This window comes from Camellia sinensis, chromosome 3, assembly GCF_055761805.1.
Source record: "Camellia sinensis isolate YWXY chromosome 3, ASM5576180v1, whole genome shotgun sequence".
Taxonomy (NCBI): Eukaryota; Viridiplantae; Streptophyta; class Magnoliopsida; order Ericales; family Theaceae; genus Camellia; species Camellia sinensis.
The window spans coordinates 94,634,663-94,706,751 of record NC_138963.1 but is presented as its reverse complement, the minus strand read 5'-3'; the positions used below and the strand labels follow the sequence as shown (position 1 = coordinate 94,706,751).

At 35.6% G+C, this 72,089-nt stretch overlaps 1 protein-coding gene and 1 long non-coding RNA gene across 3 annotated transcripts; both read left to right on the top strand.

The window, feature by feature from the left end:
* The first annotated feature begins 15,865 nt into the window (after nt 1–15,865).
* Nucleotides 15,866–31,209, top strand: LOC114257356 (uncharacterized). Of its 2 annotated transcripts, XM_028197111.2 has the most exons (15): nt 15,866–16,220; nt 16,594–16,996; nt 17,112–17,289; nt 17,373–17,512; nt 19,431–20,385; nt 20,592–20,692; nt 20,946–21,090; nt 21,171–21,239; nt 21,329–21,374; nt 22,942–23,390; nt 23,701–23,780; nt 26,723–26,858; nt 28,443–28,626; nt 30,410–30,492; nt 30,614–31,209. In XM_028197111.2, exons 1-15 carry the CDS (start codon nt 16,121–16,123, stop codon nt 30,734–30,736), a joined length of 3,192 nt encoding a protein of 1,063 aa, XP_028052912.2. In that variant the 5' UTR covers nt 15,866–16,120; the 3' UTR covers nt 30,737–31,209. The 2 variants fall into 2 exon arrangements, 1 of the variants encoding a protein (XP_028052912.2); XR_014364321.1 differs by lacking the exon at nt 23,701–23,780.
* A 1,600-nt stretch (nt 31,210–32,809) lies between these two features.
* LOC114257358 (uncharacterized) lies at nt 32,810–39,333 on the top strand. The gene is made up of 2 exons (XR_003627594.2): nt 32,810–32,870; nt 39,067–39,333. It is a non-coding gene; the product is annotated as an uncharacterized LOC114257358 (long non-coding RNA).
* The last annotated feature ends 32,756 nt before the right edge of the window (nt 39,334–72,089 follow it).

Genomic DNA, 72,089 nt, shown 5'->3' with positions numbered 1-72,089 from the left:
AGTTTCTTGATTTTTTTACCAAGTTGATTTTCAACTTCATTCTTATATTGAATGAAAGTTTTCAAAGCTTCATCATTGGTTCGAATTAAATAAACATAACTATATCTAGTATAGTCGTCTATAAAAGTAATAAAATATTTTTTCCCACCTTTGGTTTGAATTGATTTTAAAATCACAAATGTCACTATGAATTAATTCAAGTGGTTCCGTACTTCTTTCAATTGAATGAAAAGGAGTTTTAAATAATTTTGCCTCAACACAAATTTCACATTTATGATTTGAATCAATGTCAAATTTAGGTAAACATTCCATATTAATTAATCTACGCAAAGATCCATAATTAACATGTCCTAGTCTACCATGCCATAAATTTGAAGACTCAAGCAAGTAAGAAGATAATGTATTATTATTAGTAACTGAGGGTACAACGGTCATTACATTTAACTTAAAAAGGCCATCAGACATGTAATATTTTCCTACATACATTCCATTCTTAGTAAGTACAAATTTATCACTCTCAAATACTAGCCTAAACCCATTCTTACTCATCAGAGATCCGGAAACAAGATTCTTGCGAATGCCCGATACATGCAGCACATTGTTGAGAGTGAGTTCCTTTCCTGATGTCATATTGAGAACAATCTTCCCTTGTCCTTCAACTTTGAAAGTTAAGGAGTTGCCCATAAAAAGTTGTTCACCACCATTGTCCACTGTAGAATAAGATGTGAACATCTTTTTGTCAGCACAGATATGGCGAGTAACACCAGTCTCCACCCACCATTCTTCAGGATTTCCGACAATATTTGCCTCGGAAACAACTGCAGAAAGATTTATGAGATCTACACCATTCGAAATTTTATCCATTTCTGTCATTTTTGCTTTAGCAACCTTCTTACTTGATCTTCCTTTGCCTTTACGTTTGTAACGGCAATCTTTGGCCCGATGTCCCTCTTTGTTACAAATGTAACACATGCCATTAAACTTGTACTTCTTAGTTTTCCCTCCTTTAGATAGCATTTTTTTCTGCCATCTTTTAAAAACAGTTCCTAAGAACTTCACTGGTTTTTCACCATGATTCACTGGCACAGTCCCAACATGAGGAGGGGTTGGTGTGATGGCAATCACCATACCAGTACTGGTTTAGGCATTAGTTTCAGTAGCCATCAATTCTAAATTATAAAACAAAATTATAATTAGAATTTATACTACACAAAAAATTAATCCAAATTCACAGAATTAAATTCTGTAAAAATAAAAGAAGCAAGAATGTAACTTTTATTTTTCAATTAATTTGGAAATAAAATAAAATAAAATTTTATTTAACCAAATTAATTCCACACAAAAAATTAATTTCTGTAACACTTCAATAATTAAAATACTAAAACAGAATTTTAATTAATGAAAACTCAGAAAATAATTTCTAAAAATCAAAAATTATTTTTGAAAAAATTTCACAAAAATATATTCTGAATTGTTAATGACACCAGTATATTACTACTAGTTGTCAAAGAAAATAGACAGTATATTACTACTATTTGTTAGATAGCATATAATCACTATTTGTTTTTCCAACCAGAATATTATTTTGTAAATCCACAGAAAATAATTTTCTATAAATGAAGAATGAAAAAGGGAAACAAACGAAAAATTCTATAAATAGAATAATTCGAGTCTGTCTTAAGATTGCTGGAACAATCTTCTGTGTAAATAAAATAAACTGAAATAATCCAAACAAAATAAAATAAAACTTACAAATTTATTTTGTTGAATAGAATAAATAATTAAAGACCAAGTCGAGTGTGTGACACTTTGTCCTTAAGACAGATTCGCCTCGCTACGGTGCTTACGGTTGAGTGGCGTCTATTTGCCAAGATACGATGATCTTCACAAACTTGTAGTAGCACTCCACACAAATTTGTACGGCGAACTAGAACCTTGTGTTCTTATACTCTCTTTAAATTATCTCTAAAACTAGAATGAAGATTAAAATGCAACGAATAAAATCTGGACAGCAAAAGCACAAAATACAGGCAGATTTTCGAATATATAAAGTGCTGGAAAATGATATGTATTTATAGACCTGAATAGGTGCTTAAATTGAAGTGAACAGATGGGTTTTTGAATTGAACAGGTGCTGTTTGAATTCAAACAGATTTGCAAACTGTTTCAACAGATTAACTACTAGACAATTCGAAATCTATCCAGTTTAACAGATCTGAAACTATTGTAAACTATTCGGCAGTTACAGTGAGAAATTCGGACATAAAGAGGCACATCTTTTGGACAAGAATTTGAATTCGAATTCAAATTCAAATTCGAATTTTAAATTCATTTTTCCCGCAATAATTTTTGAAAAAATTCAAAAGAATTTCATCCAAAAAATTAATACAAGAACCGACCCGACCCACAACTGCGCCTGGCACAGCTCGGCTCGGTCGGACGGACAGCGGCAGCGGCGCGCGCGTGCGTGTGTGGTGGTTTGGGCTAAGGTTCACTTTGTCCATAATTCCTCCCTTCTACAAACTTGGGGTGCCCCTTGGGGTCCAACCCAAGTGTTGTAGGCTAGAGCTTAAATACTCAACAAAACTCTCTTAAAGTTTCAATGTGGGACAAGCCTCACAAGGAAACCTACATTTAAAACTTAAATGTTCAATTCCACGAACCCGAAAACGACGTCATGTTCCCATTCACTCATAAATGGTTTTGATGAACCGTCTTCACCGTGTGACTTGCCATGTGACAAGGAACACTTCACCTCTTCGGACCCACCCCAAAAGACATTTGGGGCCCACTCAATTTTGGGTTCAAAGTCGGCCCAAAATAAGCCTAATAAACCAATTTTTCCAACAATTTTGTCATGTAATGATGTAGTTACGGGAATTGTTGAGATACTTGAACCATGGTTGTTAATTGTTGAATGGTCTTTGACATTGGAAAGAGTTGAAAACTCCAAATTTGTGGACATTATTAAACATTCAGGACTGTATTCCTTATCCAATTGCTCATACAGATTTGTAAACAAGTTAGTTGTCTCTACCTTTGTTGAAAGATGGCAACTAGAGACCAGTAATTTCTACATGACATTTGATGAGATGTTTGTGTCGTTAGATGATGTATGTATCATATTAGGAATTCTTGTGACTGGATCTACGACTGCCAAGTATTGTTTTTTGTATAAGTATGTAGATCGAATTACAGAGGTGGAAAAATCATGTATTGTCTGAAGTGGAGCAAAGTGAGCCAGTTTTGCATCCATGGGACTGCATGCCTAAGCCTAATTACATGGATTGGTATTCTCGCATTTCACATGTCACTATTCAAAGTCCGACACCTTAATCTATATAAGACCCATGCTCTAAGGCATTAATAGCTCACAGTGACTCACATCGTATTTGAAAAGTTATAGCACGTCCAATAATGCAGTTGGGTTATGTTGAAACCATTAGTGCTTCGGAGTCATTATACAATGTAGTCAAATGATACAAATGTTGGAGGGCTAGCACTTAGATGAAGAATAACACTACCCACCATTATACCACTTCTCACCAAAACAACACTCTTCACTAGAACAATAACAGTCCCCATTAGAAAGTATGGTTTACTGCCCTCGCCCGCGCCTTCGCCTTTGCCTGCGCCCTCGCCCTCGCCCTTGCCAATGCCATCGCCAAACCGACATTGGACACACTTGAGGATTCATAACCCATCAAAGTTTAACAATTTTGATTAACAAAGATAAGTAGCATTAACTAGTTTTATTAACAAATAAAACTAAAATTCATCGAATAATCAAAAACATGTTATAAACATCCACATATACTTTGCTAGAACATTAACTCTATTATCTCAGTTGTCGTTATATTAGATCCTATGAGTGAAGTGAAGTGGAGTGATACACTTGGGGCATTATAAGTTGTCTCATATCTTGCTACAGCAAGTAAATAGCGGCGTCGCCATTTAGTTGCTATAGGTGGCACTGGTGACCATGCACTCAGAAGACCTACAAATATGAAATAATTGTGAATTAAAATTACAAATAACTATTAATAAGAAAGACAAATTTATTTTAGTAATGTGGCTCATAATAGGTACCTGAATGAAATGGTTGTTGTTGATGAACCTGATACATATCTCCTTGTAAGAGGCAACCGACATTGGTATCATCCTAAAAGGGAGGAAATTGAGGCATTGATAAAAAGATAAGTGGAATAACACAATATTGTAAAAAGATGATATCAAATGACCCATGTTAGGCATTGTCATCCATTGATCAAATCAAGCATTTGATTCAAAGTATGCTAAAGTAATAGTTAACTCGTCAACTTTTTCTTGGCCCCCAAATAAATTCTTACACTGATCTATATGGGCATGTAATTCCTGTAGTAAATCTTTTCTCACTTGCAACCATCCATATTCCCCAAATCCCATCAATCTTGTCACGCCCTAGAAATATATGATCCGAACTAACCATTTCCACACCCCAGTTATATATAGTACTCAAAAGACGGGAGGAAGCTTAATTAAATGGCAACACTTTATATTCATTATATCCTTGTTAAGATTACATGATCATATCACATGCATTGATACATTCAATGATTCTAAACCTGAATCTAAAGCATGTGAAAGATAAAGATTAATATTTAAACTATTATAGTTTCATGCCTTAGTGGCTACAAGTTTCCGAGATTATGCTTGGTTATAACAAGAGTGGGGCTTAAGTCCAATACACCAAAAGCCCTAGGCTTACACAAAAATAAGATACAAAATGAGCGTTTAGATCCAACTTCCTCCCAAGCTATCCTTTTGGTAGAGGCATACCATCAATACCTGAAATGTTTTTCTACGTAAAGCAAGCTAAGTCCAGTAGAGACAATTTTAATCACATGTATGATGTTTAATAAAGCCATATGGTGAATGCATATAAAATGCCATTACAAATCATTCGTTTTCCTTCTTTTTAAAAAATGTAATGCCCAAAGTTCAAATCATGATGTATATCTTCTTTTAAAGCATAAAATAGGGCAGTAAATACAAACTGGTAATCTTTAGGTACGTGTCTATAAGTAGGCTATAAAAGCACTATCAAAGTCTATTTAACGATGACTAACTAGAAGGAAGGCATTCCAACCATACGGATTTCTAGACTTTCTCTACGGACACACAAGCCAACTTAATAAACCACAACCACACCCCCTAACCAGATTCACCATGGTATTCATCCTCTTTTTTTTTTTTTTTTTTATTATTATTATCAAAACAACACTTTTCAGATGCATAAGTATGAAATAATTAAATAAATGGAATGCATGAGTGAATTTGGTTTTAGTCAACCCAGCTCTTATGCAATTTTTACAACAAATCAATGCTATCCTCCACCAATAGTCCAAATAGTTATCTCTATTCAATATATTCCAAAATAAATAATATATAAATCAAGAGCATAACTAGTAATTCCAACAACCTTTTCATAGTAACATTGCCTTACCTCAACATTTTCCAAATCTCATTAATCTCCATATAGTTCAAATCACGAGTTTACAATAAATCCAACCACATAATTCCATTCACAACCTTGAGCACAACTCAAGGATTTTGGTAAAATATAGGGGTTTCTCATTTTGAAGACCTTTTCCCTCAAATTCCTAACATTGCTTATAAACATCAACAATCCGATGAGATTTTTAAGAAAACTTTCAAGAAAACCCCTCTTTATGCATTAAACATACATTAATCAAACCCAAAATCTTCCAAAGTGTTAGTTTATCCAGCTAACACATAACAAGGCTAAATAATATGCAAATAAAGATATCCTTACCTCAAAGCAAGAGGAAGAGAAGAACAACCCCTAAAAATCAATGGAGACAGAAACTCAAACTTTTCAAATTAAAACAACCCCCTCTTCAAGCTCAATTTTTAATCCCAAAGCACAAAGATTGAGAAATCCACGAATCAAGGTAGATTAGAGAATTTATGCAAGGTTTTTAGAGAGAGGTGAGAGCAAAAGAGAAAAAGATATTTTGTAGAGAGAAAGATAAAAAAAAGTGAATAAAAAGTGACTTTTCTTGTAGCTTTATTCAAACAAACCGCTTGAGCAGTGAAATCTGTGCTCGAATGTCAGACATAACATATCGCTCGAGCAACCAAACCTAGGCTCGAGCGAAGAAACCAAACTCCCAAAAGTTTATTTTTGCAAAAAGATTTCTTGAGCAACAAAACTGACGTTCGAACAAAGAAAGCAAATTCTCAGAAGTTCAAATTCCAAAACCAAAACTAGGAGAAACGAAAGATCGCTCAAGTGACCAAACCATTGCTCGAGCGAACTCAAGTTCACACAGTCAAAATCACCCTAGAATTACCAAACTCAACCTATTTCAAACATAATTTCAAAACTCCATTCTCAACTCAAAAGACAACATAGGACAAGAACAATTTAGAAGAACAAGAATAGATGAAAACAAATATAACCCAAAATTCTAAAGGTTAAGTCCTAAAACAAAACAAAAATTTGAATTACATTCCCGTACAAGTCTCACAAGTAACCAGGACATCACAAATATTGCAATGGCTTAGAATCCACAATTACCATCAGCACCAATATTCTTCACGTGTTGAATATATGGCCTCAAACTTGTAAGAAATTTGTCTACAAAAGACAAGTTGGTTTGTTTTGTTGATTGAGGAGGATATACTTGCACACATACAATCCATTGTTAAACTTAGTTAATTAAGAAAATATAATTTTGCCCCCCCCAAAAATTATTACTCAAAAATCAATTCAACCCATGTTCTTTTAATAATATCAATTTTATACCTCAATTATTTAATTTTACATTTATTTTAACCCATCATCAATTGGCATCAATGATCAAACAAAAATCATTGACATGGCACCCAAACTTCATTTGAAATTTTATTTTACCCCCTAAACTATCTCGAAAATATCAATTAGACCACTGAATAAAATGAAGTTTGAGAGTCTAACTGATATTTTAGAGATAGTTTAGCCGATAAAATAAAGTTTCAAATGAAATTTTAGTGCTATGTCAACAACTTCCATTTGATTATAAATGGTAAACTAACGGTGGGGGTAAAATTGATCCAAAATCAAACTGTTTAGCTGTAAAATTAATGTTGTTAAAAAACAGGAGTTAAATTGATTTTTTAGTAATACTTTAGGGAGAGCAAAATGATATTTCCTCTAGTTAGGCCTCGTTTGGGAACATGCTTTTTTAGTAACTTTTTAGTTTTTTTGCTAAAATATGAGATGAAAAAAATAAATATGTTTGGAATGATCTTTTGATTTTTTACGAAAACATATGCAAAAGGTAGAGTGAATGGAAAGAAATTTTGATTTTTAAGTATTTATTGACTTTTTGACCTTTTTAGTGACTTTTTGACTTTTAGATTATTTTGTCTTGTTGCCAAATGAGGCCTTAATATATGTTGTCGTACATGTATAAGACAAAACTAATCTGTTTGCATTTCAACCTTTGGTCGCTTCATTGATTTTAATTTCTTTGGACACATATTTTTCTTCAAACCTACACTTAGTGAATTTTTATCATGTCCAGATGCAATTAACTCAAAGGTAGATGGCTTACGACGGGTAGAAGTATTAATATTCAAGGATGGTTGGCTCTGTGGATTAAGCTTCATTTTGGGTTCAATCAAGAATGTACTCTTAGGTATTATTATTTTGGGGACATATTTTTAAGGTGTTCTACATGACCGAGGTTATTAGCCGAGGTGCTACATAGATGAACCAAGTTGCCAAGATATAGTGCTACCATATTGGAATCTGAGATATTTGGACAGAGGACAAAAGTCTTAAATGGTTTGGGGTTCTCTATTTGGATAGAGATGAGACACCCCCATGGGTATAAGGTAAGTTTTAATTTGTGAGTACTGTGATTGAATTGTTATCTTTGAGAGATAAATTGACTGACTTGATCGTCGGAGTTCTCCCAGGTGGATGAGCCACTAGTGTGTTATTGTCTTCTTGTGTGCAGGTGTTAGGCTTCTTTATTCTTCTGTGTGCTCTACAGCTAAGTTCCTAAGATCTCGATGAAGAGATCTAGTTTAGTTGTGAGGTCAAAATCAACACCCACAAATTGACGCCGTCTGTGGGAACTTAGTAGGAATAGATGGCCAACATTGGACAAGGGGATTGAGTCAAAACGATATGATCAGTAAAGAAAATGAGCATGTTAGTCTTGTCGGCGGAGGAGAAGATGACGACTGTGAAGAAGTACAAGAGGTGAACCCAGAAGCAAACAATGCCACCAAGGGCAGCAATGGCCCGAGAAAGGGCAACAAAGATAAGCAGGATCAAGTCTCGGAAGAGTACTGCAACGAGAGTGATGTCTAGATCTGGAAGGATCGGTACATACGAAGAGATAACGATAATGGGGCGAGAGACCGGTTAATTTTATAAGTTGAAAAATAAAAATATTAATAAAATTTATATATAATATAGTTTATTACGAATAATGATTTATAGTTAATAATATTTAGAAAAAAATTAGTAAAGCATCACTCTCCAACTTTGTGTAGTAGAAGAGGTTTAAGATATTTTTTTTATTAGTTAAGGTCGTCCCTCAACATTTTCATAAAGAAAATTCAACTCAGAGAAATTTTGTTTGACTCAAAGAAATTTCGCCCAACTCAGAGAAATTTCTGGTCCGACTCAAAGAAATTTTAATTTTCATTGAGAAATTTCGAAGGCTACGTTTGGTTTAGTTTTGGAATTATGATTTGAGTATGGAGTTGTGATTTAAGTGTCGAATTATGAGTTGAGTTTTGAAAAAAGAAAATTTGTTTGGTTATGAGTTTTGAAAAGTGTTTTAAAAAGAGTTTTTGAATTTTAAAAAAAGTTTTGAGTTGTATTTTGAGTTTTGAGTTTTTGAATTTTGAATTTTTTTTGGATTTATTTTTTTAAAATATTAAAAAATGTTTAAGAAAATTTTATTTTTTTATTTTAAATATATAATTTTTATTTTAATATTTTTAATTTTTTAATTTTAAATATTTTATTTTGTAAATATTTTAATTTTAATATTTTAAACTCAAAATACAACTCCACACTCAAAATCATAACCAAACATATAACTCAAAACTCAATTTAAAAATTATTTTCATAATTCATAACCAAACACATAACTCGAAACTCCGCGGCCTTATTTGATTTAACTCCCAAAACACAATTTTTTAAAAAAAATTCCAAAATTTTGTTTGGTTGGAAATTTTTTTCAAAAAATTTCCAAAATCACTTTTTCTTTCCTATACATCAATCAATCACTTTTTCTCTCTCCTCTCTCCTCTCTCCTTCTTAGTCACTTTTTCTTTCACACACATCTACTCAACTATAACAAAATATGAAATCATCCCAAACTCCCAAACTCCAAAATTATTTTCAAAATATATAACCAAACAAACCAAAAAAAATTTCTAAACTTTCTTCCCAAATTTTTTTTTGAAAATTTATCTCAAAACACAAACCAAACACACCCCACATTACTTTCAAAACTCCACACTCAAATTGTAACCAAACATATAATAAAAAAGTTAAAATATTTAAAAATATATTTATAAAATAAAATAAAATATTTAAAATAAAAGAATAAATTTTTATAAATTTTTAATATTTAAAATATTTTTAAAAAAATACAGCATACAAATGTATGAAATGTAGTACACATTAAAAAAATAAATAAATATTTAAAATATAAAATATTTACCCTAAAAAAATAAAATTAAGAAACCTTTTAAATATTTTAAAAAATAAATTCAAAAAATTTCAAAATTCAACTAAAAACTCTTTTCAAAATTCATAACTAAACAAATTTTATCTTTTTAAAACTCAACTCAAAACTCAAAACTCAAAATACGACTCCATACTCAAATCATGATTTTTAAAATAATTTTTAAAAATAAAATAATAAAATATTTTTTTGATTTTTAAAAAAAAATAGAGTTTTGAAAAAAGTTTTGAATTATGTGTTTAGTTATGAGTTTTGAAAACAATTTTTGAATTAAGTTTTGAGTAGTTTTGAGTTGTGTGTTTGGTTATGAGTTTTGAAAAGAGTTTTAATTTTTTTTTTATTGGAATCATAATTCCAAAAGAGAACCAAACGCAGCCGAAATTTCTTTGAATCAGATAAAATTTCTTTGAATCAAATTTTTCTCTATGAATATGTTAAGAGACCTTAACTATTATGAAAATATTGTATGTCCCTTATCTTATAAAATCTTAATATCAGAAACCTTAAAAAGAAATTCCCCTAAGTTGGGGACTGAATTGATGTTTTAAAAGATTGGGAACAAAATAAAGAGAAAATTTGTGTAACATCCCTCTCTAACTTTTAGTAATGTGAGAGATCCACAACATTTTTTTTTTAGCCTAAGATCCCTCACCTACGTCCATATATTACAACCACTCTCTCATTCTCTCTCTTCTCTCTCTCCTCTCCTGTCGTAGCTTCCTCGTCCACCTTCCACGCCGCTGCCTCTTATGCTACCGTGACTCTCTCTTTGAATTGAGAACGACAGCAAAATTGAAGCAAACAACAATGGATTCTTCAATCTTAGGATTTTCCTCTCTGAATTCGATTTGCTCATCCAAATCTCACATTCCTTTTTCTCTTTCTTCAAGCTTTCCACTTGGATCCCTTCATCTTCAAAGCCATGGCAGCTTTGTTAGTGAGAAAACAAGAAAGAAAGAATTTCAAACACAAAAATTTCAATCGGAAATAACAAGGATTTATGATTGACATTCTATAGAGAAAAGTGTGATGATGGTATATATATAGCGTATGCGTATGAAGAGAGAGAAACTTATGTTGAATCAAAGCTCCTTCTTTTCACTAAAACACAGTGTGGGTATGTCGCCAGAAGAAGACAAGAATCAAAAGGACTAATTTTCAACCGCTGAAATTCAGAATGCCCAAATAGACCCTTGCGGATTGTAGTTTATATCAATTGAGAGTGAATGCTCTTTGTATGAAGCAAAGCAAATGGGACTGGAGAGGATTGTGGAAAGTCCAAAATGCCTTAAGCTTCTTTGTAATTCAAGAAGAAGGTTTCTTTAGGAATTGACTTTCTCTGTAAAAATTTTCTCTTCCATTTGAATTTTCTTTGGTGACATTAGATTCACTCTACTTTATGTGCTTGTTTAATCTTGTTGAATCTAGTACTTTGGTTGAGATGACTTTCTCTGCAATTTCTTTATCATTAGTTTGGTTGAAATGAATTTTCTCTGGCATTTAATTTATATTGCTTGTTTGATTTTCACTAGTTAATTTCTTCTATGTGATGAATTTTCTCTGGAATTTGAATTTTCTTTGACCACAATTATAATCACATTAACTTATGTGCCTTAATTGATTTTCTCTAACATCTGAATTTTCCCTGACCCATCAAATTATGTTGCTTGTTTGATTTTCACTAGTTAGTTGTCTCATTGTGTGTAATTTTCCCCTTGAGGTGAATTTTCTTTGGCATCACAATTTTATTTGAATACATTGGATTCACTTTACTTTATGTGCTTGTTTGATCTTATTGAAGCTAGTAGTTTGGTTGAGATGAACTTCTCCGCAATTTCTTTGTCATTAGTGCCTTAATTGATGTCAGAGAGAATTGGTTTGTGAGTAGCTCAATTCTCTTATTTGTTCAAAATACAGAAAAAATTGTGAGCAAATCAGACAAAATTGGTCAAAACATAGAAATATTTATGAGCAAACCAGAGAAATTTAAAAATACAAATAAAATTTGAAAACACAGAGAAATTTAGCAAATCAAAGAAATTTCACAAATTTCTTTCTGTTTTGAAATTTCTCTAGATCGAAATTTCTCTACTTTGAAATTTCTTTGTAAAAATTTGAGGGACTCCAACTGTTATAAAAATATTTCATGTCTTTTATGCTATAAAATCTTAATATGAGAGACCTTAAAAAAAATTTCCCTAATAATTATAACATATAAGATAGAAAATAAATGAGCAAAAATTAATGTTAAGTATAATATTTTAGTGTTTTAATTTTATTAACATGAAAAAAAATTACATATATTATATACATAAAAATATATTTAATAAATATAATCGGGACAAATGTCGCGTCAAACAAGACGGGAGAAACAAAAATCGTCCCCGCTCCACTTCCTTAACGGGTCGAGACGGAGGAGGCAGATGCGGAATGGTACTAGGCAAAATAACTTATACATGTATGTATGTAGTATACTACTCCTTCTATCTCAAAATATTAGTTCTTTATTTTATTTTTTATTATTATTGTTATAAAATATTGTCATTTTTCAAATATATATATATAAGGATTAAAATAATATGAATTTTCTATTTTACTCTTCTTTTAAATTTATTTATATTACTATTTTGATTTGTAACAATTATACTATCAAGAGTAATTTAAAAAAAATTAATAATTTTAAAATGTAATAATTAGGGAAATTCTAATATACACCCCTTTGAAAAGTACGTATTATATACACCTTTAGTTATGTCATTTTTATTTTACTTATGACCAATTTTCTTTTTTAATTATGACATTATTTTAATTTACCTCATGCTGTGTTTAGTTATGACATTTTTTTTAATTATGACTCAGATAATTAAAGTTATACAATTTTTCTTTTTAGTTATAGAACCCGTTTGTTTTTAGGCCCCGTTTGGGGACTTACCTTTTTAGCCAAAAAGTCAAAAAGTTACCCTTTTAGCCAAAAAGCCAACAACTCATACCAAAAAGTCAAAGATTCTCTTTTCTCTCTACTTTCTGCACATCTTTTTGTAATTAGCTAAAAAGTCATCCCAAACATATAAGTTTTTTTTACCTACTTTTTTAGCCAAATAGCCAAAAAGTTACTAAATTAGCCTGTTCCCAAACGAGGCCTTAGAGTTAGGTTGGGTGGATTGTTAGTAAGGGGAATGTTAGTGTTGGAATTGTTAGTGAAACGACTAAGAAAATTATATTTGTTTGTGATATATTTTAGTGAGGAAATTAACTACATGAAATATCATAAATATCCTTGGGTGTTTATATATTTTAATATTAAAAAATTATATTTTACAAATATTTTTTTTCTATATTATTTTAATATATATATATATATATATATATAATGACATAATACCAAAAAATACAAAAATACACAGCACACAACATAAACAAAGGCCTCGTTTGGGAAGTGGCTATTTTAGTAGGCTATTTTAGTTTTTGGCTATTTTAGTAGGTTAAAATTTTTGTGTTTGGGAAGATGATTGGATTTTTTTGTGGTTGGATGTGATGTTTGTGAGAGAAAAAATGAAATGATTATGGATTTGATGTGATATTTTGTCTTATTAGCTATTTTAGCCTATTTTGTCTTTTTGTGAATTTTAACCTAAACTGGGCTATTTTTTTTCTTCTCAAACACCCCCAAAATAATCTTTTTCAAAACTAATCTTCTCACTAATTTTGAAACTCAATCATTGAAAGTCTTTATTAATCCTTCCTCCAAGACCTATCACAATCTTAAGAAATTATGAATCCGCTTCCCTATTTTACAAACAAATATCATTGTTATTATAAGGGTAAACTACTAATAGGTTCTAATAGTTGGACTTAATTTCCATCAAGTCCTATTGAAAATAAGTCTTGGTAAAATTGTCGTTAAAAATAATTTTTTTGACAGTTTTTTATATATGTCGCTAAAAATTGACAATTAGTGACTTTTTTTGTCATGATTTTTATAAATTGTCGTTAAAACTTACAATTAGTAACTGTTTTTATGACAATTTTTTCCCATAGGATCTATTAGACAATAAGTTCACTTACTAGGACCTACACGTAAGTACCTTTTGTTATAATGGATCTTACATCTATCCTATTTCAATTGAGTTATGCTAGGGACCTCAAATAATCTACCAAACTTTCTAACAAGGTTCTCACATGAGTGTGTGACTCACACAAACACACATGTGAGTTTGTGTGAGTCCCATACCCATATGAGAATTTTAATAAAAAGTTTAGTAAATTATTCGTGATCTATAGCATTTTCTATTTCAATCCCGTCCTCCATGATCCAAAACAAAACCTTTAGGTCATGTTTGATTCACAAGACTAATAGTGAAAGTATTAATAATCCTATCAAATTAGTGTGATATTCATTATCTAATTAGATTAGTAGAATAAATTATCCTCTTGTCCATTGTTTGATTTGCATTGGATAGGAAAACATATGAATGTAGGATTACAAATTACAACTATATTTATTTTTTTTTCCAATCTTACACTCTATCAATGTTTTTTTACAATCTTTACTGTATCAAAATTTCCTCATAAATGTGGTTTTGAAAAAAAATTATAAATAAATAAATAAAAGCAAAATAAAAATACAAAATACAGAGGTCATGCTTGTTTTTTTTTTAATTTTTTATAAAAAATATAAACTAATTTGATAAAATAAATATCAAAAATCATTTTTTAACTTTTAAAATTTATTTTTAGCCTTCTAAAATATAAAACTATATAAAAATAATAAGAATTTTAATTTTTAATCAAGGATAAAAATTTTTTTATTTTATTTTATTTCCCAACTCAGAATATATAATCCTACCTTTATCCCATTACTAATAATTTAATAAATTTATTAAATTAATTATCAATTAAGTTAATAATTCTAAAATAAAATTTTAAAATAAATATAAAATTATTAAATTAAGGAGTTAATAATTTCAACCTCATATTCTCGCCGTGTCATTCAAACATGCTTAAAAACATTAGCTTCGTTTGGTAGGCAATTCAAATTATAGTTTTACCCATTGATTTGAGTGTGTTGTTTGTTTTGATCTTTCAAATCATAATTCTACACCCATTTCTCAAAACTTATTTCAAAACATAATCATTACTTTTCAAAACTCATAACCAAACACATAATTCAAAACTCAATTCTAATCAATATTTTAATTTTTTAAATATTTTAAATAATTATTATTTAAATATGTTACGATTTTTTTAATTTTTTGAATATTTTTAAATATTTTAATTTCAAAATATTACGATTTTAATTTTTTAAATTTTAAAATATTTTATAAAAATAAATTCAAACTCTATTTTATAAAAATATTTTTAAATATTTTAATTTTTTTTTATGTATTTGGTTACGATTTGAGTGTAGAGTTGTGAAAGTAGTATGGAGTTTCGAATTACGTGTTTGGTTATGAGTTTTTAAAATAATTTCTTAATTGAGTTTTATTTTATGTGTTTGGTTACGATTTGAGTGTAGAGTTGTTTTTAAATTTAAAATATTAACATTTTAAATTATTTAAATTTTTTGAATATTTAAATTATTTAAATTTTTACGATTTAAATTTTTTGAATATTTATTTTAATTTTCTATTTCTTAAATTTTTTAGATTATTTAAATATTTATGATTTCAATTTTTTGAATATTTATTTTGAAAAAAAATTATTCCTTTGTACTATTTTCAATTAAAAAATTGATTAATGAATAAATTTTTTTAATTGAATTTTAAAAAGAGTTTGGTTATGAGTGTTGATCAAAATTTTTAATAGTCTAAAAGTAATATATTTTGTTACGAGTTATAACAATTTGAATTAAGTTTTGAAAACTCTTTTCAAAACTCATAACCAAACAATTTTTTTACTTCACATGTCAAATCAAACTTTCAAAATTCAATTCTACACCCAATTTAAAAACTATAACTAAATAAATTTTCTACACTCAAATCATAATTCTACAACTCACAAACTCTAAATACAATTCATACTCACAAATCATATTTACAAAACCCTCCCAAACGCAACCATTGAATTCCCTTTATTTTGGATTCCCTTTATTTTGGGACCGAGGCAGTCCTTTACGTACAACTTGCGTTAAGAAAGAATAAGAACGACGATTCCACCTATCTTTCCCCACAAAAAGAGTCAGTCAGCTAAAGCAATCACACAGTCCCACCGATTTAAAAAAACCCTAGCTTATTGTTAGGATAATCCGATCGGATTATGTATTTGGGTTGAAAAGGTTCGTGACCTTGGATTTGATTTTTGGGATCAATCGTGTTGTTTGCTTCAATTTTCAGAATTGAAGGGTTCTGAGTTGAGAGACGATGAAGGCTGCCGAGACCTTGCAAGATCTGATCGAAGAAGCTAAGCTTCGTACGGTATATTGGGCACTATTTATCTTCGCCGTAGCTTACTTCTTAACACGTAAGTACTTCAATTTCCTCTACTTGTTTTTAGAATTTGAGCATTGTTTCTTTGGTGTTTGGAATACGAAACAGTTGAATGTGATGTGAAGCGATGCCAATTTAATCTCAATTAGGGTTTGTGATTTTTTTAATTTGTTTAATTGGTCCTGGGTTAGTTTTTTTGAAATTTCGTTAAGGTTGTTTAGTTAGATAAAAATAAAAAAAAATTACAAATTTCTAATTGTTTTGCTTGTACTATTACGCCAAAATGTAGATGAGAGGATACTGTGGTGGTTGTCATGAACAGTGTTCTAAATTGTGGGTGAATTTTTGTTTTCTGCTGGCTCTGTGTCTCAACTAGATATTTCTAAACTTTTGTTGGTTCGTTGCAGACACGAGTAAATCAATGTTGATGAATATTCCCATATCAATACTATTTGTTTCTGCATTACGGATTTTATTTAATGAGGTGGAGTTCCGTTGGAAGGTGCGGAAGGTTCGTCAGCAGACATATTTATCACATTTAGAAAAGAAGCAGTTGTCCGTGAACGATTCTCGGCTTTCAACATTGCCACCACCGCCAAAATGGAAGAGAAAAGTTGACTCTCCTATTGTAGAGGCCGCGATGGAGGAGTTTGTTAATAAACTTTTGCAGGATTTTGTTACAGATTTGTGGTATTCGGATATTACACCTGACAAGGAGGCCCCTCAGCTCATCCGTGCGATAATTATGGATGTTCTTGGTGAAATATCTGGAAGGGTTAAAGAGATAAACTTAATTGACTTGTTGGCAAGGTATTTTTCCAAGAAAGTTGGCATATTTTCTTTGGGGGACTTTGAGAAGTGTCCATAAGATTGTGCGATGTTATGTAGTTGAATAATAGAAGCATTTGTTTGTTATATGCATCAGGGATGTAGTGGACTTAGTAGGGGATCATCTAGACCTTTTCAGAAGAAACCAAGCTGCTATTGGTGTGGACGTCATGGGAACATTGTCGTCAGAAGAAAGAGATGAGCGTTTGAAACACCATCTTATGGCTTCAAAGGAGCTTCACCCTGCATTGATATCTCCCGAGTGTGAGTACAAGGTGTGAGTGGAGTGTTCTGAAGAAATTTTTTTACTTACTGATTTTACTGTTAGCATGCCATCTGATGTTTTTACTTGTTGCAGGTTCTTCAACGTTTTATGGGTGCGGTATTAGCTGTAGTGCTAAGACCAAGAGAAGCCCAATGTCCCCTGGTTCGATGCATCGCCCGAGAGCTTGTAACTTGCTTGGTAATGCAACCTATTATGGATTTTGCTAGCCCTGGGTGAGCTCCTTTAAGCCTCATTTGTTTTCATCGAGTTTATTGTTGCCAATCATTTGCACATGTGTATTCCTTTGAATGTTTTATACTATACAAGGTCTATGACATAAGAACATTAGTACGAAAACAAAAAGTTGTATAGTTTTTAAAAAATCTTGTGCCTTCTCATTGTTTCTGCTTTGAATATCTCATGTTTGCATAGGATACATAGGCCGCTCCCCTGTCTTGGTGCCTTTCAAATTTATTTATTTATTTATTATTATTTTTAATGAAAATAAAATTCCCCTCTTAAGTTTTTCTGATGTACAAACATTCACTAGTCTGATATAATAAAAATTGTTGACTAACTCGTGTGTAATTTATGTTTATGAACAAAATAGAAATATTAAGGAAAGGATATTGAGTGGTGAGTGCTTTATCCTCAGCAACTAACTCACTTTGTTCATTTTTTTTCCTGCTGGTAAATTATCAATATGAAAGAAATTGAGTCTTATTTGTTTATATAAATTTTACTTTTTTGGTCCATTGAACATATAGTTATGCAAGTCATTAAAATCTAGGTCTAAAAATTGACCTGTTGTGACAAAAAAGGAGGAAGGTACTGTTTATGAGAAAGACTGTAAAAATAGCAAAATTTTACAGCGGCGAGCTATTACGTACATAATCACTTTGGGAAGACACAGCCCTTTGGCCCAAGGATAATGCTATTGCTCATTTATTAAATGGGGAATCTGGTCAATGACCTTGCAAAGAAAAAGAAACGAGTGAGTCAAGTGAGTGAAACTGTGATGCCCTTTGAAGACACTGCCAATTTACATGACCACATTCCACTGATTATTTTTGTTATGAAGTTGGAAGAGACTAAGAGTCATGTCCTTTGCTTTGTCGAGTCCACAAAGAAGAGAGCTTATATCCTCTCTTGAAGAAGCGAGAAACAACATGCATTCAGAATTTTACATAATTTATGAATTTCAAGTTGCTCATGATGACTTAAAGGAAACGTCAAATAATATCTGGTAGAGGGATATCCAAGAAAGAACAAATATCATTGTTGTTCGGATAGAAATATCAACACCTTTTCAAGCACAATGACCAGAAAAAGTGGGACAATTTGAATTCAGTGGAGATGAAAGCTCAAAAGTAGATAGTTGAGGAACTTTAGTTCTTAATTACATAGGGGACTTGTAAATGTCATGAAAAAATGTGTTGTCCCCCCTTTATTGTCAAACTTACCAAATAACCAAGTAGTAGACAAAAAAAGATTTATGCTTATGTCTGTAAAATAAATTGTGACCCTTTCAAATATTTGACCATATGCTTTTACTTCCTAGCAAACCTTATGCCAAATATATTCTTGTGTGTCACCATTTTCAGTCTGTAATGGCATTTTGTAACATTTCATATAATATTTGAAACAGGGGCTACTTCTACAGCTGAAAGGGCTTCATAAACTGCCCTCTTGGCTCCACCTCTTAAATGCATTCTTGTTGTGTGTTCCTGTTATGTCTATAATGGCATTTGGTAACATTCCTTGTTTTTGAAATAGGGCTTCCATTTCCACAGCTGAAGATGCTGCATCAACTTCCCCTCTTTTTCACATGTGGGTCCTATATGCATAGAAAAGGACTCGTGTGGATGAGGGGCTGGGGGTGGTGCCTTTTTGGTTGTAATTATTCTCACCCCAGTCAGTAAAGTACTCTTTCTTTTAGAGAGCTTCTGGATAAGTTTTTTATATACTGTGTACATGAACGGTTTATTTCGCATATTTAATCATCCTATGTGAAGTTATATTGCCAAATATGCTACAACCAGTGTTTTTAGTCTATATAACAGCTTAATTGTTTGAAAAGTATATTAATTATTAGCTCTTCCGTACATTTGAATTTTAACCATTTTGACTAAACAATAATTTTTTTTCCAGGTACATTAATGAGTTGATTGAATATGTTTTCCTTGCTATTAAGGATGATGGAAGTAAAGAGGCAGGTGAAGACCAGTCACCTAATTTAGTGAGTCATAACAGTGATTGTAAAGAGGCAGGTGAAGACCAGTCACCTAATGTAGTGAGTCATAACAGTGATCATGCTGTTGCCGCAGATGTTGCACCAGTTGAGTTTACTTCAAGGAAGAATGCATCTTCCTACAATCAAGTGACTGATTCGATGGTGTCAAGAACTGACAATCATAAAGAGATTTCCCCAGATGCTTTAGAAAATTTGAATTCTAATCTATTTGGTGAGGAACATTCGCGGCCTGCTGACTGGGCACGAATACTGGAGGTAGCAACCCAGAGAAGAACTGAGACTCTAATGCCTGAAAATCTTGATAACATGTGGACCATAGGAAGAAATTATAAAAAGAAAATTCAGAAGATTGCTGCTGGAGGACTTCAGGCTCCCATGACAAAGGGTTCGGGAATATACAATGCTGAACATACAAAAAGTTCGGGAAAGCAAATGTCAACTCATAGGCCTGTAATTTCTTCTGCAGTAGAAGATAAAGTGCCGGTGCAGTTACCACCAAAATTACATACAGAGACTCGACTAAGTAATAGGAACAACAATGTGATCGATTTATCTCGTGGCATAAACAAGGAACAATCTATTGGAAAAGCACCACTTTTTGGTGAACTTAAGGATACTGCTTATCTTACTGCTAGTGGGAATAAAGGTGGGCTTAAAAGATCAAATAGCACTTCTGCCCTAAAAGTTCAACCTAATATGGAAAAAACATTCACAAGTGAGGGTGGTGGGCCCATTATTTCAGAGTTCTATAGCCCAGATTTTTGCAGGCATACTGAATTGCATACTGCTAAGAGTGTTTCAGATATCGTGTTCCGCAGTGAAGGAATCCTCACTCCCAAGCTTAGGTGCCGGGTAAACTTCCCCTTACCCATTTTCATTCGTGAAAAGTGCATAAATTTTACCCATTGCTATAAAGTAAACCCATGTAAAGACAGGATTTAAAGAGCAATTTTGTTTCTGTGTTTAATTTGTGGTTGTTAAACTCGCCTTGAATTTAAGTTTATATTTTGCTGTTTGTGTCTCATCACCAGCTTCTGATGCTTACCTAACGTCTACAGGTTGTAGGAGCATACTTTGAGAAACTTGGGTCAAAATCATTTGCAGTTTACTCAATTGCAGTTACAGATGCAGATAGAAACACTTGGTTTGTGAAGAGAAGGTCTTGTTCTTATCTTTATATTTAATGGTTATCCAGGCTCATGTTTCTTCATTGGCTCCAGTGCTAATTAAAGTTGCTTTAATCCTTCATTTCATTAAGAAAGTTTCTGAAGCTTTTAGCTCAGCTTGCTCAATCCCTATCTTGGATGTTTTGTAGTTGATCTTTTCATTTTTATTTATTTATACGTCATCCTCATTTTTTTCTCCTTCCTTGCCTTTTTTTTTCTTTGTGTGTGTGGATATTTTGTCAGCAGATACAGTAATTTTGAAAGATTACATCGTCACCTTAAGGACATTCCTAATTACACATTACATTTGCCTCCCAAAAGGATATTCTCGTCAAGCACAGAGGATGCTTTTGTTCTTCAGCGCTGCATTCAGCTTGACAAATATCTGCAAGTATAATTCATCCATCATCTGCAAATCACATATAGATGTTCCTTTCCATCATGTCATTTTGATTTTGCTGTATTTCCCAGGATCTCTTGTCAATAGCTAATGTTGCTGAACAACATGAGGTGTGGGACTTTTTGAGTGTTTCCTCAAAGGTTTGCACTTCGTTGGAATATTGTTTTATCATCAAATACAATTGTCTCTTGTTATGATTAAGTCTAATAATTGTGTCTTGTTGATGAAGAATTACTCTTTCGGAAGATCGTCTTCAGTAATGAGAACCCTGGCTGGTATGTCGCTTTTCTTTGTGGTTGAATTATCATCCTAGCTTCTTACATTGTTTGGATCCTATTTATCTGTATGTGGTGTTATGAGAAAAATAAATTAATATAAAGTTTTGTAAGGGGATCACTGGTTTTGTAGTTAAAACTGTGCCTACTGACTTTGAGATTGTGGGTTCAAACACCAAGGCATCCACTTTGTGCAAATAATGCCAAATGTTAGATATATACCCCATCTACTCCACCCCGATCTCCATTTATTGAAGTCTAAACGGGGTGTACTTTTTCTTAAAATATATTTTTGAAGGCCTGTATTTGTTCATTATGACATTGCATTTAGGTGGTAGGCACATTGATCGCCTACCTTTAAGTCACAAAATTGAAATTGGGCTAGAATTGAAGAATCATTGGCAAGTTTTACCCAGTTGCTTTTTGTCAGAATATAAGTTGTGATATGTGAGTGGATGTATGACTGCAGGATCACTGGGTGTCTAAATTAAAATGTTTGTCAGATGACTTTACTCAGAATTCTTTTGAAGTAAGCATGTGTTGAATCAGATGAACCTAAACATAAATGCTGAAAATGTAATGTCTATGGATCTTTTAATTTGTTTGTCATACTTACCAATATATATATATATATATTTCTTGTTTATCATAGGCTGTATTTCAAAGTTAAAAGTCGGTAAGCTATAACTGGCTGACATTTTGGTGAATGTTACACTTCAGCTTGCTCAGTTCAAGAGAATCATCATCATTCATCATCTTCTTCTTCTTCATTGTTGTCGCCTTCATCTTCTTGTTTTGGAAAATGTCTGTTCACTTGGACATTTTGTATGTTATTACTGGCTTAAGTGGGTTTGAAAATTCTTTTGCGACTGCATTTTTTATCTGTTGATATGTGCATTAATTTGGATAATTCTTACTGCATTCTGCATGTGGTTGTGAATTTCTTTGTGGTTCTTACTTCGAAATGGCATGTTGCATATATACCTTTTTTTTCGTGTTTCTGTGTATGTTGATTGGGCACAAGGCTTAGTTTGGTTTGGTTTGGGTTTCTTTTTGTGTGTTATTCTGGATTGAAGATGTTTACTTCTACTGCGTTGTTCTTGATGAATTACATCTTGGTTTGCTAGTTGGGAGTTCCCTTACACACTGGCATAATTCCTCACTGCCAAAATTTTCCAAACACTATTTTAATGACGAGCTTCATTTTTATGAACTCTGTTTATCAGGAAATATAGGCTTCTTTATAATCTGTTCATGACGCTAAAGTGTTTTTTTAATAGAGCTATACGCACCAATTAGTGTACTAACGGATGATATAGCATAGTTTTATTGGCTTTGAGGCTTTGTAATTTGTATAATGGGTGGGGTCCATAGTTTTGAAGTTGCAATGCTATAACATGTATTGGTACACTAATTGGTATAGTAATTGGTGTATGTAGCACCATTATTTTTTTTTTAGTAGGTCCTTGTCTGGCTGATTTCTTTCTTATTTTTATTTTTTCTAAATTTTTTTTCGACAATGGCATTTATTTATTTATTTATCCATTCTTTTGTTGAAATCAAACAGTGAATGTGGATGATGCTATGGACGATATCATGCGCCAGTTCAAAGGGGTTTCAGGTGGCTTAATGCGGAAAGTTGTTGGTTCATCTTCCCTTCCTTATGAAGAAGGCTCTTTATCCTGGAATGCTGATGAGATTAGTAACCATCTCTCCTGGCAAAATACCACAGAATCAGCAAAAAGCCTTTCTGATAATGAGGACGGTGATAAAGATGGAACTCGTGGCCATGAGGAAATGGGATCTAGTGTGCAAGCTAGTGGGTGGCATTCAGACAATGAATTGAACTCAAAGGGTTTCCCACCTAGGGTTGTTAAACACTGTGAAAGGTTTAGAAGCTTAGATTCTGAGAAGAAACATGGTTCAGAGGCAGAATCTCTATCAGTCAGCCTGGGTGGATATCCTGCGATAGGCTTCCCAATAACCTCTGACAATCCGGTTGGAATGCCACTGGAGGTACCAAGCAATCAGCACACTACATATTGTTTCATTTTTCACTCTCACCCTTCACCATAAAGATCCTTAGATTATTTCTGAAGCTATCTCTCAGATGATGTTTGCAATTTTTAGTTTGCTTAATATTTTGAATTTCTTCCTGCATATATGCCATTCTGCTTATTAGTTGTGTCTTGATTGTGCTCTTCATTTACAATGAAATAGTAATCAACTTGTTTTACAAGTGCGTTGTTTTGTTTGCTTACTCATTTTTTGGATGCCTTTATTTTGGTTTTGCCTAAACTTCTGTTTGGCGATTATTTCATTGCAGTGGACACCACCTAAATTAAGCGTACCTGTGTTGAATTTAGTTGATAAGATATTTCAGCTTAAGAGAAGAGGCTGGCTAAGGTGAACCATATTTTACATGATTACTCGTATGATTCCTTTATAGTTTGAAATTTATACATTGCTTGGGAATAGAGACAATGCATTGTTGGACCATTTCAAACCTGGTATTTGATGCTCTTTTTTATTTCGTTAGAAGAGAATTTGTTCCTGTATATTTTCATTTTGATTTAATTCCATTTCAGAACATGCTTGTCCAATCCATGCCTTCCAATCTTAATTGTGGATTGTTAAAGCTTTTAAAAATATTAGTGATTGTGAGTATGTTTTTACTTTTTTGGGTAGATAACATATTTGACGACTTCACATGGACGGTTAAAGCAAGGTTAGATCAAAGAGTTTATATTGGAACTTGGAAATTAGCTAACTAGTTCTCTTAGTGAGAGAGAAGTGTGCAGATGGAATATATATAGGGAGGGAGGGGATTACTTGACTAGCTCTATCATCTTGACTTCAGTAGTTTGCAGCTTCTGATGAATGCTTTTGTTTTCAGTTCTAACCTTTCTTTACTTGCCAGTTGCCACTTATATACCCAACATCTTTGTTTCAGCTACATTAATCTAAAAGATTTTGATTGTGAAGAATTATTCCTGCATCAGTAAAGCTAAAAGTTTCATGTGTAACTCTTTTTTACTTTGCCAGTTCAACGTGGTTCATAGGTGATTATTTTCACTACGGTGATGTCTTTGCTCCAAATAGGTAGGTGTCACGTTGGGCAGGATTTGAGAAAAACTACATTGTGATTATTGTGTGTAGGAGAAATTGGGGTTAAACTACGACAAACCATGTAGTGGGATGAATGGATACTAGGTTGGATGACTGCTGAGGCAATCTGTTTTTCTCAGGGGGGAGGGAGGGAGGGAGGGAGGGAGGGAGGGGGGTAGGGGGGGGGGGAGGTGGATAGAGAGAGGCACACCTCTCTAGGGTTTTGGTGGAGAAGAATCAGAAGGGTGTCCTCTATTTAGAAGAGGATCAAGCCATGCAGGTGATTGGTGGCATGACTCTCTTATGTTGGTATGATTGGTGGCATCCTTATCCTCAACCTAAGAAGCACAGACATGCCAACACATAAATTTTAAAAAAATGCTGGCATGACATGTGAAAAACAAGCACAGAATATATTTTATATATTTGTTGTATAAATATTTCATTCCAAGATGATAAAAAAAATACAACATAATACTAATTCCTAAAATTTGGTGGAGGGTTAATATATATAAATCTATATTAATTGGTGTGTCTTTAAGGTAGCGTTTGGTAGAGTTTTGTAAATGTGATTTGAGAGTATGAGTTGTATTTTGAGTTTGCGTGTTGTGGAATTATGATTTGAGTGTAGAAAATTTGTTTGGTAAAGAGTTTTGAAAATAGTTTTGGAAAAGAGGTTTGATTTGAGTGGGGAATTATTGATGTGACATTTGATATGTGATACAAAAATTTACAACTCATAACTAAATATACAATTCAAAATTATTTTAAAGCACATAAAAAATTTAAAAATTTTCAGAAAATATTTGTCCCGATTATGTAAATCAATTGCAAAAAAAAAAAAAAAAAAAAAAAATCTGGAAATCAGCCGGACATCCGGGTGGTCTACCGGGTGGACATCCGGGTGGTCTACCGGGTGGTCTTCCTTTGGACAGAAAACACGCCTGTGTGCACAGAGTTCTCTGCAGAGAGTGTAGAAAATTGATTTGAAAACGTAACCAAACATCATGCTCCAAAACACACGTAGAAAATTGATTTGAGAATACAAACAAACAGAGCCTAAGATTATTTTGTTCAAACCTTTGTGTTTCATGTGTGTTCGACACATGTCAGGAAGTGTGTAATAAGTTTTGGTGTCAAACACATGTCAGACACAAACATGCACCTTGTTGGAATTGTCCGTGCTTATTAGACCTCATAGCTGAAATTTTGGAGATGTTCTTGGAGAAGGAGATAGGATCCTCTATTTATAAGTGGGTTTGGCCATGCAGGCTATTGGTAGCGTAACCCTCTCTTAGGTATGGAGAATGAGTGCCATCCTCTAATCGGGTTTGAGACCCCATAAGCGTGTGCGGAGCAATCTCAACTATAGTGCAGATGTACATAGTTGAGGTAACAACCTACCTGTTCTTGAAGAATATGGATGTTTTGATCTCTCTCTCTCACTCGCTCTCTCTGTGGGTGGGCTGGGTTTTCTGTCACCTTGAGCCAACTAGCCATATGACCCCCAATATGTGAACTACTAGTTTTTCTTTTCTCTTCTTCTTCTCCCTTTTGTCTTGAAGTTAAAACTGCTTACTACCTCTATTTTTCCCTCCCAATATGTGAATTTTCATCTAGCATTTTAAGGTTTCTCCTCGCCATCCTCAATAGTTTTTTTAACCTGATTATCTTGGTTTGTTTTCTTATATTTGCTCCATTTCTAGAGTCAGTGATAATCCATAGATGGTGAAGTGCTTGAAGCTAAGGACTCCTAATAGCTCTACCTTTTCTCTTTCATTTCTTTTTGGAATGATTCACTTTCATTTATTCTTGAAGTTAACCCAGAGGATGCGACAATTGGCAACGACTCATGCTTCAAAAGTGGAGTTCCCGAGTTTTAAACTTATTAGCTTGCGGTGGCACTGCCACTCTAGCAGGGTGTTGTCAGTGTGTTTTCTTTTCTTTTGCTTAATGATCTAAAGTCAGATGTCCAGGTTTCCTAGCTGGCTTCGTTACTTTCATGATTGTTATATTTGTTCTGGCCTATTAGGGAAAGTAAATGTTGTTCCTTGTTTTGTGTGTGAACAATCACCCATAGCTTAGATTCTCACCCTTTTTATCCCTTATGACTGGAGAAAAGTGGGTTGATTGACCTTTGTGGTAGATTATTAGATTATATGACATGTGATCATGCTGTAATTTGTTTGATCACCATTTAGCCTCAAAGAAGTGATTTTTTTTCTTTTTTGTCATTGCAGAAGACAAGTGTTCTGGATATCAAAGCAAATATTACAGTTAATGATGGAAGATGCTATTGATGACTGGCTCCTAAGACAAATTCAGTTGCTCCGGAGAGATGAAGTTATTGCTCAGGGTGTTCGGTGGATCCAAGATGTAAGGACGGATCCATATTTTAATCATCTTCATTTTTCTGAAATGGCTTGCTTGTCAACACAATATCTGCTTTACGGTGTTGCAAGATTAAGAGCATTATAATCCAAGCTTTACATGAATATAGCAATATGCAAGGTCATTGATTCATATCCAATATTAGGTAGAACCACTTGAATACCCTCCTTTTGCCAGCATGAGAACAAGCACGGACTGGCAGAAGGGAGTTCACTGAATGACCAAAGCATCAGTTGCTGGCACTTGTGGATGTAAATTAAGGATTAAATTTTTATTTTTCTCCAAACCAATAAAAGAGAAATAATAATAATAATAATAATAATAGTCCTTTGTTTTCAATTGTTGAATCAAACTTGGGTGTGTGTGTTTCTTTTGGATTCATATTTCCTCCCAAGCATTTCTGTCACTAGGAGTGTAGTTTGGCAATGCCAAGTTCAGTTCAAGTTGAGCCTCACTTGTGGTCAGCTGGAACCTATGAAGCATGGGTACATCAACAAATACACTATTTTGCATGGTACTTTTGCATACAGACCGGATACACGAAACACGTACACAAATTTCTTCTTCTTAATTTTGTACCCTAAAAGTACCTAGTGTGTACCCAAGTCGTACCTCAGCCAAAATATTTTCTTCTCTGCAGAGTTGAAGTTAGTTTCACTGGACTTATTTTTATTCTTAGTCTGATTTTAAAATTAAGCTTTTTTGTTTGTAAATTATTTAATATAATGACATTTAATTTTGCTTTATTCCATACTTTCTACATTAAATATAAGTTGTATTTAACTATTTTTTGCATTACTCAAAATTAAAAATAAATTTTTTTTTTACAAATGTATTAAGTCGTACCTACACCCTATTTTTTTTTAGATGTTACCATATTGACATACCCATACCCATTCCCGTGCTTCATAGGTTGGAACCCAATTGCCGCTCAAAAGTCTTAGCTGTCTTTATTGATTGTACTTGGGAATGAGTTTTGGCTTGTTTAGAGTCGATTAACCCATCCCATAGTGAGATTTCTTCACTGTTTTTTTTCTTTTTTTTTGGGTACATAAATTAATATGAGCTTTATCCGGTTCTAACAATGGTTGAAACCTTAGGAGTTTTTATACAATACTATAGCTTCTTTCCACAGTTAAATTATATGAACTTTTAAGTTGTACTGATACATGTTTGTCTGGTTGTACAAGGTAGGCAGGACTCAGCCCATTTTCCAGGGCAGTTAAGGATAAAATTGGCTAGTTTGCATGCTATGCATGATTAGGACATTAGCACAAGTTTTTACGTTTGATGCTGACATGAGGTTGCAGGTCAATGACTTCAAAATGAAATGAACTCAACATGCTTGAAATATTGCCTGGACTGCTACATTCTGTTGTACATAAAGATCTATAACTAACGGATGATGTTAAATGTATACGTATCCAAATCCTATAAATGAAATAATTTTCAATGATCTGTTACGCTAGAAACTTTATTGCAGTTTTTTTAGGAAAAAGAAATACAAGAATGGGCAAAGAATGAATGGAAAATGTTTTTGTTTCTTCTAATAATGAATTTCTTTGTCAGGTTCTGTGGCCTGATGGCACATTCTTTACGAGATTAAATACTCAAAGCCAAATGAATGATTGTCAACCTAATCAGACATCTTTTCAAACTACAAGCCGTCACACTAAAGCTTCTAAACCAGGGTCTTTTGAGGAACGGCTTGAGGCTGCTCGTAGAGCTAGTGATGTCAAGAAAATTATCTTGAGTAAGTAATTGCTATTTCTTACTCTTCCTCAATTTTATTTTTTATTGTTTTTTGGGTCTGGTACATCTTTGATAATTTGACTCTCTTGAAGAGTCTTTATTTTCATTTTAAGTTTACTTAAAAATTTTTACCAAACATTTCTAGGCTTGTGATAATGATTCCTAATAGTTTATATGATGATTTTCTTTTGGGATGGTTTCTGTATTTGATAAATAATGATAATTTATTTATTTTTTATTGACAACAAAGAAATTTCTAGGTAATGATTAATGTTTACCTATTTATTTTTATATCAATATATGATAAAGAGCGCCCTATGTTATATTCAGAAAACTTGGGTCTTTTACTTCATTGTGGGCGTAATTTATCTTTGCCTCCAATAAAGTTTTTCTACTATTAGTTTTGCAAAAACCTGAGTACTGGCGGAGTGAAAAAATATAATATAAAATATAATACAAAAATGTTGGGCTGTTTTGATACCAAGCATATGGTTAATTTGGGTGTTGTGGATGTCCTATGCAATAGAATCAGTATAATACATTTGGAAAGGGATTCGAAAAGAGTAGTGTATTTTTGCCAGTTCTGGAATCTTCTTCTCTCTTTTTTCTATATTATGTATCTATCATGAATATTTAAGTACATGTTCATACATCTGTTCAACATTGGTTTGAGTTATATGTCATGAATATTTAAATACATATGCGGACATTTTGTTTGACATTTGTTTGAGTTATATATGACAAATTGACAATGGCCTTGGCAAATAACCTCTTCTCTTTTGCTGTAGGAGTGTGCTGGTGTTGCTGTTACACTAAATAGGATGTTTCAATTCTTTTTTTCCTTACATGGGCAGTATTACACTACCTTAATAATTAAGGGATTTTATGTGTTGAACTTTTTAGCAAAAGTTTGGTGCATATCTCTTTTATAAAGTTATAGGAGAGAAATTCCTGTAAAGGTGACAAATAAGAATGTGTGGTTTTTCTCAAGCCATAAGGAGCAGATTAGCATATTAGTTGTAAGCATTCCTGGCAGGCTCTTCTATGAGACGTTTCCGAGACTTTAGCAGAAGATTTTCTGTAAATATGTGATGCTCCATTTGTTTCGGGGGGAAGAAACATTTTCTAGCATTTGTTACAATGGAAATTGAAAGTCAACAGTGAACATTTTCTGTGGTCAACAGAAAAGAAGTTTATTTAGGCGGAAAACATTTTTCTGGGCTAAAGTCTGAGCAATGCAACTATTCTACCACCGCTGTCACCATCACCACCACCACCTCCACCACCTCCACCTCCACCTCCACCTCCACCAGCTTGCCACCACCATGACCACCATCCCACCTCCACCGCCACTAATACAACCACTATGACATTAGTTTCAAGGTTATAACCAAATATAGGAAAACATTTTTTGGGAAAGCTTTTGATGGAAATTTTTTTCGGCCTAAACAAATGGGGGGTGGGGATCAAATGCTTTTTTCTTTTATCGGTGGTCTTTTTTTGGTAATCAAGTGTCCGATTAAAACCCCAACTAATCTCAAGATCCATGCAAAGTGCTCCCTCCATGCAGGTCGAGCATATCTTGGGCATGGCCCCTAAGGATTGATAGCACTCAATGGGACTTGAACCTTAGACCTATTGCTTCATGAGGCACCAAGGGCCGAGTGACTGTCCACGAGTTGACTCCTTAGGGTTTGGTGGCCATGTTTTCTTAGATTCTTGTGAAAATTGTATACATTGGTCCTGAATAGCAATATAAGATAACTGCTGTTTTCTTTTGTCAGATGGAGCTCCATCTACTCTAGTCAGCTTGATCGGGCAGAAGCAGTATAGGCGCAGCGCAAAAGATATATACTATTTCCTTCAGGTAAAAAAAAAAAAAAGCAGTCTCTAATCCTTTTGCCAGAAGTGCAGAGGTGCTGTGATTTCTTTTCATTATTTGAATGATCTTTTTAACCAAGTAGTTTCTGGTTTACTGTAAATTGCAGTCTACAATCTGTTTAAAGCAGCTTGCCTATGGAACACTTGAACTGGTCCTCATATCTGTTTTTCCTGAGCTACGGGATGTTGTGCTGGATGTTCATGAGAAGACGGGTACTCAACCTGTATAGTAAGTTAAAAGTTTCATTTTCGTCACACTTTTCATCATTCCATTTGAGAGGATAGTTAGTTTCCCAACAACTGTGAGGTTCCAAATGAGGAATTCTTTGAAGATTGGGCTTTGGTGGCTTTGCCGTGAGATTCTTCGCCCCCCCCCCCCCCCCCCCCCTCCCCCGTGGCGGGGGGACAAAAGAGGAAATGGAATTTTGATAAATGCACAGAAATCAATTATGGGATGTGGGAAATAGATCTTGTACTGGCTGTACAGAAACGTACTTTTAGAATTTGTATAGAAGTCCTCTTGAGTGAAACTATTGTAATTAATTGATTAAACACACCGGTCATGGAGATTTTTTTGTTTTGCACGGTTGCAGACTTGAGAATCATGACCAGTAGTGGTCTCTATTCATTCATCACGTTAGCAATTTTTTGAAATTTTTTAAAATTTTATTTGAAGTGGAAGCATTATGACTTTTTATCTTTAGGAACTTGCATTTTGTATGAACTAAGCTTATCATGTTGCAGTTCTGCTTCTTTTCATCATGTACCATTGTAACTATTTTTTTTTTTTTTTTTTGGTAGTACCCTTTTCATCTTAGGCGAGATTATTGGTAATCTTAAGCCCATACTAACAATATAATGTACTGTATATTATATTTTGTTTTTTACCATTTTATATTACTCGGTACATTGTGATATATTATTTTCCTTCACAATTTCCCTGGGGATTATTTCCATACAAGAAATTAAATCATTAATAATAATAAAAAAATGGTGGGAAAAAATGTGTACAATGTATTGAGAAGTTGTAAAACAATGGAAATAATTTTTTGATGACAAACAGTCTGGTAAGAGTAAATATTGGATGTAATGATAATATTATGTGTCATATCACAGTCTAATGGGTAAGCTCATTGGGTATTTTCTTTAATAATTTTGTTACAATCAAACTCATTTACACTTACAATTTCTTTAATAATTTTGTTACAATCAAACTCATTTACACTTCCAATAAACACTAGAGAGAAGTGTGTGGACTTCAAACACTGTCACTCTTGGTGTGTTTTTAAAAGTATAAATGAGTTATCTTTCCTCATTCTTTAAATGAAAAATGATTAAAAATCTCTAAAGAGCCTCTACAATGGTAGTATTTAATTTTGATATATTGCACACTTAATAATATAGAGTTCAATCCTCTTATCATATTATTATAAGTAAATTTATATGTCTAAAATATAATTGTAGATCAATCACACAAATAATGGGGAGTAATGTTAGAGATTTTAGAAGTTTTATCAAAATTTTTATTAAATGTCTTACATGAATGTAGGTGAGACATTTTAAGTAAAAAATATATTATGTGGTCTCATACTCAAGTGAGACATTTGGTAAAAAAATATATTATGTGGTCTCATACGAGACATTTGGTAAAAAATATATTTAAACTTTTACACTGTATTTGGTTAGAGGATTTAGGGAGGGAAATGAAAAAAATATGTGAAATTAGATAAAATATAAATATATTTTATTCATATTTTATCTTCTTCTTCTTCATCTACTACTTTTTTTTTTTTTTTTTTTTTTTTTGTCTAAATCCTTCTCACTCAAACTAAACGGTCTTTAGCATTATTGAACAATGGGTCACAGATCTGTTCACAAAAGTTTATGTGGGCAGCCACATTTAATTACTATTGGAAATTAAAAAAAAAAAAAAGGAAGGTAAAAACAAAAATAATAATGATAGAGACTATTAATTTTGGAGCTCTAAAAAGATTACTAATGACATGACACTCAATAAAAAAAAAAGAATAATGCTTGGGACTCTCTTTTGGGGGTCACCCCCTCACCCCCCTTTGTCACGTGACAGTGGGTGATTGGAGGAGCAGGAAAAAAAAAAAAAGAAAAAGAAAATGTAACCAATGAGAGAGAGAGGGGGTCAAAGGGGGTGGGAGAAAAAGGGGGATGAATCATTGTTGAAAAAAAAAAATTCCAAAATCAAAATACCAAATCATCCCTAATGGGGCCACTGCCACATCATTACTGAAAGTACTAATTACTCACTCATTTTCCAAACAAAAAAAGGGAGCATTTCAAAGACCCTTTCGGCATGACTTTGAAGACCTCTCGTATGTCGCCGCCAAATAGGTACTGCATATTTGTCATTGTTGGAAAAATTGAGTTTTTTTTTGCAGTTTGCTCCACTTTTTCTCATGTTTGCATGTCTGTCAATTTCAATAATATGATTGCATGTTCTGATAATGGTTTCTCCCCCCCCCCCCCCCCCCCCCCCCCCCCCCCCTCTCTCTCACTCTCTCTCTACATGTTTTGATGATGTCTTCTTCAAAGACTAAAATGTTGGTTTAACAAAGGGTATTTAATTTAGGAATTTCAGTATTTTCAATTTAGGGATTGTAAAAGTTAGGAATTTTCAATTTAGGGTCGTTTTTAAAATTTTATTTATGAAATTCTTTAATTTGTAGAATCGTTTAAATAAAGAGCAAGGGAGGACTTCAGTAAAGGGTACGGGGTGATTGGGGAATTTGGGTTGATTGCTTGTTCTAATGGGGGTTGAAATGGATGACTCTTGTTTCTATGATTTCACTCTGCAAGTGGTGATTTTTGTATTGATTTAATAAGAATGTTAAAGACAAAAAAATAAAAACAAGAAGGCTGCTGCCATATTGTTCTTAAGAATTAAACACTCTTGGTTTAACTATCTTTTCATTGATAAACCAAACCATCAAATGGGGTCGGCTGTATGAATTCTTCTTTTTCACTCGACTCTATCCAATGCCATTTTATTAATCAAATTAAAGAGATTCATATTTCTATTTACTGCATTAGTCTACGTCAATCTAGGTCTACCTCTTCTCCTAACATTACCATCTACTGTAACTGTATCGTATCTTTTCACTATTGGTTTTGTTGGTCTCCGTTGTATATGATTAAACTATTTCAATCTATTCTCTCTCAACTTATTTTCTATCGGTACTACTCCTACTCATTCTCGAATATACTCATTCTTAACTTTGTCTTTTCTAGTCTTGCCACACATTAACTTTAGCATGCTTATCTCAGCAATCTTCTCTATATGTTGTTTCTTAGTTACCCAACATTCCGTCTCATACAACATTGCTAGTCTAATAGCCGTTCTATAGAACTTCCCTTTTAATCTAATAAGTACTCGTTTATCGCACAGTACGCCAGACGCACTCCTCAACTTAAGCCACACCGCCTTAATTATGTGGCCCACATCATCCGCTCCAATCTCCCTAGGTGTTGTGATAATCGATCCTAAATAATGAAAATGTTTACTCTTAGGTAGTTTTTGGCTTTTAATCTTCACTTCTCCTCTACTTTCATTATAACTGTTACTAAAATTATACTCTATATACTCTGTCTTAGTTCTGCTTATCCTAAATCCTTTAAATTCAAGTGTTTTTCTTCGAATCTCCAACTGAGCATTAACTCCTCTAGTCTCATCCACTAACACGATATCATCTGCAAAAAACATAAACCATGGCACATCATCCTGAATATCGCATGTCAACTCATCCATAACTAAAGCAAAAAGATAAGGACTTAAGGTTGATCCTTGGTGTAACCCTACCGAAATTGAAAATTCATTCGTCTCTCCAGCAGGCGATCTAATAGTGGTTACTACACCTTCATACATATCCCTAATCACATCAATGTAATCTTTTGTCACCCATTTTTTCTCTATCACCCACCATATTATATCTCGATGTACTCTATCATATACTTTCTTAAGATCGATAAAACCATATGAATGTCTCTTTTCTTTTCTTTATACTTTTTTATTACTCTCCTCAAAAGATATATAGTTTCCATTGTTGACCTATTAGGCATAAATCCAAATTGGTTCTTTGACACTTCTATTATATCTTGTAATAGATGTTCCATCATTCATCCCACACTTTCATCGTGTGACATATTAACTTGATTCCCCTATAGTTGTTACAATTATTAACATCTCCTTTATTCTTATATATTGATACTAAACTACTCTTCCTCCACTTCTTTGGCATTTTCCTAGTCAATAAAATCTTGCTAAATAACCTAGTCAACCAAACAACTCCCTTCTTACCTAAGCATTTTCATGGTTCAATAGGTATATCATCGGGTCTTAAAACCTTATTCAATTTCATCTTCTTAAGTGCAAACTTTACTTCAAAGTCCAAAATCCTATGATAGAACCTAGAGTCCTGATTTTCTTTATTACTGTCTACTTCCTCCCCTTTTGACTTACCTCTATGTTTCTGATTTAACAGCTTCTCAAAATAGTTTTTCTACCTCTCCTTAATCTCTTCATCTTTCGCCAACACCTTAGAGTCCTCACCCTTGAAGCACTTAATCTGATTAAAATCTCTTGTTTTCCTCTCTCTTATCCTAGCAAGTTTGTATATCATTTTTTCTCCCTCCTTTCTAGTCTAGTGTATAGGTCATCATAGGCTTTCAACTTAGTCTCCCTCACTACTTTTTTAACCTCCTTATTGGCCAATCTGTAGCGCTTAAGGTTTTCCTCAGTTCTATCATTTTGCCACTTTTTATAGCTCTCTTTTTTCATCTTTATTATCGCTTGGACCTCCTCCCTCCACCACCAAGTTTCCCTAAAGTTGGATTCCTTTACTTTCGACTCTTCAAGAACTTCCTTTGAGATTCTCCTCATACAATTGGCCATCGAGTTCCACATAGTATTAGCATCATCTTCTAAGTCTCAAGTACCTTCTTTATCCATTCTATTCTTAAATGTGTCTAGTTTATCCCTTTTCAGGTCCTACCATCTAGTTTTGCAATGCCCACTATCTTTCTGGGTTTGGTATTGCCCTTTGCAGCATAAATCTAGTACCAAAACCATATGCTGAGACATCAAGCTCTCCAAGAATCACCTTACAGTCGCTACATTTTAGATGAACCTCTTTTCTTACTAGAAAGTAATCTATTTGGCTCCTAATTGACCCACTCTTGAAGGTTATCAAATGCTCCTCTCTTCTTATACATAGTATTAGTCACCACTAGGTCAGAAGAGGGAGGAGCATACCCACCATGCACCCTCTCATATCCTAGTTTATCTACTCCTACATAGCCATTGAAATCACCACCTACAAGTCTCATCCATTTGGTCTCAAAAAACTCTCTTAGTCTAATCATCTAATCTTACTTGGGGGGCATATGCACTAATAACGTTCACTATATTCTCTTCAATAACTAGTTTAACTAATATAATCCTATCACCTTTCCTAATGACTGCAACTCTATTTTCTACAATACTATTGGCAATTATTATTCATACCCCATTCTTGTGTTTATCCTTGCCACTATAATGCAGCTTAAAACAGGTATCCTCTATTTTTCGAGCTTTCTCACCTATCTACTTAGTTTCTTGTACGCAAGCTATACGAACTCGTCTCCTAATCATGACATCTACCAATTCTATAGTCTTACCAGTTAAAGTTCTCATATTCCATGTGGCTATTCTAAACCTATAATCTTGGACTAGTTTCTTTAGCCGCGCTCATCTAGAAAAATGCAGAAACCTTTACTCATTTTTCACCGCACCCAGGCGTCGATGCGGCGCCCCTTGCCCACTTTTTGAAACACCCGGAGGCAGGCGTAACGCATCACTTAAGGGGAACGACCTAGTATTTAATCGATTCAGAGTATTAGGCTTCATGTCATAAAGGATCTGAACGGTTTTTTTATGTGTTGGCTGTCGGCTACCTAACACACAACCCTCCTCCTTTACCCGGACTTGGGACCGGCAGAGTTGTTAAGCAACCCCGCAGAGTTCTTTATCTTCTTATTGGTGATTACTTCATTTTCTTTGCAGAATTAATCATCATCATCATCATTATCAAGTAACATGGGTTGTAGTAGGGAGGTGGAGATGATGCTGAGAATTATGAAATGAGATTTGTGAGCAGAAAATTGCTTACGCAGTGTCAGAGAAGCAAGGATGTTACTATGTTATTGTCCGAAAAGGCAAGCAAGAGGAAATTGTATTTTGTTTGTGAGAATGAAAAATACAATCTAAAACGCCTTCAATTCTCATAGAAGAGCACAATAGTTAGAGGTTGATCAACTGTAACACCAAAAATTTGGAAAATTAAGACTTGATGTTGAAGATGGAGCATAAATTTTCTTTCTCAAAGATGTTGGTTGACAGATTCTCTAATTTGTATTGTAGTGACTATATTGAATATGACAGTAAAATCAATGGTTGTAACATCTGTATTTGATATTGTTGATTACTAATTGGATTACCAACATTTGTATTAGCCATGGCTTTTTTGTAATGACTATATGATGTTGATTAGTAATTACTATCTGTTGTTTATTATCCAATAAAATAAAATAAAAATGAACATTGTGTGGCATTAGAGCAGTCATAAAAAATGACGTAATTTTTACCAGACTTGTCAAAGGCCATGCCTCAAACATATTTGTTATGCTACTCTTTACCAAGTTACCAAACTGACAACAAAAAGACCGTGACAACAAGAAACTAACAAATAAAATGACTACTCCAACACAATCAGGTCCAAAAAGTACAATAACAGTGCATTACATAAGACTACTTCAACACAACCAGTTACGACCAAAATCAAAGAAAGGAGAATTCCAGTCCACAACATAGCTACCGAAATTGTAGGAAACAGTGACAAACAGATTCTTCATCCAGTGACTAGCAGGAAATAGAGTTGGTCATGATTCTGCAGAAAGAAAAAATAACAAAAAAATATTACATGCCATTTTATATAGTAAAAAGGTAAAAACTTTTATTCACTTCTACCTTTATGTAATTGTTGGATCTTCATCTTGTTCAGTCAACATCTTTGTGAAACTTGGTTGGGTTGATTGAGGTGGATGATGATGTTCCTAATAAAATATAAAAAAGAAAAAAAAGAAATAAGCTTCTAGCCACACCGTCTCAATAATATCTGGAATGGGTGTATTGCATACTCTCCTTGTAACCATATTTGGCTGCCCAAAATGTGGATTCACCCTTATGATGCTTGGATGGCCTATCATGTTTGGCTTATCCGAACTTTACTGTGGCTTATTTTTACATTTTTGCTCCATCTTTTTAAGACGTACTTGTTAGGCACACAATGAACCTCCTTCATGAAGACGACAATGATATGTTGACACAATATTCCCCTAAACTAATTGACAATTACAAGTAGCTTCACTTGTGTCCTTAACAAAATGAACAATGAAAGTTGCACACCGGAGGTTTGATCCAAATGATACATCTTTGCCGATTTCATACACTGAAAAGTTATCGCCTTCCTTACATGAACAAAACATAACAATAAATCTTTACTAAAAACTCTTTTTGGAACCCTTTGAATTTTGCAATTGTGTAAGCTTTCTAAAATTGTTTCTCCATCTCATATTGACTAAAACAAGGGATGTAAGAATTGAAACAACAGAATTCTTCAATATTTTCATTTTCAATTTTTTGGCCAAAGCATTCTCGTGTTGCTCAACAAATTGCTTCAAAGTGGTATTTGAGTTGATATACCCATCAAAGAATGAGGAGATTAGCATGATGTTTTGACATTGTTGAGAATGAGGAGATTAGCATGATATTTTGACATTGTTGAGAATTCGGGGAATTAAATGTTTAGTTATCATGTTTATTTCCATTGATTTTGTGAAAAACCGAGATATATACAATTGTTTAATATCTCTTGAGAATTACATATTGAGTAGAGATATTGATTTTGAATAACCGGTTATGGGTTATTGTTGTTGCGTTGTGGGAATTGTTGAGAGATTGGAGGATTTAAAATGCCATTACATTGCATTAACATCTCATCTCATGTCTCATGTTTACAAATCGTTACCACATTGACATAATGCCTTTTTTCTTTGGAAATTTATTTATTTATTGGAAACAAATATTGTTTTGAGTTAAGGGGGTAAATACATCGGTAAGTCCGGTTAGGTAGTTGGTTATAAGTTGAGTTGGCTCAAGGTCCATGGTCAAAGTCCAAAAACAAGTGGAGTAGGTCCAATTTCCTTCTGGTTAAGAGCTAGTAAAGTGGTTTTGGTAGTGCTTGAGAGTTTATTTGCAGACACCAACCTAAGAATTACCAATGTCATATTTACCGCCCCTTGTTTATATTTTGGATAATTGAATTGAGTATGTTTTCTAGCAATTGCATAGCATAAAAGTGTCAAATGAGAAAATCTATATTTTTGGCATGACATAACATATGCATCTACCGCATGTGACTGTTATACTGTATGCACTTCATTAAGATTTCTTTACTGGTTTTTATGCTCATTCCTTAATGAAAACCATTTTTAGGTAAAGATGTTGTGATCCCGCCGAAGTAAGGGCGTGGAGGAACTGTTTTGGAGCACGGGGCATGTTCCTTTTGTTGCCTTATTTTGACAAGCCAAGGGCTATACATTTGTGGGTTTGATAACTATTATATGTAAGCAGGCATAAGCCTTGGAATTTGTAGCCTGTGGGGCATTATTTTGCGCTTAGCTTACTTATTTACACTACATGCTAAAGACTCATGTTCCAGGAAGTGTTGAATGTATAATTGCATGTGGAGTGTTTTATAAATCTCTTGGGTATATTATGAATACAAGCAATGAGATTAATGATTATATTGATGATATAAATCATATATCTTATTCGCATGTGATAGATGTAGTAAATTGGAATTCAGATCATATTGATGAGTATTCTGAGGTTATTGAATGTTAATAATTTGGGCTATTACAGTCAATACCCATCGATGCCTCTCATCAAACAACCCATGCAACCATTCATTGTTTTCAAGTCGATACTTCTCAATGAATATACCCCAATTTTCTTCAAATTCTTCTTTTGTTAATGAATCATTGTAGACGCCTCATTTTGACTGGCCCTAAGACTTGGGCGCTTTCTGTTAATTACCTGATGATGACAATTAGAATGTGATTCTCACAGAATCCTCAAAAGAGAGGTGAAATTTGAGCTTTAATCCCAACCTTCACACATTTTTGGCTAAACTATTTTAGACCCTAAAACCCTCTTTTCAAATATTTTTTCAAGTATTTCTACGATGTTTCGAGGCTCCCATTTCAATTAAAATATTACATTTTTTAGTAAACCGAGTAAGGACAAAGTGGAAATAAATAGAAGGGAGGTAAACTCTTTGAAAAATATTTAAAAACATATTCTTTATAGGTTTATAGGTGAAGTAAATAGATGGGGATGAAAGAAAACTAGTTTAGGAAAAGGATAATCATCAAATCGTTAAGAAGAAAATGAATAGCTTTCACTAAATTAGGCATATCTCTTTGAACACTTGGAATTTAAATGTGAGGCTACCGCCAGTAGAAAGTAAACTTTTGGGGCTTCAATTTAGATGTAAGAATCATCTAATACCGAGGCCGGATAAGGGAGATATGGCTATTTGAAGTTGGGCTTAAGAGCAGATTTTGTTGACCCGACCCGAAACAACATCAAACTTGTTTTTTTTTTTTTTTTTTTTTGGTTTTGGTTCGGTTGGGATACATCATTGACCCATTTTTTGATATATTCATCACCAAATGCATATACACTTAGCCTCCATAATCTAGTGCTTGATCCATTAGAGATAAGGCTCCACTTTAGTCTCCCATTAGCTTCGTTAGTGCTCCATTAGCTCCATTATCTCCATTTTGTCTTTCACCTTGTCTTCCACCATTTCTCCACTTGCTTAGCCTACATGTATACATCAGATTGTTGAGAGGAGCAAGAGAATATAGAAATGAGAGAACATTTGAGCTAGAGAAAAGAATGAAAAACGAGAAAAAGTTGAGTTTTTGAGCTAAAACACTCATATCTTCCATATGCACCCCATACCTTCCATACAAACTAGAATTCCATATTTTTTACAACCAAAACTCCTCCAAAAATTCAGAAATACTTGAATTTCAATAGTTTTGATCAAGAGAAAGAGTGGGTGATGGTAAAAGTGAACAAAAATAAGAGAGACAATCACTTTTCACCACATACACCTCCAAGCCATCATTCTAGCAAGAATTCCAAGCTTTCAAATTGAGGATTGAGAACATAATTTATATACTTGAGGGTGATCAAAAGGAAGTTTGGAAATCATGAAGTTCATCATTTCTTGAAAAGGTGAATTTTCAATTTATTTCATTTTCTTGCATTTCTTACGTATTTTGCTCTTTTGCTTTGATTTGTTGTTATATTATATATTGTTGTAATATAATGGAAAGTGTTGAGTTGAGAGTCTCATATATATTATTTTTAGTTTTGTTTTAAGTATGAGAAAGAGACCTTCCATGCTAATTGATTTAATCTCTTCGGAGGTTTATTACTAGGGCATTACATATCTCTTATGCCAAGAACAAACTTCTTGTTTGACGCTCTCTTTAGTAGTGGATGTAATTATCACTTTTGGACAAAATGATTAAAGAATGGAAAGGTAATAAAAAAGGGCTAATAAAATTAGACTAAAAGAGGCACAAGATAATAAAATTGAGTTAGGTTCAATCGGATGTCATATTGAACCCATTGCATTTCTTACTTATTTTACTCTTTTGCTTTGATTTCTTGTTATATTATATATTGTTGTAATCTAATTAAAAGTGGTGAGTTGAGACTTCCATATATATTGTTTTTAGTTCTATTTTTATTGTGGAAATCTAAGAAAACAGAGTTTGGCCGAGCCTATCGAGCTACCCAGCCCGTTAGTTGGCCGGGTAGCCACCTAAAAGTACACCATTGCGCCTGCAACCTTCATGACCATGCCCGCAATCTCTAGGCAAAACCGGGTAACTTTTCGACGTTGAGAAGATCAACCTCCGATGGTCTTTGAGGCGCTTGAAGCTGCTATTTTCTTATGTTTATTTTATTTTGAGTGTTTGTGAGGATTTTTATATTGTGTTCTAATATTTATTCATTTCCCTTGGATTTGTAATATTTAAAATGTTGTAATAATTTCTCGCCCGCTTCTTTCTATCCCATTCCTTTACTTGCTTTCTTTATTTGTAAATATGCATCATATTTTATTTTTCATTATATCCATATTTACATCCATGTTTCATACATCTTGATTCGGCTAAGTTTGCATTTGTGGATTTAATCAATTCCTATGTGATTATGTGCGCTACCTCATGTTTTTGAGATGATTCACATATCATATTTTAGAAGCCAAATCTTTAGTTGCATCTCATGAGTGAATTGCATCAGGATTTTGTATAGAAGATCATGCATGTTTTACTAACTTTGTTTTGTAACTGTTTGCGAGACGTCGGTAAATATGTAAGTTTTTATGCTTTAGCATCCCGCTTGTGTGTGTGTTTTTTATTATGTTTAAGCATCCTACCATGTGGCTACTTGTTTACTTGATACAATTATATGAATGCCAGTGGATGGAGGTTATGTCACTTAATTTGGAAAGATGCTGATTTTTCATGTTTGTAAACTCAATTTGTTTGGGTTTGTACATCTTCAAAACTCTTTCAAAACTACATGAAATTGAGTTGTTTCAAAGTGGATGACATAGTCTAAACTTGTATGCTTCACATAATAATTTTTTTTAGGATTTATTAAATAATCGGAATATAAACATATAAAGGAAATAAAAATTATATCATGGTTAGTAAAGGCCGATCTTTTGATCGGGTGAGCGGGCGTGCTCAATTAATGATTTTCCCCCTTCATACCTAAGGTTCTAAGCCAAACATCCTTGGTTACGACAAACAGTGGCCTTGGCATGAGTCACAGATTTCCTAATTTTCCCAAAATAAATATTAGGTAGTAATTCTGAGATCTGATGACGCAGTCCATTTCTGGCAAATGATTTTTGAAATAAAATGAATTTTCTAAAATTTACCAAATGTGGACTCTTGTCTACGTTTCACATTGCACTCGTGAGACTAGATCAAAGAGATTGAGGGTTCGAACTGTTTAACGTGCATGGGTAGCCCCCGAGTGATGTCACAATCATAAACTACATTTTGCCTACAAAACTTGATTGTTTCATATTGTTTGTACCCTCTCAATTTTTCAAGGAACTTCTTCATGATATGCTACAAACACCAACGATGTCGTGCATTAGGGAAAACAATCTTTATAGCTTTTTTCACGGCTTTGTCTTGATCTGTAATTATTGCATTAGTAGGATATCTTGACATGCATGTAAGCCAAGCCTGAAATAGCCATGTAAATGTCTTTGTGTCTTCACATGAGATAAGTCCATATCCTACTAATGTGGATTGCCCATGATGGTTAACCCCAACAAATAAAGCAAAAGGGATGTCATATTTGTTGACCAAGTATGTTGTGTCAAATAATGTGACCATGTCATCGAACTCTTTGAATGCCTCCATACTCCTTGCATCAGCCTAGAGTACATGCCTTAATTCACCTTCATCATTCAAATCCATTATATAGAAGAAATCTGAATTGTTAGCTTGCATTTTCAAGAAATTATTCTGCATGGCATTGGCGTCACCTTCTCCAAGCTCTAAGCCCCTAATTTGATCCATGTAATTTTGACAATTTTTTCTAGAAACGAAAGCTTCTCATGCCCCCAGCCTCAATCACAAGAGAATTGAAGTTCTTACTCATTTTGATGCCAACTTTATCATTCAATTCAAGTCTCCTCTTCACATGTGGTTGAAGAACTCTGTTGGATTTCCTTAGGCTCATTTCATGATTATGGTTAAAATAGATTGAGCTTAATATCCACTTTTTATCAACCTGTAGTCTTGCATTAAGCCCAACCTTGCAATTTGTCTTTGTTTGTAGTCAAAGTCTAACAAGGTTGCTTGTCTTGATTCTCAACTATCCAGTATGACTACAAGCAACAGTTATCCACTTTTTCTTTCCATCAGTTCCCTTTTTTGAAGTTCTTCTAGCCACTACAAAACCGTTTCCCCTAGCATGGTTTGAGTAATACACATAAATCTCATCAATAGAATTGAAGGTCATTCCAACTTTCGGCTCTTCAATTTTCTCTGCAACATTTGTCGTGTTTGTTTCATTCTTAATTTCATCTTCAACATTTTCTGTGTTTATTTCATTATCAATATCATCTTCATTCAACTCCATATTCATTTCATCTTCAATGTTGCTACATCATAACACACAACACTTTAACATAATATAATATCACTGCAATTATAACGTACATTACCAAAGATTTTTTTATACTAAATTAAAAAAAAAAAAACCAATCTATGTGAAGTTGAATATACAATTAGAAAAAAACTAATTTGTCAAAAATAAAAAAATAACATAATCTACATTATGAGAAATATGATTTTAAAAAAAGGCTTTGAATGATACCCAGGAGAAGAAAAAAAAAATGAAAGATACAGTAAAAAGGATGGACCAGGAGGAAAAAAGAAAACTAATAAATTTAATGACTTAAAAAAAATACCCTTTGTTAAACAACATTTAGTCTTTGAAGAAGACATCATCAAAACATGCAGAGAAAACAAGAAGTAATCAATATTCAATGGCTTTGGGAAAAAAAGACTCATTATTAGAACATGCTATCATATTATTGAAATTGATAAACATGCAATCATGAGAAAAAAAAAAAAGATGGAGCAAGTTGAAGAAAAAAAAAAAAAAAATTTTGACGATGACAAATATGCAATACTTGTTTGGCGGCGACATACAAGAGGTTTTCAAAGTCACGGGGTCTTCAAACTCGTGTAAAAAATGTCTTCGAATTCAATATTGTCTCTCCACCGAGGATGATTTGGTTCGCTCGCTATTTCTTCTCGTGTATTTGGTGGAAAGAGTAGCAGATAAGCTTAAGTGACACATGATGCTTTGTTTTTTGTTTTTACTTTATTATTATTATTATTATTATTATTATTATTGTTGTTGTTGTTGTTGTTGTTATTATTATTATTGTTATTGCTAATAGTAAGTGGATCTCCACTTAGCTGATGTGACTGCCACATAAGCTTCTGTGAACAGATCGATGACCCATTGTCTGTGTAACTCCTTTCAGTTATAATTTTATTTTCTCTTTTGTTTCATTGAGGATGTGAGTGTTTAGATGCAAATCAAACCCGAGTTGTGCTTATGCAGAGGAGTTTGTGAGCTTGAGACTTTCATGTTTGCTACTTCGTTGATTATGTACGGGATCGAGCTGGCTGGTTAGCTCATAGGGGTCTAGGGGCCAACTCCCTATGGCGAGTGAAGTGTGCGCTCGAGCGGTCTTTGCGATCTTGTTTTCTATAAAGTGCACCGTTTACTGTTTTTAGAGTTTAACCTATCCAGGCTTTTAGAAAGAAAGAAAAACCAAAGTGTGGTATATTGGAGGGTGTTTTGTAAGTGTTTCTTTGATGATTTGAGAGTGATCAATGAATCTATGAGCTTCATATTGACTTTATCAAGGGGTTGTTTTTTTCTGTTACGATCACAAAAGAAAGATGTGTTATTTGGTGGATTTTGGAGAGCTTGGGTCTAAAGCTTTGGTGGATTCCGGAGTGACTTATCATCGTGGATTCAACATTAACGTTGTGGATTCAATATTGGTAACGACAATTACAAGGTGAAGATGGTGGTGGAAGAGTTTGGTTCAATTCGGGTGTGGATTCGCTATGTAATTGAGAGTACTTTTGTGTAGTTTCTTTTTGTCTTCTTAGTGCATTGTTTTGTAGTTTTGGCCCGTGATTTTTTTATTACAATTAGAGGCGCTCTAATTGTGATTTTTTTTCCGTGTTAAATCGTTATATCGATTTGTCTTGATTGTTTGATTGATCTTGTTATTTATTGTTTTAAATTGAAACATAATCACAAATCAATATCTTGAGGATTTTAGATTTTTCAAAATACAATTTCAATAATCTTCAAAGTGAGTAAAAATTCTATTGATGAACAGAAGAATTTTGTTACAGACAAATGCTATTGTACCCTAGAAGTTAAGATTAAACTACTCTTAAGATAAAAAGGAAAAAGAGATATTTTCTAATGTTGTAGATTGATGATCATTTTCTTATTGTATTATCCTTAGCGTATTTATAGGTTTAGAACAATGAACAACTTCAAGTAAATGCAAGTAACTGTCGGAAGCAGTTGTGCATTCATGCCAACTTCCACATTTTCAACATCAAGCCCATGTTTTCATTACTTCAAATAAGTAACATGTATGCCTCTTGCACAAAAAAAAATAAAAATAAGAATAATAATGTGTTTAATTATGGCCATAACTATTCTTAGAAGAATAATTCATGATTTGAATCGATAGGTCACAATTAATAAGACTAGATTTGGCCATAATCGACAGAAAAATGGTTTATGGTGTAAATAATGCCCCTTTCTAACTCTTTAAGAATGAGAAGTCATAAATTCTTAAAGAGTTGTATAATTATTAAACCAAACACATGCATTATTTGGCAATTAATTAATCGCCATTTTGCTTAATTGATTGGCTATGTATGGTCATATTTTTCACTATTGCATAAAAACAACATTTGGAACTTGTTGCTCTGTAGGTCATTTTATCAAAATGAAGTTTTGATGTGAACCACAAATCTAAAAGTGATTTTGAATAACAAAAGTCATAGTATAAGATGGCCTTAAAAGTCTAACATGTTGACATCTTGAACAATGTCAAAAATTTCAAACTCATAAACAATTGGTTTATAACGACCCCGGTCTTTTCCCATTTGATTATTGTATCCGGACTGTTCCGTAGATTCTGTCATTGTATAATGGTTGTTGTTGTTGTTCCTTATTTTCTCTTTTGGAATTATAGGATGTGTTGGGCAGGTTTGTTCAGGATGGTTGGGTTTAGAAACCAAGTGTTGCTGTCCAGAATTTTGGTTATTCGCTCGAGCGAGGAGTTTGTCGCTCGAGCGAGATGTTGTTTTGGTTCTTCGCTCGAGCCGGGGTTTGGTAGCTCGAGCGAGAGTTTGCGTCTGGGTTGTACCTGTAGCTTTGCATTCTTGGCTCGAGCGAGCTTTTTTTCGCTCGAGCGAGTTAGTTTGTTCTTCGCTCGAGCAATAGTTCCTTCGCTCGAGCGTGAGTCTGGTTTCAGACCTGAGGGTTTGAGTTCTTCGCTCGATCGAGCTTTCTTTCGCTCGAGCGAGCTTTTGGGTTGTTGGCTCGAGCAAGGCTTCCTTGGCTCGAGCGTAGATTCTCTGTGTCTTGTCGCTCGAGCGACCAAGTCTTCGCTCGAGCGAGCCTGTCCAGTTTAAATACACAGCAGCGGGATTTGATCAGTCTTTTTCATATTCTTTTGATTTCAAACCCTAGGTTCGACCTCTCTCTCTCCCTACTCACCTTCTCTCTTAGGTTTGATCTGTTTAGAGAGTGTTTCAACCCTAGTTGCTTTATTAAAAAGATAGAGGGAGTCGAGAGCTTTCATTTAATCTGAACATTTGGCAATTTGGAGCATTTTGGTCTTTGGGCACTCATCTCTGTCTTCACCATTTGGGTTGTTTTCTCTGAGGTAGGGATTTCCTACTCTAATTTATAGGTTACGTTCTAAGTTTTGGTATTTTAATATGTTGGGAATATTTTGGTAAATTTTGGGAAAAACCCTAGTTGAATTATTGAATTGATTTGTATAAGTAATTCATGGAATTGGGAAAAGATGGTTAAATTCATGGAATTGGGGAATTCATTGATTAAATGGCATAATTGGATAATTTGTATCATTTGTCTATTGAATTGTGGACATAGTTATTTTCAGTTTAGAAATAACTGTTTTGGGCTATCGGTGGAGGATAGTCGTGATTGTTGTAGACATTGCATGTGGATTAGGATTAACTGAAACTAATCACATTGGTTAAGTCATAAATTTTGACTATTGCATTGATAGAGAATATGTGTATTGATTGAGCATTGCATTTGCATACATTGTTTTGTGTGTGGGAGGAGATAGGGGATGTACTCCACGGTTTAGGGGAAGATAGGGGATGGACCTCTAAACCGGATTTTGTTTGGGAGGAGATAGGGGATGGACTCCATTAGCATCACTTTTATGTGTGCTTATTTATATAGAAGTGTTTTATTGATACAACACTAAAATGTGTATCAATCTGGAAGTATGAAGTGTTTTGATTTATTTGAGCTTGAGTCTCATTTGTTTGTTGATATTGGAAGGATGTGAATACGATATATGTAATTCACTGTTGTAAGTTTGGCCAGGTTCTGAGCCATGTTGATAAAACTGGGAAGTAAAACGTATTTTAGACAATAGTGTCATGAGACTGTAAAATGAAGTAATTGATTATCCTGGTTAACCATCTGTTGAATGCTATTGCTTTATTCGTTACTTATATGTGGTTTAGTATATTTCTACTGGGCTGTGGCTCACCCTTTATGGGAACATCATTTTCAGGTTCAGGGGATAAGCTACCTCCAAGGACTTAGCTTGGAAGGACTTGGATTCTGAAGACTATTTTTCTGTTGTTTGCTTTTATTTGTTAGTACATGTAAATACTCAAGCCTAGGGCTTTTCTTGTTTTGAGTTAGAACTCATATTTTTTTTGTATCCAAGTGTTGGCTTGGAAAGATGTAAGCCTGTAGGGCATTTTATTCGATTATTTAGTAATACTCTGATGAATGAATTAATAAAATGTCTTCTTTAAATAATGCATGTCAATGATATATATTGGGTTAATTTTTAGGGCGTTACAACTTGGTATCAGAGCCGACTCTCCGGAGTACCGAGTGTGGGCCCCTGGCGTCTCTCGGTGCATGTGGGCGGGCTAGCGAGCTGGCAGGCTACTGCACAGGGACATGCAGCCTTAAGGGGGGTGGATTGTAAGGCCCCGGTGTCCCACATCGGGAATGGAGGGGGAGTTCCTGGGCTATAAAAGTAAAAACCTAGACCCTTATATAGCATTGAGGCCTTTTCCTGGGTGGTGAGATCCCTATTAGAACTCCCCAGTTAAGCGTGCTTACGCTGGAGTAGTTCTGGGATGGGTGACCCACTGGGAAGAACAAATCTGTGCGGGCGTGGCCCAAGCGGACAATATCGATGACATGTGAAGGGTTGGGGTGTTACAAATTGGTATCAGAGCGTACCGGGTTTGAATACTTTGGGTACGTGGGAAGTGATTAGTATCACATTGGGTTCGTCTCGTTTGATAGAGACTTAGTGTAATGTTATATGCTTACGTGATAACATGTTTATGTGATTATGTGAGTATGGAATGTAGTTTCTAGGATGTTGATTGGACCCTTGAGTTTCTAGTAGTCTTGTTGGAAAGGCACTTGATCACTGCTGCTTCCAACCGGAACTATAGTAACGCATTGGGACTATCATTATCCGGGAATGAAATTCGTAGGTGCTTATGTGATTATGTGCTTACGTGGAATGAATTATTGTTGTCCATTGTATTAGGACGCGAGTGTTTAGCTTCGGCACATTTATTAATGTGCTAATGTCTTTGTTTCCTTTATTAGGATGTCAGGACGAGGACGAGGACGCGGTAGGCGTGGTAGGCCGGGTAGGCAGGAGTTGCCTGTGCCAGAAGAGATTCCGGCAGTTCAAGAGGGAATTGGCCAGGCCAATGTGGCCGAGCCAGTAGGACAGCAGGCTATGGGCGCTCTAGCCCGAGAGATAGCAGGGGCATTCAGGGAGTCAGTAGGCATTCTCAGAGCTAAGAATCAAGCTCAGGCTGTTATTGCGGATGCAGGACCTTCCTTTCTGAAGAGGGAGTTCTTCCGGTCTAATCCGGATGAATTTGTGGGTGATCCTAAAGAGCCACTTAAGGCAGATGAATGGCTCGAACAGACAACGAAGACGTTTGAGATGCTTGGCATCGAAGACGAGGGGTTGAAAGTGACCTTGGCATCTTTCCAGTTGAAGGGGGATGCGGGTCAGTGGTGGAAGTTTACTAAGGGGCGTATAGGAGGTACGTGGGAGGCTTTTGTGAATGCTTTCCAGGAGAAGTTTTTATCTCCGACAGTCAGGGAGAAACTGCGAGACCAGTTTTGTCAGCTTAAGCAGGCGAGTTCTTCAGTGGCCGAGTTTGAGGCTGCATTTACTAGTTTGTCCAGGTTTGCACCTGAGTTGGTGGCGTCTGAGGAACGCCGTTGTATTGAGTTTGAGAAGAAGTTGAGGCGTGGCCTCAAGCTGAGAGTTGGGGGAACTATGATTCGGGATTATGGGCGTATGGTTGATGCTGCAGCCCATATGGAGATCATGATGCAGGAGGAGGAGGAAGGGCAGAAGGGCTCCAAGAGGAGTCAGGATAGTCAGAGTGATGGTAGGAGACAGAAGGGTTTTAATCCCCAGCAGTCTCAGGGTAGCTTTTCGAGATCGACTTTTCCTGTACCGAGTGCTAGTTCGGGGAAAGGCAGTCAGGGAGACATTACCTGTTTCAAGTGTGGCCAGCTGGGCCACAAGTCTCCAGTTTGTCCTCAGAGGGGAGGAGTGCAGAGAGCAGCATCATCTTCGGCTCGATCTCAGAGCCAGAGTCAGGGTAGAGGTCAGCCACTCTCGTGTTATCAGTGTGGTCAGCCAGGGCACATGAAGAGGTATTGCCCACAGTTGGGTGGCACACCTGGTGCATCTGGTTTGAGGCCGATTCAGGGTCAGCAGCCAGCTCAGTCGGGTCAGGCCTCGAGGGCTAATCAGGGGGCTTCATCGTCCCAGACAGTGCAGCAATCTTATGCTCCTAGGGGTGAGCAGGTTGATCAGAGGTCGTCTGGGCGCGTGTACGCTGTTACCGCGCAGGATCTTGTACCGACTCCATCAGTTGTGAGAGGTACCTTCTTGTTTTGCAACTCGGTTGCTAATGTTTTGATTGATACGGGTGCATCTCATTCCTTTGTGTCTGCTGCATTTGCATCTGTTTTGGAATTGGAATTAGCACAGTTAGCATCTCCTATATGTGTAGTGTCACCTCTTGGGGGTGAATTGATTTTAAAACAAGGTGTTAGGGGTTGTGATATAGAGGTTGATTATCATAGAATCCCATTTTCCTTTGTCGTTATGCCTATGAGGGGTTTCGATGTTATTTTGGGTATGGACTGGTTATCGTCATACCGGGCAGTTATTGATTGCTACCGCCAGAGGGTCACTTGTTGTACCTTGAGCGGAGAGTATTTTCATTTTCTGGGGGATCGGGTTGGTGATGTGTTGCCACCGGGGTATGTTCCACGAGGACGGAGTGAGCTTAGTATTTTAATTGCTAACCTTTCGATTAGTGAGGATGAGGAGACACTGATTGTGTTGCCAAGGGTGGTTTGTGAGTACTCGGACGTCTTTCCTGAGGATCTTGTTGGTTTGCCACCGCATCGGGAGATTGAGTTCTCCATTGACCTAGTGCCAGGCACAGCACCGATTTCTATGGCACCTTATCGTTTTGCCCCAGCCGAGTTAGTTGAGTTGAAGATCCAGCTCCAGGAGTTATTAGACAAGGGTTTTATACGTCCTAGTGTTTCGCCGTGGGGAGCACCGACCCTCTTTGTTAAAAAGAAAGGAGGTGCTTTGAGACTTTGTATAGATTACCGGAAGTTGAATCGGGCTACGGTCAAGAATAAGTACCCTATGCCCCGTATAGATGACCTATTTGACCAGTTGAAGGGTTCCCGTTGTTTCTCTAAGATAGACTTGAGATCGGGTTACCACCAGTTGAGGGTCAGGGAAGAGGATATTTCGAAGACGGCATTCCGTACGCGGTATGGCCATTATGAGTTTCTGGTGATGCCATTCGGACTCACCAATGCACCGGCAGTCTTTATGGACTTGATGAACCGGATTTTCCGGGAATTCTTGGATCGGTTTGTAGTCGTTTTTGTGGACGACATCCTTATCTATTCGCCTTCTGAGGAGGAACACGAGGCACACTTGAGGGTGGTGCTTGAGTTACTTAGAGCCCATAGGCTGTATGCCAAGTTTGGGAAGTGTGAGTTCTGGCTGAGAGAAGTCAAATTCTTAGGCCATGTGGTATCCGGTGAAGGAGTGTCTGTTGATACATCCAAGGTAGAGGCAGTGCAGGATTGGGCACAACCTAAGAGTGTATTTGAGATCCGCAGTTTTCTGGGATTAGCTGGGTATTACCGTCGGTTTGTGAAAGATTTCTCCAGGTTAGCATCACCGTTGACTAGGCTGACTCGGAAGGGAGTCAAATTTGTATGGAGTGAGACTTGTGAAAAGTCGTTTCAGGAGTTGAAAGTTAGACTGACTACCGCTCCAGTATTGATTATTCCAGAGAGAGGGTTGGGTTATGCAGTCTATTGTGACGCCTCACGAGAGGGTCTGGGTTGTGTGTTAATGCAAGAGGGGAAAGTAGTTGCCTATGGCTCACGTCAGTTGAAAATTCACGAGCAGAATTACCCTACGCATGATCTAGAGTTAGCAGCTGTGATATTTGCCTTGAAGATTTGGAGGCATTATCTTTATGGTGAGAGGTTCGAGGTGTTCTCGGATCATAAGAGTCTGAAGTATTTGTTTACACAGAAGGACTTGAACTTGAGGCAGAGGAGGTGGATGGAATTTATAGAGGATTATGACTTTGAGTTGCATTATCATCCGGGAAAGGCCAATGTGGTGGCCGATGCCCTTAGCAGGAAACCTGTTGGTGACATAGCTAGTATTGCCATCCGAGAATGGGAGATGTTGGGTGCACTTGGGGAGTTTGATTTACTTCTGGGCGAATCCGTTGAGGCTGCGGCCTTGTTTTCTGTTATTGCACAGCCTTCACTTGTGATTCGAGTGTTAGAGGCTCAGAGAGGTGATTTTGAGGTAGAATCTCTCCGTGAGAAGATTTCCGGTGGGAAGGTTGAGAAGGGTTTGACGGTATATTCCGACCTGAGTGTGAGATACCGAGACCGTCTGTTTGTGCCGGAGTCTTGCCGAGAGGAGGTACTCCGAGAATTTCATCATTCACGCCTTGCGGTGCATCCGGGAGGCACTAAGATGTATCGGGATTTGGGTCGCCAGTTTTGGTGGCGGGGTATGAAGAGAGATGTGGCAGCTTTCGTATCTAAGTGCCTTACTTGCCAGCAAGTGAAGGCCGAGCATCAGAGGCCAGCGGGTTTGTTGCAACCCTTGCCTATTGCCGAGTGGAAGTGGGAGCATGTCACTATGGACTTCGTTGTAGGTCTTCCGAGGACTCAGCGGGGTAGTGATGCTATTTGGGTGGTTATAGACCGGTTGACTAAGTCGGCGCACTTTATTTCTATGCGCGTGAGAGATTCGGTAGATCATCTTGCCGACTTGTATATTCGGGACATAGTGAGATTGCACGGGGTCCCAGTGACGATCGTCTCAGATAGAGATCCTCGTTTTACTGCCAGGTTGTGGCAGAGTTTGCAGAGTGCCTTAGGCACTAAGTTGACCTTTAGCATGCCTTATCATCCTCAGACTGACGGACAGTCCGAGCGTACTATTCAGATACTTGAGGATATGCTTCGGGGTTGTGTTCTAGACTTTAGTGGGTCGTGGGAGAGGCACTTGCCGTTGGTGGAGTTTGCCTACAACAATAGTTTCCAGTCTAGTATCGGTATGGCACCATTTGAGGTCTTGCATGGCCGACCGTGTAGATCTCCTGTGTGTTGGGCCGAGGTGGGTGATGCACCTTTGTTGGGTCCAGAGTTGGTGAGGGAAACGACGGAGAAAGTTGAGCTTATCCGTAAGAGGCTTGTTACAGCACAGAGTCGTCAGAAATCGTATGCCGACCGTAGGAGGAGACCTTTGGTGTTTGAGGTGGGTGATCATGTCTTTCTGAAGATATCACCTAGACGGGGTTTGATGAGGTTTGGGAAGAGTGGGAAGTTGTCCCCTCGGTTCAGTGGTCCGTTTGAGATCCTTGAGAGGATTGGCGAGGCTGCTTATCGTTTAGCTTTGCCGCCGCAATTGTCCGGAGTACATGACGTGTTTCATGTGAGTATGCTTCGGAAGTACGAGCCGGATCCATCACATGTGTTGGATTGGACCGATTTAGTAGTTGATGAGGATGTCTCATATGAGGAGAGACCGATTCGAGTCTTGGATAGGCGGGATCAAGTTTTGCGAGGCAAGACCATCCCTTTGGTCAAAGTTTTGTGGAAACACCACGGAGTGGAGGAAGCCACTTGGGAACGTGAATTGGAAGTCCGCGAGAAATATCCGGACATGTTTGTTGATTTGAAATCTTATAATTAGATTCTGTTATATTATTGAACTTAAGAGCTTTACATATGTCTTAAGTTGTAAAACATTGAGTATGTTTTGGTAAATGGGTGTATCTTGAAACTTGTTTCATTATAGAAGATTAGTGTAACATTGTATATGTTGATTACATTGTTGGATGTGTTATATATATATCATGCAATTTAATATGATATGGAAATTGTTAACATTGAAAGGAATAATGCATAATAGTGGTGCAGGTTGAAATATATGTTGTTTTATATATATTGTGGGATACCTCTTGATAAAGAGATGAAGTGACCAGTATTGGGTCAAGTTGTTTATTATTGTTATATACTATCTTTGGGTATTGAGAAAAACCTGTTTTCAAATTTGTGCCTAATTTCGGGGACGAAATTCTTTGAAGGGGGGGAGGTTATAACGACCCCGGTCTTTTCCCATTTGATTATTGTATCCGGACTGTTCCGTAGATTCTGTCATTGTATAATGGTTGTTGTTGTTGTTCCTTATTTTCTCTTTTGGAATTATAGGATGTGTTGGGCAGTTTTGTTCAGGATGGTTGGGTTTAGAAACCAAGTGTTGCTGTCCAGAATTTTGGTTATTCGCTCGAGCGAGGAGTTTGTCGCTCGAGCGAGATGTTGTTTTGGTTCTTCGCTCGAGCCGGGGTTTGGTAGCTCGAGCGAGAGTTTGCGTCTGGGTTGTACCTGTAGCTTTGCATTCTTGGCTCGAGCGAGCTTTTTTTCGCTCGAGCGAGTTAGTTTGTTCTTCGCTCGAGCAATAGTTCCTTCGCTCGAGCGTGAGTCTGGTTTCAGACCTGAGGGTTTGAGTTCTTCGCTCGATCGAGCTTTCTTTCGCTCGAGCGAGCTTTTGGGTTGTTGGCTCGAGCAAGGCTTCCTTGGCTCGAGCGTAGATTCTCTGTGTCTTGTCGCTCGAGCGACCAAGTCTTCGCTCGAGCGAGCCTGTCCAGTTTAAATACACAGCAGCGGGATTTGATCAGTCTTTTTCATATTCTTTTGATTTCAAACCCTAGGTTCGACCTCTCTCTCTCCCTACTCACCTTCTCTCTTAGGTTTGATCTGTTTAGAGAGTGTTTCAACCCTAGTTGCTTTATTAAAAAGATAGAGGGAGTCGAGAGCTTTCATTTAATCTGAACATTTGGCAATTTGGAGCATTTTGGTCTTTGGGCACTCATCTCTGTCTTCACCATTTGGGTTGTTTTCTCTGAGGTAGGGATTTCCTACTCTAATTTATAGGTTACGTTCTAAGTTTTGGTATTTTAATATGTTGGGAATATTTTGGTAAATTTTGGGAAAAACCCTAGTTGAATTATTGAATTGATTTGTATAAGTAATTCATGGAATTGGGAAAAGATGGTTAAATTCATGGAATTGGGGAATTCATTGATTAAATGGCATAATTGGATAATTTGTATCATTTGTCTATTGAATTGTGGACATAGTTATTTTCAGTTTAGAAATAACTGTTTTGGGCTATCGGTGGAGGATAGTCGTGATTGTTGTAGACATTGCATGTGGATTAGGATTAACTGAAACTAATCACATTGGTTAAGTCATAAATTTTGACTATTGCATTGATAGAGAATATGTGTATTGATTGAGCATTGCATTTGCATACATTGTTTTGTGTGTGGGAGGAGATAGGGGATGTACTCCACGGTTTAGGGGAAGATAGGGGATGGACCTCTAAACCGGATTTTGTTTAGGAGGAGATAGGGGATGGACTCCATTAGCATCACTTTTATGTGTGCTTATTTATATAGAAGTGTTTTATTGATACAGCACTAAAATGTGTATCAATCTGGAAGTATGAAGTGTTTTGATTTATTTGAGTTTGAGTCTCATTTGTTTGTTGATATTGGAAGGATGTGAATACGATATATGTAATTCACTGTTGTAAGTTTGGCCAGGTTCTGAGCCATGTTGATAAAACTGGGAAGTAAAACGTATTTTAGACAATAGTGTCATGAGACTGTAAAATGAAGTAATTGATTATCCTGGTTAACCATCTGTTGAATGCTATTGCTTTATTCGTTACTTATATGTGGTTTAGTATATTTCTACTGGGCTGTGGCTCACCCTTTATGGGAACATCATTTTCAGGTTCAGGGGATAAGCTACCTCCAAGGACTTAGCTTGGAAGGACTTGGATTCTGAAGACTATTTTTCTGTTGTTTGCTTTTATTTGTTAGTACATGTAAATACTCAAGTCTAGGGCTTTTCTTGTTTTGAGTTAGAACTCGTATTTTTTTTGTATCCAAGTGTTGGCTTGGAAAGATGTAAGCCTGTAGGGCATTTTATTCGATTATTTAGTAATACTCTGATGAATGAATTAATAAAATGTCTTCTTTAAATAATGCATGTCAATGATATATATTGGGTTAATTTTTAGGGCGTTACATGGTTGTTCATCATTTTCAGTCATATTTGGCTTATGATCACACTTTCTAACCAAATTGTTTGTATCACTTACTAGACTAAATTGTTAATTTTTTCTTTCACACATTAATGCGTTTGAAACATTTTTTCAACACTCAAAAAGTATTGGTTGATTTTTTTTCTTTCAGACAATCATGGGTTGAAAACTTTTTTCAAAAACCCAAATTGCGTTTCCTCTTTGTGAAATTGTCCGATTCCATGAAATTTTTAATTCTCATAGCCTTTTACATTTTCAACCATGAAAGTTTATTGAATAAATTTTCATCATTCACAACTTTTAATGGTGTGGGAAGAACAACGGAAAAATAACAAAATTTGGCATTTTTAAGAATTTTTAATGTTTCTTTCTGTTGATAAATTTCGATATCAAATTGGTCAACTTGATCATCACTTTATCAAAATAATTTTGTATTTCTGACATTAAATAATATGACAATGGCGCTATTGTTTGAAATTTTTGCCAAACTATTTTCAAAATCCGGTAGTGTGGTACACGTAAGCCTAACGTTCAAACAACTGACTATGCAAAGAGTGTAAGTCCAACTTCAATTGTGTTTTGAACATTTCATTTGCATCCTGCCCATGAATTACGCTTGTTTGATTCCTTGCAAAGGGATATGTAGGCAACCCTCGGGTTCAACCAACTGCATTTGCATTTTGTTTGTTTGTCCAAGTTTTTACGACCTTGCCAAAAGGGTTGTCTTCGGGTTTTGACATTCACTTATGACATGAAATGACGTACTGTAGACACCCAATTTTTGACCGCTCTTAAAACTTGGGCGCTACTGATTGTTTGCTTGGTGATGAAAGTTGTGTAGTGCGAAGATTCGATTTCTTCGGCAAGAGGAGCTTCAAATCCCAATTTCACACCCTTTTTTGGACCAAAGCCTTTTGACTAAAATGATTTTTAAACCTTAAACCCTCTCTTTCAAAATAGTTTTTGAAAATGATTCTACGATGCTCCGACGCTCGCATTTTGTTAAATGTTGCGCTTTTCGGTAAACTGAGCAAGGACAAAGTGGAAATGAATGGAAGAGAGGTGAACTCTTTGAAAAATATTTCAAAACACCTTATTTAGGGGTTTGAAGTTGAATAAAATGGGAGAGGAGGGAAGAAAACTAGTTGAGGAGAAGTTTGGCATGAATCTGGGTTGGACCAAAACTGAGCAATCTTCACTCCAACAGGCATAACTTTTTTCACAGTTGGAATTCTGAAGTGAGGATGCCACCATTGGAAAGAAGACTTCAATGGATTCAATTTAGGCTTAAGAATGACCTGCAAAGGAGTCCAGATGAAGGAGTTATGTCCGGTTGAAGTCTGGCCCATAAATGGGATTTTTTGGCCATGTGCCGGCTATGAATGGCCTATGTCGGCCCCCTACTGTTGAAGAGTGTCCCATTCCGGCCAACAATGATGTAGTGCTGGCCATCAGTGATCCAGTGCCGACTATTGATGCAGAAAGGCAGTTTTCTACAGATATTTTACTTCCAGCTGTTCCAGCTGTCCCTTTTGGGATATTTGAGACCTGGAGCCTCATTCTTCTATATATAGAGAGCCTTCTCTATGGTTTTGGAGGTTAGAACAATTTAGGAAGAAGTTTGGGAGCCTCTCTCTCTACAATCCTCTTTCTAGATTTCTCTCTCTCTAAGAGCTTTGTGCTTAGAAGCTTGCATACATCAAACTCTAACCTATCAACCCATAACAAGAGTGGTTCATCTTTGGGCTGAGGTTTCTTGAAGCTCTCTTGGAGCCTCCTTGGAGCTCTTGAAGGTCATGTTTCTTGGTTTTGTTGCCTAGAAGTGTGTTGTGCTTCAAGAGGTATAACTATCACTCTTTAAACTTGTTTTGCACACTTGTTTTGCCACCTTTGCAAACTGTTTTTGAGCTGGTTTTCAACTGTAAAAAACTCTGTTTTTCAGTCCTAAAAATGGTAGTTTAAGCCCATTTTGTGTTAGGGGGTTGTCTCTCTCTTTTGTTCCTTAGCTTATGTAGTTTTTTGTGCTATCTTTCATCACCTTTCAAACCAACTTTTTTTGGCCTTTTAACCACTGAATTCCAGGGGAATTTCAGTGGTGAAAGCCATGTTTTGAGGTACAAAATAAGAGGGGATGGCCTCCCCTCCTTGTGTCTTCTTTGCAAGTGTAGAGGGCCTAACATGTGAGCATGTATTTCTACCTTTTTGTAGCTTAATTCAAGCATGTTTTAGGCTCTATTTTGACATGTTTCAACTTTATTTTTGGCTAGTTAAGTGTAACGCCCTCAAAATAATACATAAAACCCATTACTTTAAACATGCATTGATATAAAAGAAACCAATCATTTCTATCCATCAGAGTAATTCTTACAACTGTCTTACATGTTAACAACAAAAGCAAATGCCCTATGGGCTTACAGCTTTCCAAGTTAACACTTGGTTACAAAAAAGAAAAGTGCTAACTCAATACATATTAAGCCCTTGGCTTGAATTTATAAGTAATACATCAAAATAAACAAAACAAAAAAAAAAGAGTCTTCAACTCTCATCCTCACCCAAGCTATGTCCTTGGAAGTGGCATACTACCTGTACCTGAAAATAATGTCCCATAAAGGGTGAGCCAACGCCTAGTAGAGATATGCTAAACACAGTATAAGCAATAACTAAGACATTAACAATTGATAAATGTTTAATTTCCATAAACCAATTCATAATCCATTTCCATTTCATGACCATATGTTCATGTTTCATTTCAGCATTTCTTATCAATTTCACAGTTTACATCAATGGCTCAGAACCTGGCCAACCGCTTATATGAGACAATGACTCATATTAAACACTTCCCATTTTACAATAGATAAACATATTAGTTGTATCAACATCTCAACAGATAAGCACAGAAGCTGTATCCACATTTCAACAGATATGCATATTAGCAATATCAACACTTCCAATGACAAGCATATGAGCTGTATCAACACTTCCAAAGATAAGCATATGAGCTGTATCATCACATTATCTGACAAGCGTATGAGCTGTATCAGTGGAGTCCATCCCTTATCTCCTCCCAAACAACATCCGGTTTAGAGGTCCATCCCCTATCTTCCCCTAAACCGTGGAGTACATCCTCTCTCTCCTCCCACACACACAACATATATACACAAAGGTCATATACGTAATCAATCAATACATAACATTAATGTATTCTATCAACCGTCATACTCTATGACATATCCAATTGATTAGTTTTAGTTTGCCTAATCATCATGCATTGTCTACAACAATCAAAACTACCCTCCACCGGTAGCCCAAGCAATTATTTCTAAACAGATAATAAAAGCTCCAACAGATAAAATATCAATGTTTTCAAAGGTGAGCGATTAATGAATCTAACACCATTATTCAACCATATAATGAACCAATTTCATTATTTCCAACTCAATTCCATATAACCACAATTTCCTCAAATTAACCATACCAATTAATTTATACAACCAATTAGGGTTTTCTACCCCATTTCTCAATATTGACCTAATGGTCTGTATTTCAACAACCAACAACAACAATACCATTTTGAAACCCAAATACATACTATGAGCCCAAAATCACAAAACCCTCTTTAACACATTTTGAAACCCTAAGTTCCAAAATTTTCCAAATTCAACACTTTATCAAAACAACTAAAAATCTAGGTCAAAGACCATAAGAGTGAGTAGGAACCCCCACCTCAAAAGATGAGACCCAAAGAAGAAGATGGTGAAAACGAAGTTGCTTCAAACCACGAGTTCCTCGGATCAAAAGATAGCCCTCGACGATCAATAACCCTTTTGTAAAGACCAAAGGTGAGGAAAACACCCTAGCTAGATCAATACCTAGAGAGAAGGCAAGGTTTTAGAGAGAGAGGCTCTCAAATGGCTTTTTCGGAAAAGTAAGAGAGAGAAAGGATGAGAAAAAGTGATTTAAAACTGCCTCACAGCCAACTGATATACGACATTCCTGCTTGAGCAGAAAACACAACGCTCGAGCGTCAATAACAAAAACTAGGTTCGCTCGAGTGCCAAAGGACCCGCTCGAGCGCCAAGACACAAGAATAAAGCACATCCGCCCGAGCGCGAAACCAGTCCGCTCGAGCGTAAAGAAACCCGCTCGAGCGTAGAAATCACATCTGCAGAAGTTTTGCAGGGACACGAAAAACTGGGAGTGTGCAATCCCCGCTCGAGCGCAAGAAGACCCGCTTGAGCGGACCGCCTAAAAACTAGGCAACAAGGAATTGAAACCAAGGCCTAACCAACCTGTAACAGCCCTGCCCAAAACATCCTAAAACTCAATCAAGTAGAATTAAAGGACAACAACAAGATAGATACAACTACCAACTTCACGGAACCGAGTCCGGAATACAATAGAACAGTAAAGGGACAACCGGGATCGCTATATTAAGTCACTTGTTGCTTGCTTCTTGCACTTGTAGTGTAATTATGCTTACTAGCCTAGCATGCCTAATGAGTTAGCCTATCATTCTAGCTTGTGTTAGCCTGACTCCAGCACATTTTTGCTAATGTTTTGACATGCTTTAACTCTGTTTTGAGTGGTCTTGGTCATATGAGCCATGTATTGCATAGCTATAGTGCAAGTGCCCACTAGCTTAGTGTTTTAAGGCCTCTAACATGTTTTGCTTGAGATGGCTGCATGCCATAGCATCATTTAGCATGTGATTTCAGTGCATAAAACTCTATCACACTCTTACATATTCCACTCTTTCATTGCTTTTGAGAGTTGTGCCTTATGCCTTGTTTATGAGCCAATACATGAGCATGATTTTCTTGCCTTTTGGACTTCCATCTCAGCATATTTTGGCCTCTGTTTTGACTTGTTTAAGCTCTGTCCAAAGCTAGTTTGGTCATTTGTGCTTGATATTGCATGCCTCTAGTGTAGTGCTCTTCACTAGTCTTGATGATTGTGGCTTTTGAACATGTCTTGTATGCTTTGCTTGCATGATCTAGTGTCTTTAGCATGCCATTTCAGCACTGAAATTCTGCAACCTCCCTCATTTCTTCACTTTTCATTTGTTTTTAGGGTTGGTTGGCCTTAAGGTTGTGTTTAAGCTTGAGATAGAGCTTGTGCTCAATGGCTTTAACTCTCTTTGAGGGTTTCTACTAGCCAAAGGCATGATCTCTCTCATGCCTTAAACCATTCTTTTGGTGGACCTCCCTCTCATTAGAGGACTTTCACCTTTGGACAAATCAATTAAAAAATGGTTTGGTAACTTAAAAATGTGTAAACAAGAATTGAATCAAGTAAAACATGGCCAAGATAAGCATGTTGTTTGCATTGCATTGTGTTCAATCGGACGTTATATTGAACACAAAGTAGATTGGTCCATTTCATACTCAAAGTGATGAAAATGAGCCAATCTTCCTTTGTCTCCATTGCCCTTGATCATGCATGATAGGGTAGCGGTCCTAGAGTCTTGTTTTGTGCATTTATTGAATGTGTACAAGTTGGATCTTTGGCCATCATGCATTCAAAATGCTTGATTGATGGTTTTCGATTCAATAGTGCAACTCCTTTGATGTTTTGCGATAATAAGGAGGGACATAGTACAAACATACCCTTTGGAGACCCTCCATTTTTCTCTGTTTGAGCTCTGTTGCAGAATGGTGATACAACATAGCAGTGGCCGGCAGTGCCTCATAGATGGCCAGAACTGCTTCATCCTTGGCCGGCAGTACACATCTTTGGCCAGAAGGTGGCCGGCAGCAAGCCCCCATGGCCGGCAGGCCACTAGTGCATTACTCAGCATTGGTTTGGTAAGATGGAGCAGAAAGTTCTTGGAGTAACCTTGCAAAGAGAGCCTCTCAAGAACAAACTGGTGGGCTTTTCGGGGTGAGAAACCGAATGCATGCATGTTCAACTTTCTAAATCAGAGATGAAGAGGTGTAACTTAATGCTTTCCTTGTTAGTTAGCATGGTTTTGTAATTCAATTAATTAGTGTGCTAATTAGTTAAGTGTTGTAATAATTAGTAAGTAGTTTACTAGTTATTCGTTTATTTTGTAATAATTAGTTTAATTAGTTTAATTAGATTAGTTAGATTAGCTTAGCTTAGCTTATTTATTCGGACCGTCCTTCGAGAGGGCCCCCACTTCTTTTTCCCTTTTACTTAACCGCTTTCGATGGTTAGTTTAGGGCACGTTTTGATCAGCATACCTTATGCTTACATGTTTGCATCATTCATTTGTCTTGCATGCATTGGGCTCGGTGCATCATTCAAACTGGATTGTATTTCAATACTTATTTGAATACGTGTATCCAATTGTTGCATTCATATGCCATCTTAGATAACCGAGCCTATTTAGTTGCATTATTGCATGTGTTGCATTAGGCATCTAGCATAGTTAGAATCATGCATTGTTTCTAACCAGTTTTTGTTTTGGTTTGGAGTACACTGTAAGTTTTACGCTTTAGCATACTTGCATGAGTGTAAGTGTTGCCATGATAGCATGCTTGCCATGAGGCTATTTGCTTAAGTGATTAACTGCATGAATGCCTGTGGGTGAAGGCTTTATTGCCTGAATTGGAACAATTCGACGAATCCGAGTTTTAAGCCCACTTTGCGAAGTGGCAAATCATCATGTTTTAAGCCCACTTGAGGGTGGTAAATCCGCACTTTTGCCCACTTGCAAGTGGCACTTTCAAACCGTTTTCGAAAACAAATATGAGTCGATTTCGTTCCAATTCTCACGACTTAGTCTATACTTGTATGTGTGCACTACATAGTAAAGTTAGTTAATAACTGGATAAGAACACCTGAGGTTTATAAAACAACATATCTTGTTTAGTAGAGGTCGATCCTTTGATCGGGCGAACGGGGGTGCTCATTTCAGGACCTTTCCCTCTCGTACCCAAGTTCCCGAGCCGAGGCAACTTTGGTGATGACGGACACGTGGCCTTTAGCACGAGTCAGGGTTTCCTAAATTTCCCAAAAATAAAATATTTAGGTGGCGACTTTGTAATCTGACAAAACAATCCAATTTTGGCATTATTTGATTCAAAATCAAATTTTCAAAATGATTTGCCGGATTGGACTCTTTGGTGTTTATCAGTCTCACATTACACTTTGTGAGATTAGATTCAGAACCGTGACAGGAGTCTGAACTGTAGTAAGACCAATTTGCGCCTCCTCCGAAAGGGGGGCACGCGAAGGAAGTCGGGTCTATACGTACTAAGCTCTGTCAAAAAAGGGCAACTGTAGACACTCCATTTTGACTGGCACTAAGACAGGGCGCCCTTTTCTAAGCATTCAATGATGAAAATTCAGAATGTGTGTTACCTTCAATTTTTCCAGTAGAAAGCTCAAGTTTGAAAGCAGATCCTAACATTTTTCACTGGTTTTGGCCAAATGTTTTTCAACCTTTAAAAACTTTTTTTAAAATAATTTTTGTTGTGCATAAATCTGATCATTTCCATGATGTTCGAGCTCGTCTTTTCAATCAAAATGTTGTGATTTTCATTAAATAGAGCAAGGACAAAGTGGGAATGAATGGAAAGGAGGAGAATCCTCTAAAAAAAACTTCGTTTTCCCTGCAATTTGTCTTAATCGTACAAAATTTAGTCCAAATGTACAACTTTTATGCCTGGCTAGACATATTCTTGTTGACCCGCCATAAAAGAAAAGGCTAGACATCTTTTGGCTGGTACAAAATTGTCGAGAAATAGAGCAGTTTTAGGGAGATGGTCCCCCTCATGCATGTGAGGTTGCCATCTCCGCAATTTTGTGCGAAGCACTGACTAAGCAACCTTCAGCCTATAAATTCATGTCTCTTTCACTAATTGGGAAGGAGAGAGGGTTTACCAAGGCATATAGACACTTTTCTTTGATCTCAAAGCCATCTGGGACCTTCAAATTTTCTATCTCTATACTTACACCTATAGATACACCATTGGAGCTTGGAGCTTGGAGCTACTTTCTATTGAGAATTCAAGTCCAATCCTAGAAACTTGAGGGTGCTTGGAAGAGGGTTTGCTAATCAAGAAGCCTTTCTTTATCACTTGAGGTAAGTTCTTCAACTTTCTTTGCACTTTCTCTAATTTTCTCCCTTGCCAAACACTTTGAAATCTTGAACTTAATTGTTTAATATGTGATTGGGCCTTGTGTATAGTGGAGGGGATTAGCCATCCCTCCATAGGATTGATTAGATTACTTGAATTCTAATTTTTCTTACACTTTCTCTCTAATTTTCTCACCTCCTAAACATCCATATTATGATTTTATTGGGTAATTTAGATTAGTTTTGGACATGTACAAAGAGTTCTAGCCCTACCCTATAGCTTGTTTTGATAATTGTTGTGTTTCCTTTCATTTTCTCTCATTTTCCATCACTTTCTCACCAATTTTCTCATTATCCAAACAAGTTTAATTTTCATAATTCAATCCTTGCTTATATTCTAATGAGCTTTTAGGATTGTCTTGTGAGGTTAATTGCATGAACCATGGGCTTAAATTGGTGATTGAAGTGTTTTTTAATCTCATTTTCTTTTATTTTCTCTCTACTTTCTTGGAAGCCAAACATAGCTTCCACCTAGAAATGACTTTGCAATCTACTCTGTCATCCATTTCTAACATGAATCAGAGCATTTAGTCCTCATTTTCATGAAAGATAAGGAAGATTCTTACTTATTTCTTTGATTTGCTTCTTGTTTAGTTTCCTTTTCATGTTTTGTTTCTTCTATGATCATTGATTTTCCATAGTTTTGATGATCAAAGAAGTCTATCATCTCATCCTTTCTTCTATGATGAGTATGGTAGTTCTCATCTTTGTTTTGCTTCAATAATCATCATGTGATTTTCTATATCCATTGGTGATTAGGGAGGTTCATCATCTCATCTCTTCTATGGTGAGAATGATGGATTTAGTTTATTTTCTTCCTATATTTGATTGTTTCTATGATCATCATGTAGTATCTTGTGTTACTTGATAGCTTCTCTTGTGTTTTCATTTGATAGCTCAGTTAGTAGTTGCTTCCCTTAATTTTGGTTGGTAGTTGCTTCCCTTAATTTTGGTTGAATAGTTTATTTTGTTTATAGCTTTTATGTATATCTCTCTCATCTCTTCTTCTCTATCCCTTTTATTTAGAGTTTTCCCTATCTTGGCATAATGTTTTCTTTATTTTATCATTCTCCATGTTTTGCATCCATTTTTTTACGCATAAAGCTTGGCTCATTTTATCTCTCATTTTATTTTTATTTTTTTTAATTTTTTTTATGTGCGCTATCACATGTCTTGATCCCATGTCTTGAGATGATTCATACATCATATGTTTGTAACCAAGTTTTTGATTGCATTTTTGTGTGTATTGCACTAGTTTCTCGGCATCTAGGATCATGTATATTTTTCTAACTCCTTTCGTTTGTGTAACATGCCCGGAGGATCCTTGTGCACATTAAATAGTTCAGACCCTTGACTTCTTTGATATAGTCTCATGAGTGCAATGTGAAATATAGATGAGAGTCTAGATTTAGCAGCTTTTATAGAAAATCCGTTTTATTACAAAATCTTTGCTAGAAATGGATTACATCACCAGATCTTAGAATTGCCACCTAATATTTTGAAAAAATTAGGAAACCCATGACTTGTTCCAAGGCCACGGTTCGTTACAACCAAAGATGCTTGGCTCGGAACCTTATGTATGAGAGGAAAAGGTCATTAATTGAGCACCCCTACGCACCCGGTCAAAGATCGGCCTCTATTAAACCATGATATGAATTTTATTAACTTTATATGCCCATATTCTGATCATTTAACAAATCCTAAAAATTACTATTTGAAGCATACAAATATAGACTATGTCATTCATTTTGGAACAACTTGATTTCATGTATTTTGAAAGAGTTTTGAAGATGTACAACTCAAAGAAATTGAGTTTACAAACATGAAAATCAATATCATTTCAAATTAAGTGACATAACCTCCATCCACCGGCATTCATACAGTTATATCAAGTAAGCAAGTAGCCACATGGTAGGATGCTTAAACATAGTAAGAAAAACACACAAAAACGAGATGCTAAAGTATAAAAACTTACATATTTACTGATGTCCTGCGAATAGTTACAAAACAAAGTTAGCGAAATATGGATGTTCTTATATATAAAATCCTAATGAAATTCACACATGAGATTTAACTAAAGATTCGTCTTTTAATATATGATATGTGAATTATTTCAAGAACATGAGGTAGCACACATAATTACACATAGGAATTGAATAAATTCACAAATGCAAACTTAGCCAAATCAAGATGCATGAAACATGGATGCAAAGCATGGATATGATTAAAAACAAAATATGATGCATATTCACAAAGGAAAGCAAGTAAAAGAATGAGATAGAGAGAAGCGGGGTGGAAAATTATTACAACACTTTGAATAAATAATTACAAACCAAACGAGAGAGGGATGAGGAAAATATTACAAAAAATAAAAAATAAAAAATAAAAAAAAACCTCATAAAACTCTCAAATGAAAAGAAAATAAAAGTTTCATGTGCCTTGAAAGCCACTGGAATTTAGTATGCTCACTATTGGAAGACTATTTTGATCGGGTGAGTGGGGGTACTCAAATCATGACCTTTCCCCCTTATACCTAAGTTCCTGAGCCGAGACACTTTGATTACGATGGACAGTGGCCTTTAGCACGAGCCATGGGTTTCATAGTTTTCCTAACAGATTAGGTGACAAATCTGAGTTTGGTGATGTAGTCAATTTTTGGCATTTCTTGTGATTAGTGGATTTACTATGGATTTTTCAAATTTGGACTCTCATTTTGTTTCACATTGTACTTGTGCAATCAGACGCAGAGGCTTTCAACTGTCGGGTGCACTTGGACCCCTTGTCTGAGAGATCCCACAATAAATAGGAGATTCTAACTTGGTTTTAGGGTTTGAACTTTTGGGAAAGAAAGAGCTAGAACAGTTGGAGAGAGGATTTCCAACAAGCTCTTCATGACGTTTTCTTCGTTCTTGATGGATTGTCTCTTCTCCATGAGACCTTAGCCAAGCAATATTGATTTTGTTATTAATTTTGGGATTGATTGTTGATACAAGTTGTATAACTTTGAGATAACATATTTTTACACAAGATTCAATTCTTTCTATTGAGTTTGCAACAAAAGATATATTTGATAGCATATTTTTACAACGTTTTTTAAAAAATGCTATCTTTTATTTGAAATCCACATAGCAAATTTCAAAATGCTATCTATTATAAAATGAATATTAAAAAAAGAAGCATGATATGATGAGTTAAGCTGCACCAAACACCCTCAAAGCACTCCATTAACCACTTCAAGAAAAAGCTATTTTTCCACTTAATTTAAGCTATAATCTGATGAGTTAAGTTGCACCAAACACAATATTTAGCTTAAATTAAGTTAAAAGCTGAAATAAGTAGCTTTTAATGTCACGCCCTCAAAAAAAAAAAAAAACATAAAACCCATCATTCTTGACATGCAACAATATAAGAGAAATAAACATCTTTTTATTTATCAGAGTAGTTCTTACAAAAGTATTACATGTTGACAACAAAAGTAAACGCCCTATGGGCTTATAACTTTCCAAGCCAACACTTGGTTACAAGAAAGGAGTACTGACTCATATACATATTAAGCCCTTGGCTTGGATTTACATGTAATACATCAAAGGAAAACAAAACAACCAAAAAGTCTGTCTGCCTCTAGCCTCCCAAGCTATGTCCTTGGAGGTGGCATGCTACCTGTACTTGAAAATGGTGCCCCATATAGGGTGAGCCACAACCCAGTAAAAATATACTAAACCAACTATAAACAATGACTAAAATAACAACATTCAATAGATGGTCCACACTTATATTCCCACTTATAACACATTATAGTTTTATGACATTCAGATCCATGTTACATTTTATTTCCTACTTCTTTTTCAACTTTGAGTTTGAAAACCAGGCTCAGAGCCTAGCCAAATAACTTGATGAGATTATGACTCATCATTAACACATTTTTGAAATTCATGATGGATACACATTTTGGTGCTGTATCAATAACACATAAACCACTTCCATACTTCACGATGAATACACGTTTTGGTGCTGTATCAATATAACATAGAAATACTTCTATACTTCGCAATTGATAACAATATACATTTTAGTGCTATATCAAATCAATTCAAACACTTCCTTAATTCACACTTGATACATATTGTAGTGCTGTATCAATGTCAAACAAAATCCGGTTTAGAGGTCCATCCCCTATCTTCCCCTAAATCGTGGAGTACATCCCCTATCTCCTCCCATGCACAATGTATATAAACGTAGATCATATACATATTAATCAATACACAAAGTTAATGCATTATTCCAACTGCTATATTCGATAGCATACTCAATCGATTAGTTTTAGTTTGCCTAATCATTATGCATTGTCTACAACAATCAAGACTATCCTCCACCGATAGCCCAAAACAGTTATTTCTAAACAGAAAATAAATGCACCAAATGGATAAAATATCAACATTTCAACTAGGTGAGTGATAAATGATCCAACTACACCCTTTAATCCCATACATTCTCAATTTCAACATTCTCAATTCAATTTCTCATTTCTCAAAATTAATTTTTACAAATTAATTTATCAATGTAATTAGGGCATTTCCCATAATTATCAAAACAACCCTAAGGTTCCATTTCTATCAATAACCCACCATTCACCTCAATTCTCCCTGCTAAACATGCATATACGTTTATATAAGTAAAACCCCTTCTTTTGTAAAATTACATAAAGGCCCAAACTTTCTCAAAATTACCCAACAACCCCCAACATATCAAAATGCTAAAATTTAAAGACAAAGCTCATAAAGAGGAGTAAGATATTCCTACCTCGAAGTTAGAGCTCAAACGGGGAAGTTAAAGAAAACTAAAATGCTCCAAACTCCAAGATCCACGGATCAAAACGAAACCCTCGACGATCCACACACTTTTTACAAAGGCTGAAAGGAAGGGAGACACTCTAACTAGATCAAACCCTAAAGAGAAGGGAGATCCTAGAGAGAGAGGTACTGAAAAATGATTTTGGGAAAGTAAGAGAGAGAAAGGAAATGTAAAAAGTGATTTAAAATTACCCAGCAGATGACTCATATACGTATGACCCGCTCGAGCAGAGAATAGAACGCTCGAGCATCAAGCACAAAAATCTGGACCCGCTCGAGCACAAGAAGGCCCGCTCGAGCTCTAAGAAACAAAAACAAAACACATCCGCTCGAGCGTGAAGAACAAGTCCGCTCGAGCGTAGATTTTCATCTCCCAGAACTTTTCAGAAAAAGAACTACCCGCTCGAGCACCAACAAGCCCGCTCAAGCGCGACCCGCTCGAGCGTAGAAAACACACCTACAGAAGTTTTGAAGAGGCACGAAATACTGGAAGGGTGTAAACCACGCTCGAGCGCAAGAAGGCCCGCTTGAGCAGACAACCCAAAAACCAAACTCCACTCGAGCGCAGAATGATTCGCTCGAGCGTAACACCAAAAACCTGGGCAACTACACTTGAGGCCAAAACTCAACCTACCTGTTTAGAACACGCCCAACACATCTTATAACTCAAATACACAGTACGAAAGGATGTAAACAAGATATAAATAACTGTTAACATCCACGGAACCACGTCCGGATCACTGTACAACAAGGGATAAAACCCGGAATCGCTATATTTAAGTTGCGCCAAACACCCACATTATCTCCTCAAACACAATTTCTCCAAGCACCGAGAAGTTCAAACACTTCAGCTAAGGAAGATAAGATGAATCGGTGATCGATTTTTTTTTTTTGATCGGCAAAATAAACCTTAATTGATGAACAAAGAAATCATCACATCAAGAAAGGAAAAAAGATGAGTGCAAAAAGTATCAGAGCCAGACATACTAATCCCAACTAGGTTGGCACCAATATTCCCGCCCAATCCCTTGCTAGCACGCCATCAAGAGTTGGTGAGTAACCAACCGAAACCAAGAAAAAACATTAATAAACAAAACAATCAACAGCAAAACCAACACCAAAAGACACCAAAAAACAGCACCAAACTCAGCACCCAAGCAACAACATCAGAAAAATAGCTCTGCAACACCAGAGAGCAGTAGAGCCTATCAGTAGCAGCATTGCCAAATCGCAGCAAGAGGCAGCAGCAGGACCTAACAGGGATAGTTCAGAGCCCAACCAACAACAAGACAACTAATAGAGGACTACAGCAAAACAAAAAAAGGATCAGGGCTTTAACAGCAAAGAACAAGAGCAATAACTAGCAGCATACCCTCCTTATAAGCCTAACAGACCTCACTCCAATACTCAAGACCACCTCCACTAATGCATACTCTGACCTGCAGAACACACTACTAATAAGCACATTATACCACACTCCAAAAAAACTCAAGGCCATCTCAACCTCCACCAATGCATACTCTGGCCTGATTAAGATTGAACACAAAATCACTGATAAAGTAATGAAGATCCCTACAAGAGGTTTTGAACCATAAAGCAACTTTGATTTTTGTAGGCTCACTTAAGTCCCAAGCTACAGGTTTGGCATCACTAAATACACATCCATTCCTAAGATTCCATATGGACCACAGAGTTGCAAAGAGAATAATCTTCCAAATCTTCTTTTTATTTTTCTTCATAGGTTGACCCTCTCACTAGAGTAATACTCATTCAACAGAACCTGGGATGGCCTACTCCACACCTCACCATCTTAATAAGGCTAACCACACTTCCCAAACAAAGGGGCAGTGCAGCAATACATGAAGCACAGATTCCTCAGAATTCTTGCAAAAACTACAAACTATGAAGGAGGTGCCATTGAGAATACCAATTCTTTGCAAAAATGCAGCAGTCTTCACTTTATGTTTCCAGGCAAGCCAACCAAAAAATTGCACTTTAGGAGGCAAAACTGAACTCCACACCAGCTTTCTCAATATGGGATTAGTGATCCCATCCAAAGAGTTAAGGTGATAAAGAGAAGAAACATAGAAGGTACTTGAGACATTAGCAACCCACCTTGTATAGTCACTAACCTCTCTCCTAATTGAAGGACAAGATGACAGAATTGTTACAAGTCTCAACAACTCCAACTTTTCCCATTCAAACAACTCCTTTCTAAATAGTAAGTTCCAATCCCCTGAAGCCTCTTTCAGATCAAGGAACCTTATCAGAGTGCCTTCCTTTTCCAAAGAAAGACTATACAGCCTAGGGAACTCCACTTTCAAACTATAATTGCCACACCAGATATCCTCCTAGAATTAAACCCTTTCCCCATTGCCAACTACTATCTTAAAGTTATTCAAGAAGCATAACATCATAGAAAGATTATAATCATCCAGAGAGACAATATCAGATCACACCCTTGAGTGTCTGTAACTAAGATGACAACTAGCTACTAGCATCTAGAGTGTATTTGTTGCAAACTACTTTTCTCCACAATGACTTCTGGAGAGATGATGGGGTCTTGACTTCTTTCTCCGACTCTATCATTGACCCTAAAACTCGGTGAATTGGCCTCTTCAATCCCTCCATAAATGACCAAATGAAACCTTCAAGATGACATGTCATGTATGTCCTAACCTTTGTTCTTTAATTCGTTGGATTGCTGTTAATCTTACTCTCAATTTTTCTATTAAAATATGTTTTTGTCATTGTGATTCTTTTGTTTATCAAATAAATTCTACTAATCAGGGTATAAAAATATGTTATTGTGTTTATCACATCATTCTAATCAAGGTACGCTCTCTTTTTGTATTTTCTTGATGCCTTATTT

Bases quoted from the DNA above. Each gene is read 5' to 3' on its own strand.
- LOC114257356 (XM_028197111.2), top strand. From the start codon at position 16,121: ATGAAGGCTGCCGAGACCTTGCAAGATCTGATCGAAGAAGCTAAGCTT. The intron at 16,221-16,593 runs GTAAGTACTTCA...GGTTCGTTGCAG, and splicing joins CGTAGCTTACTTCTTAACAC to ACACGAGTAAATCAATGTTG. The intron at 17,290-17,372 runs GTGTGAGTGGAG...TACTTGTTGCAG, and splicing joins CTCCCGAGTGTGAGTACAAG to GTTCTTCAACGTTTTATGGG.